Source organism: Macaca nemestrina, chromosome 16 (assembly GCF_043159975.1).
Source record: "Macaca nemestrina isolate mMacNem1 chromosome 16, mMacNem.hap1, whole genome shotgun sequence".
Lineage (NCBI taxonomy): Eukaryota > Metazoa > Chordata > Mammalia > Primates > Cercopithecidae > Macaca > Macaca nemestrina.
In genome coordinates, this window is record NC_092140.1 from 84,532,159 (window position 1) to 84,593,106 (window position 60,948).

At 37.8% G+C, this 60,948-nt stretch overlaps 1 protein-coding gene across 3 annotated transcripts; it reads right to left on the reverse strand.

Annotated features, from left to right (window-relative positions):
* Positions 1-9,126: 9,126 nt before the first annotated feature.
* On the reverse strand, positions 9,127-60,678 carry LOC105491725 (A-kinase anchoring protein 11). Of its 3 annotated transcripts, none has more exons than XM_011758373.3 (12): positions 60,415-60,678; positions 45,795-45,894; positions 39,352-39,468; positions 36,128-36,175; positions 34,399-34,533; positions 32,787-33,051; positions 27,412-31,906; positions 22,675-22,830; positions 18,606-18,689; positions 17,794-17,840; positions 14,095-14,255; positions 9,127-12,727 (listed from the first exon to the last, which is right to left on the reverse strand). In XM_011758373.3, the coding sequence occupies exons 2-12, from the start codon at positions 45,843-45,845 to the stop codon at positions 12,587-12,589; spliced, it is 5,700 nt and encodes a 1,899-aa protein (XP_011756675.2). In that variant the 5' UTR covers positions 45,846-45,894; positions 60,415-60,678; the 3' UTR covers positions 9,127-12,586. The 3 variants fall into 3 exon arrangements, with proteins under 3 accessions (XP_011756675.2, XP_011756674.2, XP_011756676.2); XM_011758372.3 differs by lacking the exon at positions 60,415-60,678 and adding an exon at positions 59,962-60,072; XM_011758374.3 differs by lacking the exons at positions 18,606-18,689; positions 60,415-60,678 and adding an exon at positions 59,962-60,072.
* Between the last annotated feature and the right edge of the window lie 270 nt (positions 60,679-60,948).

A 60,948-nucleotide genomic window follows, 5' to 3' on the forward strand; every position in this document is an offset into this window, starting at 1 on the left:
TGCCTCCAGACTGTCTTCAGACTCAAGCTGCAACATCAGCTCTTCTCTGGGTCTCCAACTTTCCTGCCTGCCCTGCGGATTTCGAACTTGCCAGCCTTTGCAATTGCATGAGCTAATTCCTTAAATAAGTCAATCTCTCCCTCTCTATATATACATATATCTATAAATCTACAGACAAAGATACACACACACACAAATATCCTATTGTTTCTTTTTCTCTGGAGAACCTAATACATGCAGCTTCTCTCTCCCATGCCGTATCAGTCAACCAAACCTGAAGCTCAAGTTCATGGGGCTCAGCAAATGCCTTCAAAGCCAAAGTTGGTTTTACCGCCTGCTTACAGTTGCACATTTCTACCTTCATTGGGTTTTTGGCCTGCATAAATCTTGCCTTCATGCCAGCCCAACAATACATTTAGGAATATTTTTAATATTTTATCCAAAATGTTTAATTGTTTCCCATGAGCGGGTTGGTCAGCGTGGCTCATTTTGCCGTATGAGTACAGATGAAGTCAGTAGACACGCTGATTTACTGCACTTTTCCTTAACTTACCTTGCAAACCATTTAATCATGAAATGTGGCTCGTCCCTTGGTGACTTCTATCATCTGGACATTGCTGAGCCGTCTTCTTTTTGGAATATTCAACTTACTGCCTCAAATAAATAATAATAGTAATGATTATAACTACATAAATCTGATTCAAAATCACCAAGAAGCAAGGTAAATCCTTGCTAAAGTCCTCTGATGGCTATGGAGTATGGGGTTATATCGCATCACATTACGAACATCTGCTAACATTTCACTTTCTCTCCCATTCCCCCTGGATGGAGGACTGTTTGCTCCCCGACACCTGCCATCTCTCCTTCCTCTCATATTATCATCCCGCTTTCTCTCGTCTCTTGGAGAGAGGAGGCAAGATGGAGAAGAGGTAGGTAATACTCAGAGATCACTGGAAGGTGTTACACCTGAATGGCCAGGATAATGTAGGTAGAACACCTAGAAGAGGTGCTGGGGCAAGATGAGCTTGATTTTAGACATACTGGACTCTAAAGACAGAGGGCAAAGGGAAAATACTACCCAACAACTGAAAAAAGGGACCGAGAGCTTGAAAAGGACATTTGCTCTTTCTGTAACTTTTTCTTCAGACCATGTTTTGAGAGACATGGAAACCATGCATGAAATGGCCTCTATTGCTTTCAGCTCTGACAGGCAGCAAAAGAATTAAGGCAAAGAAAGAAGAAAACCATCTAGTTAAGCTGAGATAATAAAAACTTGTGCCTGGTTTCTGGCAGACACCCAGAGATCCTTTTTACATGTTGTCCTTCTCAAAATGTATCCACTTAAAATCCTACTTTGTAAAGATTGTCAGCTGTATCAGTCTGAAGCTCAAAGCAATACCACATAAGAAGACAAACAGAATCCAACTATGTAACAGTCAGAACAAAGAGCCCCAGCCAAGATATTTCCAGCCATGACAATGGCCAGATTCATCAATTGCCAAACTTGAAAAGGCCAAAGGTCAATGTGGGGGTCTTAAAATGTTTTTGACAAATATTTATGAAATAAGGGAAATTTCACTTGTTTAAAATACATATGTGGGAGTAAAAGCCAGGAAAGAAATATACTATTATATAAATAATTGTTATCTCTATGTGATATGGTTTGGCTGTGTCCCCACCTAAATCTCATCTTGAATTCTAGTTCCCATAATCCCCACGTGTCATGGGAGGGACTGGGGGGGAGGTAATTGAATCATGGGGGTGGTTGCCCTCATGCTGTTCTCGTGATAGTGAGTTCCCACAGGATCTGATGGTTTTGTAAGGGGCTTTTCCTCCACTTCGCTCTGCACTTCTCCTTGAGGCCACCATGAGAAGGAGGACGTATTTGCTTCCCCTCCCACCATGATTTTAAGTTTCCTGAGGCCTCCCCAGCCATGCTGAACTGTGAGTCAATTAAACGTCTTTCCTTCATAAATTACCCAGTCTCGGGTATGTCTTTATTAGCAGTGTTAGAACAGACTAATACACTATGTGTTATTACAAGTGATTTTAATTGTCATCTTTTTACATTTCTGTTTCTAAATATGGTGATAGATTGTAGTGCAATGGACAGAACTTGGGCATTGGAACCTGTCAGGCCTGGGCATTCATTACCACTATGCCCATTGGGTAAGAAATGTAACCCCTCTGAGTCTGAGCTTCTCACACAAAAAACAGAAATAATAATGACAGGGTTGATACTGGATTCAGTGATAGGAAATGCTTGCCATAGAGAGTAAACAGGAATTATTATATGAACCTGCATTGCATTTAGGTGCTCACTCTTTCTCTTTCATTTTCTATTTTAATTATTATTTTAAACAGTGCTTCTTCACTATTTCCTTATAAGCTCAATTTCCTTCTTACAAAACTAATATGTCCTTCAGTAGTTTTTTTCAGCACAGTTCATTGTAAACTCTTTCAATCTATTAAAAATTACTTTAAATTTACATTCACTCTTGAAAAATAGTTTTGAAGGATATGAAATTCTAGATTGACTTTTTAAAAATCAGCACTTTGAAGACATTATTTCCTTTTGGCTTCTATCGTAATATTTGAGCACACTACTGTGAATCAGTTTTGTTTTGCAGGTAACCCATTCGTTCTCTCTGGTTGTCTTTAAGATGATCAGTTTTGCAGATTTTTTTTGTACACATATGCATGATGTGAAATATATTCACAGAATTGCTTAGAATCTATATGGGCAGTTTAACCACCACCCGAAGTCAAGAAAACAGAATATTGTTGGCACCATGGGAGGCTCCTGTACCTCCTTTTCCCCTAGAAGTAACCACTGTCCTTACTAAATGATTTGGTCATTTCCTGTTTTTTGAAACTTTCAGATTTGTATCCACCTACAAGTTACAAAATCCAATCTAAGTTTTGAAAGGTCACCTATAGAACAGTGTTGATGGAACAGAAACTGGTAACAGTCTCGGGGTGGTGGGGGTGCTCGGTGGCTAGAGAATGGTGAGAGGGATACTTGTCACTGTACATTCTGATACCTTTTGGAATTTAATACCATATGCACATATAACCCTTTCAAGAAGATAAATTAAAAATGTAAAAGAAAATTAAAAGGATATTAACAGTTAATCACATGGAGCTAAGCAAAAAAATAAAAAGTCCTTCATGTAAATTAAAATAGTAAAAGTAATTAAGTTGGATAAAATATGAAACATCTGGAGGCCCGGTGGCTCACACCTGTAATCCCAGCACTTTGGGAGGCCAAGGTGGGTGGATCACCTGAGGTCAGGAGTTTGAGACCAGCATGGCCAAGATGGTGAAACCCCGTCTCTACTAAAAATACAAAAAATTAGCCGGGCGTAGTGATGGGCACCTGTAATCCCAACTACTCTGGGGGCTGAGGCATGAGAATTGCTTGAACCTGGGAGGCAGAGGATGCAGTGAACGCAGGTCGCACCACTGCACTCCAGCCTGGGTGATGAGAGTGAAACTCCATCTCAAAAAAAAAAAGAAAAATGAAAGACCTCCTTGAAAGCATTTAAACAGCTAGTAAGCTGTTTGGATAAAGCTTAAACATTATTTATCTTCAAAGTTTTCTCTCGTTTTTGCAAAAACTCCAGAAGCCGCCTTATTAATACACCCACAACATCTTGAGGTGTATTATTGAGGATGCAATGGGTCAAATATCTAGCAAAAGCAAAGCACCCCAAAAAGTAAACCACTGAGCATTCAGAGCCCCTGTTTCACCCTAAGAATATCTGTCAAATCTGAAAGAAAAAAAAAAAAGCTGTGATACAGGATAGTATTTTGGCAGACTCACAAGGCCAGAAAGGCAAAAAGTCAGTTCTCCCCACCCCCTCCGACAAAGGGATTCTCATAAACCATCCCCTCTCCACTTGTAACCCCAAAGGGTTACACCTTCCAGACACAGGCCCTGGCCTGGACATGCAGCACATCAAGCCACCAGAGGGATCCAAAACCCTCAAAGCTTGAATTTAAATTAAGGTGCTCCAAGACTAGCTGTGCCCCCAGGCACCTGCCAGAAGCAAATGAAAATTCTCCAAGATACCATCGTCCTGGGTTTTTGCTCTGGGATTTTAAATCAAGTTCTTTTGACCCCAGAGCCCAGGTTCTTAACAGCTTTACTAAATGGAAAAAATTAAGTAGTGTGTGGGAAAGGACGTGTTGGAACACAAAGGTCACATAATCCAAAGTTATAAGCTGTTTGGATTTCTTATCAAAACTTGCAGGAGTGATCAGCTAGCACTGCGGAAACCTCTCCAAGGGCCAGAAACGCTCCTTTTCACTAAGGGGGTCTCGCCCATACTGCAAAGCTCCAATTTTTAGAGCACGAGCTGAAATCCACTGCTAATTTCTCCCCATGGGATCTTATCCCCTCCACTAGGGTCACAAGTTTCAATCTGTCTCCACTAAAAGCGCTTCATATATTTAAAGGCAGTTTTGAGGTTACTCCTACATCTCTCCTTTTTTAGGCCAAACAGCCTTTTTTTTCTTTCACTGAAAACTCATTTAATACGTTTTTAGCTCCTTAGCCTCATTAGGCAGTCATGGATGTGGATGGTTCCATGTATCTCTGTCCTTTGTAAAATGGTATCGGGAACTAAACACAATACTTTAGGCACGGTCTGGAAAGCAGCGTCAAGCGAAGATGACCACCAGCCATGTCTTGGACTTAAAACCAATGACTGTGGTGTAACAAACTACAAACACTTTCTTGGACCACCTGGCTGACAGCCAGCTAGATGTGTGTTTCTCAAGATGTGTCACTTCTCTTCATGTTCCAGCCAAACTGGTCTTTGGTTTCCAAAGAAGTCCGGTACTCCCGGGCATTTGTGCATGGCTTTTATCTAGTGGAAACCTCTTCTCCCCACCTGCCCTTCTCACCTCCACCCTCCCACTCCCCTTGTCTGGTTGGTTCCTACTCAGCTCAAACCTAGCTTAAGCCTCAGAATGGCTTTAGGGAAGCATTGACTAGATGCCTCTGTCTTTAGCTTCCAACACCTTTAAACAACCGTAATTAAATATTTACCTCACTTCATTATAAGGTTGATGAGAAAATAATGATTTCACTATATGGCATTTTGCTTAAAGTTGCAGTTTCTAAGATTCTCTCAATGACATAAGCGAGGACTTAACTGTACACAATCACTCATTTAATGACTCTGCCTCACTAAACAAGAAGCTCCATAAAGGCAGGGACTATTTTCATCTCCAACCACTCTGTACTTACGCAAGACCTAGTATTTACCCCACCTTATTAGAGCACTTAGCCATTTGGGTCTATGAAGGCCTAATTGGATCTGTCTTCCCACATACTATGTCTCACCGGCTCTGTATCACTGCAGACTTTGTCACTCAACCAAGGGCCCCCTCCTTCTGGAAGCCATGGCTTCTTAGGGTTCAAGGACACTGAAGTCCACTGAGTTTCAGATTAAGCAGCTTGACTGACCTCCCAGCGTTTGTCACAAGCCATCTAAAATTGACTCAAAGAAGATTTATAGGTTGGAAAAGCTATTGTAACATCATGATCTCCTGGAATCCACATTCACCTGCCACAGCCACCTACATCCTGTTATAAACAGAAAAGAGGTTAAGAGGTTAATTGTAGATATTAGTGGTTCTGGTGGCCTTTTTTTTTCCTGATAGCCTTGTGACTCTTCGAAAGTCCACAGCATTTTAAGCTCTTATTGGATTTAAGCTTATAGGATTCCTTAGCATCAGTTCCCATATATTTAGAAGTCCTGGGTTCATATAATTTACTAAGTAACAGGGAAATAACTAAGTTTATATCAAGAGAGCCATAAAAATATAGTATTTGGAGGAAAATATTCCAGCCCTAGTTATAAAAAGGCAATATGTAAACACAGAACCTCCCCACCTTTGGAAGAGAATGTCAAATCCGTCGTTTGGTCAAAGGACAAAAGGAAGAAATAGACTCAAAAGTCTCTTATCTGCTCTCCCAGTTTATTTCAACTGTTTGAATATTATCCCTCAGTATGGTTACTATGTAATACTCGAATGCTTTTCGACATCCTTGATGAGCTTACTCTCAACAAAATCTTCACTCCACGGCTGGATAAAAAGGCCATACATGAAATGGCCTTTGACACTGATATGATCTGGATGTGTCCTCAGATCTGGATGTGTCCTCACCCAAATCTCATGTTGAATTGTAATCCTCAATGTTGAAGGTAGGGCCTGGTAGGAGTTGATTGGGTCGTAGGGACAGTTTCTCATGAATGGTTTAGTATCATCCTCTTGGTATTGTCCTCACAGTAGTGAGTTCTCAAAAGGTCTGATCATTTAAAGGTGTGTAGCACCTCCCACGTCCTCCTCTCTTGCTCCTGCTCCCACCATGTGATGTGCCTGCTCCCCCTTTGCCTTCCACCATGACTGGAAGCTTCCTAAGGCCTCCCCAGAAGCAGATGCTACCATGCTTCCTGTAGAGCCTGCAGAACCGTGAGCCAACTAGACTTCTTTTCTTATAAACCACTCAGTCTCAGGTATTTATAGCAATGCAAGAACTAATACAGACACACAGCACTGACCCCCAGGTAGACAATGATCTATTAACCACAAGCCTTTGGGAACACATTTCTCAAAACGTTAGGAAGCCACAGTTCTTCATTCCTTCTCTCCATATAAAAAGCCTCATTAAAATCTAGATACTGTATCTCTGATCCTCTAATATGTCAAAATAACCCTACTGAAAATGAAATGTAAATCTGACAGACTCTGCTCTTGGTAAACCTATGCTGGCTCTCCCTTATCCACATACTTAAAAAACTAACAAACAAACAAACGAAACTATGCTTTTAACAATTACTATTTGTTTTCTACTCAGGAGCAATAAACTCAGCAAGTTTGTAATTTCTAGAATGTTCCTCCCCTCTTTGAGCAACCCTAGAGAATGAGTCACTAGAATGTTGTTCAGATTTTCTAAGCACATTATCTTATCTGCTTTAAGTCAGTGGGTGCATCTCAACTGTCTATAAGGCCCCAGCAGGCAACAGAAATGAGGGAATTGGAGTAAGTCATGCCAGAGGCAAAAAGAGAACTTACTCTGGGATTAAAGGGGCAATCACTATTCAGCTCCTGCTAAATTGCTGCCAACATAAGAGCCCAATCACTGCTTCAGAGCTTTCAATTGTTTCAAGAAGATGAAAATACAAAACTTATTTAAATGTTAAATCTTATTTTTAAGTTTGGTAACTATTAAAGATTCTACACCAGACCAAAACATACAGATGGGCAGAATCCAGTACACAGAAGTCTGGGTTTAATCCCTTGCTTTAACAAATTCATTTAGGTGTCTGTTTAAAAGGGGGTAGGGGTGCAGAGGGATGAGTTAAAGTCAAAACTGGGGCTTCAACCCCCTCTTGAAACTGTTTTTCACTCTCTCCAGTCTAAAATATTACCCCCCTTGACCAAAAGTTAGAGAGGTGATTATAAAATTACAAAGGATAAAGAAGTGCAAAATATACTTTTTTGTTCTTGCTGTAAACTCGATGCAAAAGCACTGATTTTTACTTTTTGTATTATAGGAACAACAGTACATTTATCCTTAGATAAATGACCTCTCCATCTCACACTTTACAAATCTGAGGTAATTCAAGCCCTGTCCCTCACCTTCCTCTGTCCTAGCTAAGATACGAATCACATATGATCCCTCTGCGTAAAACTGTCAAATGTCCTTTGCCACATTTCCCATTCCTTTTGAGCCATACTTCCTTTCTGGAACTATAATCTACGGAATCTTGCTTCCTTCTTGTCAGCACTTTTGGTTTTCTTAGTAACTGGGTGCACTTACACCCAAACATTCTTATTGTTTGCTATTATTTCCTAGCATTTTAAAACATTTGTGAAAAACATTTTAAAACCATTTCCTAATTTCTGGGCTTAAATTACATTAAGATAGGGCACAGGAAAACTATTTGTATGATATTACAGTGTTAGGTACCTATAATTATGCATTTGTCCAAACCCACAAATGCGTAACAGTGAACTCTAATGTCAACTATGGACTCTGGATGATAATGGTGTGTGTGTCAACGTTGGTCCATAGATGATAACAAATGTCCCACTGTTGTGGGGTGCTGACACTGAAGGAGGCTGGGGAAAGAAGGTATATGGGAGCTCTATATTTTCTGCTCAATTTTGCTGTGTGCCTAAAAGTGCTCTAAAAATATTCTATTTAAAAGGAAAAAAAAAATTCTTAAGACAAAGTCAAATCCATTAGTAAAAAAAAAAACGGCAGCTAACTTTTAAGTATCCTGTGTACACGGTTTAACAGAGGTATGGTCTTACTATGGAAAGAGTGTTCAAACCAGGCTAGAAGAATTTCATAGCCATGTTCATATTCAAGGCAACCATAATATTCTATTTTGCATTAAATCCAAAGCAGGTTGGGCAACCAACCTTTTAAGTCACTGTGTTCGCATTCAGGGCATCTATAAGTAGGCAGAATCTAGTGTCCAGTTGAAAATATTTCTAACTTCTCTTGTTCTCAAAACCATGATCTAGCACTTCGGTCCTCTTGTGTGGTCTTCTGTCACAGCGGTCCCACTCATTATAGAGCAGTTAATGAGATATTATAGAATGAAAACCAAGACCAGGTATTTCTTAAATTTATTGAAGAACTCTTAGTTGGGAGAAGAAAGATCACAGGCTTAAACAATTGTAAGATAAAAGAACAATTAATTGCAAATAATTACAAAAGTAATTTCTGAAATTTTTTGAGCCACTGCTAAAACAAAATTTTAGTGCATCTCAAAGTTCATGTTTTGTTAAGTGAACATATTAAATTACTGAAGAGCAAAAAAGAGTTACTGTTACACAGTACAAGATCTTAATGTAGTAACTGAGCACAGCCAAATAAACAGCTATAATTATTCCAAGCTGCTTTTGCTATGTATCTGGTATATTAAACAAGAAAGTGGATTACTTTTAACACTGCACAAGTAACCAAAGGTAGCAAATCCAGCAATATTAAAACCGGATATTAAATAGTATTCAAACATTACAACAAAAACAAAATAAGAACCTGTAGAACTACAACTCTACCCTATGAAAGGAATGTACACAGATGGTTAAAAAAAAAACCAATAAATAAATAAAGTGACAAGAGTGACTAATTCTGTATCCACATCTTCAGAGCAGGAATACAGTAAATCAGTAAATGCTTAGAGGAGTTTTGCTGAAAATGAGAAAAAATTCATCTCACTTTAGTATAATTTTTCTAAATTCTCACTGAAGCTCTAATTCTCTTGTGCTGGTGACAGGTGGACAGGGTATTTAAATGCCAAGTATTCTCCCTACACCCTGAGTATGGATGCATCAGTTGTTTAAAATTCTGTGGAAAGTTTCCTTAGAAAAACATAAAATTTAAAGTGATATACTGATGGGAAATTGAATATAGTAATTGTGGAAGAATATCAGCTAAATAATTAAGTAGACATTTAAATGAAGAATCAAGGTTAAACTCTGCATTTGGGGAATGTGCACTAATGTCAGCCTTCTAATATCAAAGTCAGATAAGTAAACTATCTTTCACTTTATACATAGTGCATTTATAAGTAAATTCTCTTACCAGCAACATCAAGTCCTTGTTGGAGCAAAATTAAAGTATTAAGATTTGAATTAACTTACAACAAATATCTGAAGGGGAAGTGGAACATTTTTCAAAGTATAAAGATGTTATCACATATATTCACCATGAATCCTCTTAAAGGTTTTATAATGCCATTAAATTATATCAAACATTCAACAGATATTATTTTCTTCTGTGATTTATAAAGGAAACATTCCTTTTGTATAAATCAGAAATATTTTAAATATCAACCTTAACACCAAAATATACATGTAATTTTAACTTGGTTTAGGAAAACATGAAAGAACTGTCACATTTTGGTGTGAACAAGGTTCTGAAAACCCCCTATCAGAGGTCTCATTCACTTTTTTCCACATATCATTTGAAGGTTATGAAACTGGTAAACGGAGAATTCAGCTCAATGTACATCAAAACTTTAACGGTTCTGAAAAAGATATATTTCATAAGGGCCAAAATGTACAGCACAGCAATATTACAATGTTACAGTAGAAATACATCAAGCCAATTTGTAATAAAATAAGAGAGTTGTCTTCAAAAGAGCTGTTTGACTATAGAGTAACCAAATAGATCTAGAATATCTTTGGAAAAACCACAAAGTGCCTTTAAAGAAAGTTAAGTTTAGACTATACTTAATTAAAAGATACTGCTCTAAACTCAAAATTCTTTTCTCTATATGAGGAAGTTTGACACTTCTTTTCGCACTTGCCAATATTTAATATTTTTAACTCACACTTCTTTTCACATCTGCCAATATTTAATATTTTACTCTATGCCCCTGCACTGAATTGATGTAAGTGTGAAGTTCCACTATTATTATTACCACACATGCTAATACCTAATAACTGGTCTGTCATTTTGTAGTGGTTAAATAAGCAAATGCTGAACTCAGCACAGCTATAGCAAAATGCAAAGGAAATAAGAATAAGAAAAGTCTCACCTCAGAATGATTACACCATAAACAGAAGTAAACATTTTCAAACACAAAGTTTTACAAAATAATGTATTGTCACTTTGAAAGAAATTCAGAACTCTATTTTGCTGTTGATCAAACCTGTGCCTACACTCAAGTTACTAAACACAATTTGATACATACTTGTAAAAATGCATTCTAAACTTAATAACCAATTAATTCATAATTAACAAGAGCAAACATTCCTAGTCCTAACATTTACAAACCCAGTCCAGTGCAGCCACATCTCAAGTTCTGAAAAGCTAAAGGCAGAAACAATTCTGGTTATACAATTCCTGCATTTCTCCACCTTAAAAAATACTTGAAAAAACTTCAGGAAACTTTATATTAAGGCTTGCTGTATTTCTGTATCTTAAATTGAGAAAAATCAAAACCTACAATGTTACCTCAAGTTATTTAAATAGCTTTTGGCATTTTTCTTAAAAAGCAAATTTGAATCTTTCACTATAAAACATTTCTATACCACAATTACTAATTCACATTAATGTAAGTGCCCTTATTCCCTATTCCTTGGCAGGTGCTATGTCTTCTACATTTTGTCCAGCTTTCAGGTCAGTCAATGCTCAGAAAAAAATGAAAATGTAATGGAGCAAAACCAAAGCCCCCACAAAAAGTGATTTATCCTAGATTACAAAATCCAGTAGTGGAAAAACCAACATTTACACACCCAAATACACACACATCCACACATACACAGGACACAGTGGGAGGTGAGAGAGAGTGGTGGTGGGGAGGTGAGAGAGTAGGGGGAGTGGGGGAGGTGAGAGTTGGGGGAGAGGGCAGAGAGTGGGGGAGAGGGCCGAGAGCGGGAGGAGGGGAGAGACAGACAAAAGCAAAACACAACCTTGGTCCTCTATTCATGTCAACTTGCAGTTTCTGGACACAAACTAGTAGGAAATGTAGAGCCCAGAAAGATCATGTCAGAGAACTTGACAAGACGGTGTAGATATGGTGAGGGGGTGGGGGGATCCCAATTTTTCAACCATATTCTTGGTAGAGAGTTTTTTTTTCAAAAATCCAATAAAAACTATTGGCTTCTCTAAATGCATTTCCATATTAATATTAATTTTTAAAATTTCAACATGTTTTATAATTTTTCACTTGTAAGATAAGTTGGGAACCCAAAATCGTCAAAAAGAGGAATAAAAATTCTTACTGCACAATCTTTATAGGCGTTTTATTTTAAAGCACCTTTTTAAATCTTAACAGTGGGTTTCCAAAAAGAAAACAGTAAAATAAAAGAGGGAACAAACTGGCAAGGTTAAAGTACTCCTTTACACACACACACACACAATCACTTTCATGCCAGAATGACTGGCAGCATTGGCAAATAATGTCATCTGATGAAAGGATGGGTCAAACTATCACTTAGTGTTTATAGAAACCTAAAATACTAATGTTTTTGCTAAGAAATTAAATAGTTTGGGGAAATCAAAAAGCTACCAACAGCTGAACTATGAAATATGAAAATGAAACTGATTTTTAAAAACAGGAAAGACCAAAAATCTACTAGAAATTAAAAAAAATCAGCCTCAATTTTATTTTCTGATGTCAGACTAGTTATTAATTAGATGCCATTTGTTTGCAAAGGAGCAAAATGATAACTCTATCACTGGAACCTATCCTCAGCCACTTCAGTGCAGTTTCTAGCAGCACTATTTGGATACAAAAAGAATGTGGTCAGACAATGCCCCTGAAAACCCCATGGTTAGACCTTCCTTCAAATACATGTTCTTAGGGTCTTCACACACTACACACATGTATAGAAGAATAAATGAAGCTAGTATTTTGACAGAGATTACAAAAGTATGAACTATATACACTGAGTGATAACCCAAAGCTCTTAGAAAGCTATATTTACTTGCCTCCCAACTGACTGACAATGTTAATATTCACTATTCAAATTTTATCCTAAACATCTTTACTGGCTTGTTCCCCTCCCCAAACAAATACTAAAATATACTGGTTTGGGGTTTGCTCTATGCATTTTCCAAGAGCCAATCAAACAGCGACTTGCATCTCTCCTCACTGGAAGCTTTTTCCATCACTTCATAGTACTGAAGCACAGCCTGCAGGAGATCTCCCACTTTCCATCCTTTCTCTTGTAATTGTTTTGAAAGCTAAGAACGAAAGAAAGATGTGTCAAACGTTAACCAAAAACAATTTTATAACAAAGCTTTTATTTTTAGCTGAAACTAAGAATCCTGCTGTTTACAATTAAATAGTTTCCTAGTTATAACAAGGTCTTCCCCTCTAAACCGCTACCCCTTTACCCAAATTAAACATTTTCCCTTCTTCCCCTATATAAACACATCTCCTCCGGAGAATGACACTTTGGGATCGCTGGAGACAAAGCTCCACAAACCTCACCAAGCAAATAGTCTGCGTGGGAGTGCAGAGACTTTCTACAGGAAATTCTTCACCTAACTAAATACAACTGCCACACCCTCAATTAGAACATAAAATAATAAAAACAACGTCAAGCTCAATAAACGGATGTGGATTTTCCTTCCACAACATATAGTATGTTATTTTTCTGGAATACACACTCTAGCCTCAATGATGACATGGCTTTCTAAGTTAAAAAATGTTAATGTTTCAACATACATACATACATACATAAATACAGGTTTAAATAAATCCTGTTGTCCCACTCATGACATGCCTTCGTTCACTTCTTTTTCTACTAAGTTCTGTAAAAGCTCTTAAGTTTTGAAAGATCTGTAAGTTAAATTCTGAAAAACTAATTTGTGTTAACATATATATGCTTAACCTTTTTAAAAACAGCTTTATTGAGATAAAACTCACATAACATACAATTCACCCAAAGTGTCTTAGTCAATGGTTTTTAGTATGTTCTCCAAGTTGAATGCAACCATCACCACAATTAGAATATTTCTACCACACCAAAAGGAAACTTCCAATAAAGAAAATTATGCAACAAAAACCTTAAGACTGTAAACTGAAAATCTTGACTAATAAGGTATTTCGCACATAGTAAGTATCTTGTTTAAACTTTTATCGACTTTTAATTATGACAGCTTCTCATATGAATGAAACTGGATTATCAGAGAAAGATATATTAGGTACAATTATGAATCAATTAAATACAGAGAATAATTCAACTTTTTCATAGGAACACACACAATGCTTATTAATAGCATCTACCTTTGAGAGCTTAGTGTTATGCCAGGCATTAGACTAAGCATTTTTTTAACATTATATTTAATCCTCATAAACCCCTGTAAGGTAGATTCTATATTCATTTGCATAGCGCAGTTAGGGGCAATGAGACAGACTGGTGAACCTGCCTCTGGTTACCCTGCTAGAAAGAGGCAGAGCTGATGTCTGAACCCAAACTGTTGGATACTACAGCCTAAGCATTTAACCACTCTGCCATCACCAGGCATCTTGTTAGACCAACCACATGACAAGAACATCATCTACTGTTAAATGTATACTAACCCTCTATAAGGTAGGTACTTACTAGCATAAACTCCTTATTTGCAGAGTCATGAAAATAAAGTTCTGTAACTTCAGCCTCAGAGGCAATGAGCCATTGAAGAATAATCCTTAGCTGGGGGTCTACCGTGCATGGCTCCATGTCAATATTCGTAATTAGCAGTGTCTTTCCATCTTGCCCCAAACCTAATATTTAAATGTAAACAATGTAAAGTAAAACTCATCAATTTAACTCTCAATACTCTGGTTGTCAAGTAGATACAAATATTTTCCCTTCCTTAGGATTCTAATAAATGGTGAAAAAACATCCATCTTTTTCTAACCACACCATAACCTCAACTAAAACTTTTAAAGGGCAAAATAATGTAAAACAAAGGAACAACTTTGATCATTTATTGATTGCAAAAATGTAAAACACCATTTTAACGTAATGAATTCAAGTTCTATAAATACCATAATTTGATATAAATTATGACCAATGGGTTACAGAGAAAATAGAACTATAAAGCTATCATCACAATAAAAATTAAAATGAGGCTGGGCATGGTGGCTCAGGCCTATAATCCCAGCACTCTGGGAGGCCGAGGTGGGCAGATCACTTGAGGCCAAGAGTTCAAGACCAGCCTGCCCAACATGGTGAAACCCCATCACTACTAAATATACAAAATCCAGCCAGGTATGGTGGCACATGCCTGTAGTCCCAGGTACTCAGGAGGCTGTGGCACAAGAATCACTGGAACCCAGGAGACAGGGGTTGCAGTGATCCGAAATTGTACCACTGCACTCCAGCCTGGGCAACGGAGCAAGACTGTCTCAAAAAACAAAAATCTCAAATAAAGAAGAGCAGCAACATTTGTGCAGCACATATTCCATCCTAAGTATTGTTCTAAGCTCTTTATATGTACAAACTCCTTTAATCCTCACAACCACTCTATGACGTAGAAACTATTATCGTATCCATCCTACAGGTGAGAGATCTGAGGCAATGAGAGCCCCAGAGTCCTCCAGTGGGGAAGTGGCTGAGCCAGGACATTTACACAGGCAGTCTAGCTCCATGCTCTTAATCACTCATTCTTCAGACAAAACTGGGAGGAAATGCCATATGCAACCACTTAACCCAAAGCCAGATCAGGGAATTTTCTGGTATACTCCAAGTATCAAGATTATCTCTAATTTGTTTTCTTTTTTTATGGTACTTTTGTTTTCATCACAAAGAGAGATCCATCTCTGTTGATGGAAATAATGACTTGTGGGCCAATATCATGCATTTAACATTCCTGCTGCTTAATGACACCTGAGCAATACGGAGTGCTGAGAGCAGGACCCCTCCACCCCTTAACACACACCACAAGAGGTGAGCACCAGGGCATGCTGGCAGACATCATGCCAATATGAACCAGTAATGGAAAGCCTGCTGACAGATGTCTGATTCTCTGCTACAGTTTGCAGGCCATTCTAGACCCTATTAATTATTTTCAGGATTTGTGCTGGTCCCTAATTTTTAATTTAAAAGATTTGGTCCACATTACTCTCTAAAAATTAATGTATTGTCTTTTCCCTCCCCTCTCTCAAACACTCTCAATCAAAAATAGGTTTGGTACACCACGGTACAAGGCATGGTCTCTGGGCCTTTTTGCAATCCTGCGGAGTTCAGGGGGCTGGAAGCTAAGTCACCCCACTGCTTCTCTGCACTGCTGGTGTTTTCTCAGTTCAGGACTCCTGGTTGCCTGGCCTACAAGAACCTTCAAACAGCTCTCTCTTTAGAGAAGCCACTAACAATTAATGAAAAGGGGAGGGACTGACATCCTGCAACTACAAATTATTTTTTTAAAAGAAGTTTGTTGCCTTAGGATTTCCATAATTTTGAGTCTTTCTATAAATCCAGACCAATCTATCTCCTAATTTACCAATCTCTAACAAATTTAAAGTTGGCTGTAACTTTCTATATAATGAGAAATACCTATAATCTCAAAAGCTCAGTAATGACATATCAACATATAATTAATCTCCTGTTTCTACCTACTCACAAAAGAAATCCTTAACAGCCTGGTTAGTGCCAAAAGTAATCTTTTTCAAAATAAATTTCATATTTATATTAACTTGTATCTTTTTTCTTAATCATTCCTCAGTAAAGCTAGTTAAGCAATTGCTAGTTCATTAGAGAATACTTACCACATGCATTTGTAGCCTTTAGAATAACTGTTCACAGGTGTTACTTGAGAAAAGGCATAGAACTTTTATAAACAAAGTCAACACTTTTTTATTGAACAAGAATGAAACAAATATTGCAGAAGGGAATATCAATATCAAATATCAATAACACTAAAAATATTGCCCCATCTCGACTTTGTATCTGATGAGAAAAACTGACTTCTAGAAGCCCTATATAAAGAATGTCGACTTACAGAGACATTAAAACTAAAGAAATAATAATCTTAAGTCTGAAGATTGCAGCTTAAAAATTGGGATGTGACTTCCCTAAACAAGGTGTTAAACTTATTGAAAATTCAGGTGTCATAAAGTAAATTTCGAGAAATTCTTTTTAGCTATTTTCTGTTTGCCTGCTTCTAGAGAAGCAATTTTTAAAACATCACTAGTTCAAAAACAAGTATCTCAAAGAGTACAAATACTTTTATAAGTGCCACTTTATAGAAGACATTATTGGTATTTTCAAAATTAAGAAAAAATTAGACTTTTAGAAAAAAATTCAACAACCATCTGAATATAATGAAAACTCAGCTTCAAAGTAAAGTTTCTAAATTCACTCAGATGAATAAACTCAGATATTTTAACATATGAATTAAGGATTACAAACCATGATCCAAAACTGTGGCCAATGATATCTAGTACTGACATACTTGGAACTATGTTCATTAAGGAAGGATCTGAATATTTTCTTTAAATATGTATATGTGTGAGTGAAGCACTGGAACTGGGGGAGGGAAGAAGAATTAACTTAGAAATATCTTTTAAACAAGATAAGTAAAAATATTACTGACTCACCTAAGTTTGACATGAAACCCTAGTTCTACAAGTTACCAGTTTGGAAGGAAAATAATATGCCATAGTTAAAATAAATTATCTTATGAGTAAGAATTTTAGCTTTTATATTTTGAAAATAATTATGTGGAGAGATTATAATTAATTTATCTCAAATAATCAAATAATTCTCATGAAGTATTCCTTTCTTTTTTCTTTTCTTTTCTTTTTTTTTTTTTGAGTCAGAGTCTCTGGCTCTGTCACCCAGGCTGGAGTGCAGTTGCATGATCTCAGTTCACTGGAACCTCTGCCTCCCAGGTTCAAGCGAATCCTGTGCCTCAGCCTCTCGAATAGCTGGGATGACAGGCACCCACCACCATGCCCAGCTAATTTTTGTATTTTCAGTAGAGATGGGGTTTCACCATGTTGGCCAGGCCGGTCTTGAACTCCTGGCCTCAAACAATCCACCCACCTCAGCCATCCAAAATGCTGGGAATATAGGCGTGAGCCACCGTGCCTGCCCAGTATTTCTTTACACCAATGACAATTTCATTAGTGTAGCAATCAAATAAAACTACTCAGCGAAGTATCTAGAAGTGGACAAACAAAATTATTTCAAAAATACCCTGATTTATAATGTTTTACACAAATAACCTAGAGCCTATCTGACAAAAATGCATAAAGACTCTTCTAGGAAACCTTACACAAAAGACATGCCAACACTTTGAAAAACAAATCAAATTACCTTCTACTTCATCCTCATGCTCTTCATCTTTATCATCTGGTCCATCACTTATGAATAAAATAGCAGAAGTAGTTACAAAAAAAACTTTAATTAATAATGGTATCAAAACAAATTCTTAAAAATGTGGTAATGAATGTTACAATATGACATGTGACATTTAGAAAGGGGAGAAATGACAATTAAAAAAGGAAGCTTTGCTTCTCACATCATTTCATGTTAAAATCTGAATTGCAAATGATCCCTAAAGTTATTAAAACCAAGAAATCCTACCTTACCATGATATATATAAGTGCCATGTAATTTCATAATATTATTCAATTTAAAATCATTTAAAGTTGAAATAGTCTACGAAATTTAATGTAGCATTTGAATCTCACAAAATGCCAGGAATAATTTGTTAATGGTTTAGCTGATGCAATTTATATATTTTTTAATACAGTAAAAACACTTTTTACTTATACTTTTCTTATACATAAAATAAAATCACATACAAAAAAAACATAACAAAAAAACCCAACAGAAATCCTGTAGGAAGCAAGCTCTTTTGAATGAAATAATTGGTAGAATGAAAAATAGCAAGCAGAGCAACACATGCATAACAGTGACACATTTTGCAATTAGATGTCAGTCATATCTTAGCATAGTTGAATTTTTTCATTAGATGTGAATTCATCAAGCAGAATCATGTCAAAATACAGGAGAAAAGCAGGTTGATATATACTGGCATTGTAACCCACATTCTTTGAAGAAAATGACATCATGCATTAGTGGTGACAGACTCATCAGTTTTTAAGTTTCTAGACTGGACCAACCTGTCTGATGTTGGAAAGGATAAATTGTCCTCATACAAATCTCCTTCTAAACCAAGACTGCTCCAGCTACTGCTGTTACCATTACTGCCAGAGGAAGAAAAGAACAGAGCTGAACTAGAAAATGAATAGTAGAAAAGACCTTTGTTTTCCTTGGAACAGCTTCTGTCCTTGATAACTGCAGATGTTCTGAAGCTGTCACAATGAAGGGGAACATCCAGAGTGGAGAGAGACCATCACTGCTACTCTAAACGGGGCCTGACAAGTTCAGAGATTTGGGAGTTTTTTCTTTCTTCTCAATAGATCATGAAAATTATCTAAACTTGTATTTTACAGATTAACAGAATGGCTTTTAGGACAGCAAATGAACGCATGAATTAATAAGTTTCACAGGAAAGTTAATGTCTTAAGACCAATCTTGAACTCTAATTTGTGAAATGCCAATACCTTTCAATTTGGATAAAGTTAAAAAAAAAACAGGTTAACATTCTCTCAGGTCTTTTTTTTTTTTTTTTTTTTTTTTTTTTTGAGACGGAGTCTCGCTCTGTCCCCGGGCTGGAGTGCAGTGGCCGGATCTCAGCTCACTGCAAGCTCCGCCTCCCGGGTTTACGCCATTCTCCTGCCTCAGCCTCCCGAGTAGCTGGGACTACAGGCGCCCGCCACGTCGCCCGGCTAGCTTTTTGTATTTTTTAGTAGAGACGGGGTTTCACCCTGTTAGCCAGGATGGTCTCGATCTCCTGACCTCGTGATCCGCCCGTCTCGGCCTCCCAAAGTGCTGGGATTACAGGCTTGAGCCACCGCGCCCGGCCTCTCTCAGGTCTTTAGATAGTGCAAAGCAGTGACAGGTTTGGGTGAGGGGATGTCGGGGGAGATGGGACGGAAGACTCTAAGACATAGTCCCAAACAGACCTTTTCTAACTATTTGGGCAAAACATGTTTCAGATTTTAAAATACTATTATGTCAATGATCTTCGTTTCATATATTATGTATAATTCAGTATGTATAATTCACCTCCAAGTAGGTGGCAAATAACAAACATTTTCTTCAGAATACAGCTAGAATAGCCAAGACTAAATCAAGCATTACACTTGTCTAGTTGGTCAGTCACAAATACCACATACAGATAACATCTTATACTACCTAATCAACTGAAGAAGAAAGCAACTATTTTCTAAAACTGCAGCAAAGCAATTTTTTTAAAAAGCAACCATGTTCAGAAATAAAATTAAATTCAAATTTTCAGATTAAAACCCTCAGCATGCAATTTAAAAATTCTAATCATTTCTAATTATTAAACATTAGTAAGCACATTAGTTGGCAGTGATAAGCAGCTATTTTTCCCAATATTAGGCTAGGCAATTATAAAAAGTAATATTTATACAAACCAAAATTTTGGTTCTAAAAAAGTAAACATAAAATCATTTCATGTACATCAGTAAATGCTGATATGGTTACCAAAAAAAGGTGATTACTTCAAGTTCTAAAAAACTTCCAAGCAATCTCAAATAATTTGCATAGTTATATTCACTCTAACATGATCAAACTGTCACAAACCATAATGCATTAGAGAGTAAAAATTAAAACTGAGCAGGGTCTTTTTAACATATGTTCAAACAAATATAGCTCTATTATAAAACTGTTCAAACCCATGTAGTTCATTGTCAGATAAACTAAAAATAAGAAAATATACAAATAAAGAACGGACAGACAGCTGTGAGCCAAGGAGAAAAAGAAAATTAGTCATCTCAAACACTCTATTTCTATTAATAGAAAGATTATAGCAAAGAAAAAAATATATAAAATTTTACCCATCATAACGGTTCTTCCACTTAATAATAAAAATCCATCACCTACCTATTACATAAATATTAAAACAAAAACAGCTAAACGAAGTAAAGACCAAAAATTCAAATTCTCTCTAATCTTATCCCCCTCCCTCTTTGTGCCTCCAAATGGGTATTTGAAGTCATTCTTCATAAAATGCCACTTCTAACTAGATGACTGTATACATTTTTCATCTAACCAGGACACTTTTTTAAATGAAAGGCCTCACCATTAATAATTACAACAGAACAGCAGAAGTAAGCCAAACTATCCTAAGTGGGAAGTATGATCACCCTGTATTAACCCAACATTAAAAAAATTTCTTAAGAGTTTTCCTGCTTCACTCTTGAAACACTACCCTGCTTCCATCATTTTCTTTTATGTCTTTTCATATTTCCTATGTCTAGCACAGGAGTACTCCAGCCAGTGGTATAAGTACTGCAGTGGTCCAGTACCTGCTTATCAAGCATGCAGATTCTCAGGACCCTCCACTGACTTCATAAATCTTCATCTCTGGAGGTGAGACCCTGGAAACTGTATATGCAACAAGCATACCACCAATCCTGGATGAGCCCCGTGATCTTTTTCTCTGTGCCAGAACCTTAATGCCATGCAGCATTACATTAAGTCACGTTACAACTGTGGTCAATGGAAACACAGGTCTTTTTCTGACAAAATGCCATTAAGCCAGGTTTGCTCCCCACTTAAGTTCAAATATTAATCATTAATTTTCTGAGCTTAAATGCATTTATCCATGTTAAACATAATTATTTTAACCTCAGCCTGATTTGGTCTTTTTAACCTTTGTTCTGTTCATGGGATTCTTTTTTCAGCCTGTGTTGAATCACCCACAAATGGGTATTCCACATCATTAATAAATAATGCTAGGGAGGACAGAACTAAGGACAGAAACTGGTAAGATGATTCCTTTTTTCTCATCAAATTAGATAACATTCAGCACAGAGTTGTTCAACTGACTACAAGTCCTCTTAATGCTGCTAGCCTCTACCCACACCTCAGTCTCCCATTTTAACGCCAGGATTTCCTGTCAACACTGTCAACCCCACTGAAATCCTAGAAGCCTGTGTTTCTCAAAATGAGAGAAGAAACTAAAAGTTAGTATCCTTTTCTAGATAAAGTTATGGAAAATGGCCAAATCGTGATTTGTGACATTGCCCCCACTTGTTTCTACTAGTTTTAAACACTGTCTTTTTGGACCTAGATTTTAAAAAATATTGATGGTATAACCATAATAAACTATGAAATATATTTTACAAAATATTAATATTTCCAGGTTAATCCAAGCATCAAACAAAACTCTCCGAGATTAAGTGTTCTATCAGGTGAAAAGCCATTTCCTTTCCTTATGCTACCTCATTCCCTCTTCCAAGAGTCGCCTTCCCTCCCACACCTTGTTTGCCATTTCCAGGGGCTAAGTTCAACTGATGGTTCACAGGTCCTTTCCACACATGTCTGAAACTAGCAGTATGCTGAAAACCCTCTCCTCCCTCACGACTCCGCTACAAATGCTATCTATTATTTCTAGTTATCAGTTAATGTGGATAAAGAGTTACAGAATTTTATAGGTCAGAAAGGCCTTTAGGTAGAGGTTAAGACTATAATAAACAACTGTCTCATAATTAACAAAATATTTCAAACACCACTGTTATGAACAAAGTTAACTAAGAAAGTTATATATGAGATAAGTGCCTTGTGCTACACAAAATCATATTTTTATAATGGCTTTGACTTATGTATTTTCAATCATTCAAGTATAAGTGTTCCAGGTCATTTTGTTCCTAACAGCAGGACAAGTAAAGACTCTCACCCCACCAAAAAGATACTATTTCAACTAATATCAGGAAAATTACAGGGTTATTTTGATGCCTTTTACAGATAACTTTTTTCTTGTTCTTTAAAGAAAAAAAAGGACGCTTTTTAAAGTGAAAAAAAATATTTTCCTCAGAAGTTCATAAAAAGTTCGGGAGAAGCTTAAAAGGAATAAATTAAATGTATGCAATATTTTTCAAATCAACTATTGGCACACCCAAATAAAATTAGCTGGGCTACTTACTGTATTAAATAAGTATTAAAAACAATTAGAAATACGTTATGAACAATAAAATACATGTTGAAAGTAATAGCATATTTTCAAATTTAGAATTTTAAAATAATAATGTAAATTTATAGCTCACTTCTGAGATCTGAGGACCGAAATTACACAATTATATGCAAAAGTGTAGTTACCTTTCACTGAGATGATGAAAACTGCTGCTTTCATCTTGGTGTTCATCTTCAAAACTTAAATTAGACCAGCTACCAGTGCTGTCATCACCAATACTGAGGTTCATCTGCTGGCTACCAACAGACTCGGCTGACTGAAAGTCTTCTATTTCTTTTGAACTAAAAAGAAGAAAAAAAGAAAAAAAAATCAAATTGAAAGCATCCCAGATACTGAACTTACAAGACTATCAATTTGATGATAAAGATGATAAAAACAAGAAATGGTATTCAGAGTCAGACCAGTGGCTCGTGTAATCCTTTATTTGAGTCTGCCAATAAAGAGACTGTAGGATAGAGTATTAATTTCAAAGATAACTGAGGTACCCACCAACAGCCATAACTTAGTTAATCTCCAGTGGATCTATCCCTAGGGCATTATTTCTCTAAATTCTATTTAAAGCAGTTCATTTTTCAACTGAGATACTACGGGGAGTACAAGTTCCTAAGTTTATCATCTACTTTGTAAAACAGTACTTTTATTTATATTAAAGGAGTCTCTTTCTGGCTTTAAGAACAAAAATGTAGTTCAAGAAATTCTAGTATTGTCAATCAAACCTGTGTTCAAACTAATCAAATCTCTCCAAGATTTTGAGCACAGATCATATATGACCCCTTTCATTTTTCTCAATAAGAGGCATTTATACTTTTATTCCATCACCACAAGAAAGTCCATTCACTGCTCAACTATTTTAATTGCCCCACTTTATGCCCCATTTTATGTTCAACAAAGTAGTCCAAAGTGATGTTTTCATAAAAAGAAAAAATGTCAGTCTTCTGATCAAAACCTTCCAATGGCTTCCCCCCAATCCAAATAAGAGCCCAAATCCTTAAAACATACTGCCTGTCCCCTCTTATAACATCCATCTGAACTCCTACTGTTCTCCCTGGTCCACTCCTCCCACTTCAGCAACACAAGCCTCTCTGTTGTTTCCCAAACATGCACAGTCCCACCCCTATGCCTGGAAATCTGTTCTCTGTGACTCCCACATGACTTATTCTCACTTCGCCTTTGGTTTTTGGCTCAAATATTACTTTGCCAGTATTGCTTCCCCTGCTACCTATTCAAAACTGTAAACCAGCCCTAACGGCCACCGCCACTGTCACCACCGGCACTCTCTAATCCCTAACTCCCTACCTTGCTTTATTTTTCCCCCAAAGCACTTACCACTATGTGTCATACTATATATTTTACTTACCTATTGTCTTATTCCACTATAACATAAGCGCCAAGAGAATGCAGATTTTTGCCTATTTTACTTACTTCTGTATCACAGTGCTATCCCCAGAATAGCCCCTGAATTGCCCCCCATTTTTTCAGCTATTCTAATTTTGTAAGATACAGAATGATACTGAGCGTTTCAAGCATAGGCACATTATAGTTCTGAACCATAATAGATTACTACTTTGGTTTTTTTGAATACTGTTCCTAATATGTGCCACATTCTCATGGTTTTTGGCTGAAATGACCCAAAGGATGAGATCCAGAGAAGAGTTTTTAATGACCATGAGGTTATACTGGCTCGGAATGATAGCTCAGAATATAATCGTTTTGTTGGCTAAAAATGCACTACCAGCCAGGCACGTGGCTCATGCTTATAAACTCAGCACTTTGGGAAGCTAGGGCGGGATAACTGCTTGAGCTCAGGAGTTCAAGATCAGCCTGAGCAACATAGTGAGATCTCATCTCTACAAACAACGAAACAACAAACAAAAATAAATAAAAATGTACTATCACATAATTTCTCATTGCATTCACACGCCACTTCTCTGTTCATTATAGTTTGTGAAATATTTATGGTCATGCTCATGAATCAAACAAAAAAGGGACATCAAGTGAAAAAGCCCAAATAATACCCCTAAAGAATAATCCATCTGAATGAATCTCTTTTCAAGCTTGAAAGACAAATTTAACTTTAGAAATAAAAAATGTTAAACAGTAAACTCTACACACTAGAGTCAACTTCCCTTAGTCAGTACTTACAGAACCCTAGCACAATTATTAAAAAGAGAAGCAGGAAAAGAATTATTCCAGCCTTAATAAAAAGCTGAAAGTGGGCAGCACTAGCTTACAAGGAAGAACTGTAGGGGCCTATCTACTCACCCAACTCTAAGAAGGAAAAGTGGAAATTACTGAGAAAACCAATGAGAAAGGCATTTGCTAGCCCCTGAGAGTGATGTCTGAAAAACTTCAGAGGACAGTCTCTTTTCCTCCCGGGAGGCTGGGAGGAAAGGGGGATGGGGCCATAGGGCAGACAGGACTGGACTGAGAAGTAAAAAGTAAAATAGCCTGAAGCAACCTGTAAGAGGAAAATTATTTCAATTGTTAAAAGGCCTTATTACCTATTCATGAGAATATTTATTAACCATTTATTATGTTTATCATCATACTAGGAACTGGTATGTAGTGAACAAGAAAATGTGGATCTAGGACAGAGGTTCACAACTGTTTTCTATAAGGGGCATGATATGGTTTGGCTCTGTGTCCCCACGCAAATCGCATCTCAAATTGTAACCCCCAGGGAGGGACCTGGTGGGAGGTGATTGGATCAGGAGGGCAGCCTCCTCCATGCTGTTGTCATGACCGTGAGGGAATTCTCATGAGAGCTGATGGTTTTAAGTGTCTGGCAGCTCCCCCCTCTCTCTCCTGCTGCCTTGTGAAGAAGGTACTTGCTTCCCCTTTGCCTTGTGCCATGACTGTAAGTCTCCCGAGGTTTTCCCAGTCATGCAGAACTGTGAGTCAATTAAACCTCCTTTGTTTATAAATTACTCAGTCCCAGGGAGTATCTTTATAGCAGTGTGAAAATGAACTAATACAGGTCAGATAGGAAGTACATAGGTACTGCTGGTCATACAGCCTCTGTCCCAACTACTCAACTCTGCCATTATAGCACAAAGGCAGCCACAGAAATATGTAATTGAATGAGCATGGTTGTGTCCCAATAAAACTTTATTTATAAATACTGAAATCTGAATTTCATATAATTTCCACGTCACAAAATATCATTTGATTTTTTTTCAACCATTAAAAAAAAAAAATATGAAATCTGTTCGTAGCTTGCAATCCATACAAAAACCACCAATAGGCCACATTTGGCCCACAGACTGTAGTTTGCCAACCCCTGGTCTAGTAGAAAGAAGGCTGCCTGATTAGGGCAAATAGAGACCTCTCCTAATTCACCAGAAACCTACAGCATCTCTCATCTCAAGTAGATGCTATGAAGCAACTGGATTCAAGAATCCGGGTCAAGCTGGATCTCCCTATTTTAAGATGGATAAGAAAAGAGGCAGACCATGTCATGGCTTTGACAGCAGCTACTCAAAAATCTGGAATATCATGTGACTCAATTAAATTCCACCTCAACTTAAAGCATTTTCTCTTTCCAGCAGGACTTACAAATATCATCCTATCAACTAATAACACAAGTTGGTCCTGATATCTTCTCAGGGACAAAGAAGGTTTAAAGTGAAAAACTCTAAGTTGTTATTAAAGAATCACTGAGCATGGCTGGGTACAGTGGCTCACGCCTGTGATCCCAGCACTTTGGGAAGCTGAAGTGGGCAGATCACCTGAGGTCAGGAGTTCGAGACCAGCCTGGCCAACTTGGTGAAACCCTGTCTCTACTAAAAATATAAAAATGAGCTGGGCGTGGTGGTGGTGGGTGACTGTAATCTCAGCTACTAGGGAGGCTGAGGCACAAGAATCGCTTGAACCTGGGAGGCAAAGGTTGCAGTGAGCTGAGATTGTGCCACTACACTCCAGCCTGGGCAACCAGTGTGAGACTCCATCTCAAAAAAAAAAAAAAAAAAAAGAATCACTAAGCACAAGAGATAACTACTGAAAACAGGACACTGTAGGACTACCAGAAAGAACTGTCCCCTTAGATTGTGAACTAATCAAGAGAAATGGTGTAAGTATGTAAAGAATTTTCGCTTTCTTCCTCAGAGCAGTTTGATTAAACCATGGTCTTTATAAGAAAACTTACCCTTGTGAATGAAGAAAGGTATACAAAAATTTAGTCTCAGAATAGTAAATTAATATGGTAATATTCTACATTTACTATAGGATAGTCCCCCCTTATCCCTGGGGGATATGATCTAAGACACCCAGTGGACGTCTGAAAGTGCAGATAGCATCAAGCCCTGTACATACCAGGTTTGTGGATCTGATAACTGAGATACCTTCTAAGTGACTAACAGGTGAACAGCACATGCAGTGTGGATAAACTGGACAAAGGGGTCATTCACATCCCGAGACGGTGTGAGATTTCATCATGCTACTCAGAACATGCAACTTAAAACTTATGAATCGTTCATTTCTGGAATTTTCCATTTAATATTTTCAGATTGAGGAAAGCAAAATTGAGAATAAGGGGAGACTACTATATAAAATTCTCTAGCTATTTATTTAATTCAACTTTACCTACTTCATAGCTCTATGAACTTGGATAAGGTGATTATTTTCTCCAACTCTCATTTTCCAGCTCTGTAAATGGATAACACCTTCCCTCAAAAGGGATCAGGGGACCAAAATATATAAAAGTCATGTGTAGGATGTGAAACAATACATAAATGCAATAGGGAAAATTTTTGTTTATGTAGGGTTAAAAATAATCATTCCTTTATGAGCAGGACCTAAGACATATAGGATCACATTTAACTTTTTCATTTATCATTAACCACCAAAGGAAATGTGAAACTTACCTGTTAACAACATGCCCAACATTTGTGACAGCTGCTGTCATGATTTCTGTGGCAAGGCTTTCAGCAAAGCTGGCACCCTCCTGTCCGATCCCACTGTCGGCTGCCAGGCTGACACTGCTCACCTCTTGCTCAGCTTTTTCAATGGCTTCAGCAACTATCTTCTCAGCAAGCACTGCCTTCTTATCAAGATTAACATGAATCTGAGGGACATTGAGATGAAAAATCCTAGATTTCTGATAGTGGCTGCTAAATTTTGGATTAGAAGCTGGCTTACTACTGGCGAGAGAACCCTGTCTGAAAAAGTTCTGAGATGAATTTCCAGTGCAATTGTGGAGTTCTTTAAGGTCACAATATCTGCAAGCTTGACCTGTAAGAGGTGACAACTTTTCTGCATAAGTGACCCTGTCTGCTGATTTTGTGGTCTCAGACACTCGTAACACTGTAGATCCTAGAGTTAGCTCTAGAGTGTCATCCACTACTTTTTTGGCATACTCTTCTACAGCTTGAACAATATTGTCTCCACAACCATATCCATTTAAACTGCCAGTGCTGTGGTAAAATCTGTGACTTTGCGAGGAAGGCTGAAGAGACTTAGGCAATTCTGGTTTAACATGACACTCTTTATCTCCTTCACATCCGGATTTTTCGAACAAGCAAGAATCTGTTGAGGATTTTGGTAGGCCAACTAGAGAGGCTGTCAGCTCTTCTTTAGCATCTTTTGTTATGCTGTGAACGAAAGAGGCTGAAAAACTATACAGTTCAGAGCACTCATTTCTACCTGGATCCAGGGTCCTTTCGCAAGTTTGATTTTTACAAAAGTAATCTTCGTTTCTTTTACTTTGTCTTTTTTTGTCTGCTTCTTGGTGGTGCTCTTTATTTGAAAACATTAACAGTTCGTTTGTTTTCACTTGTGAACTTGGCACAGGGAACATTCTTGAATTGCACTGCACTTTGGTTGTCTTAGCTGCTTCCTGTAATCCTGATTTAACAGATCGGTAGGCAAGTCTATTGGCATACTGATCCATTATCAACTCAATATTACCACCTTCTTGTTTTAGTATCTGAATAATGTGACCTGCATATTCGTCTGTCACACTTTCACAGCTGGGATACTTATACATCAGACCTGACACACAAGAACTTGGTGGTAATGAAAGAATAAACGGATCCACTTCTCTTGGGTGCGCTACAGCCTCTATATCCAACTTCTCTTCTACTTTATAATCTTGGTCACCATCAGCATAACATCTGTTCTTCTTTTGCTTGAAAAGCATACAACTTCGAACTTTTGCTATTTTCTCAGCTTCTGTAATGACTTCTGCTGCCAGATCACCTGCAAAACTGCACAATGTTTTCAAATTTTCATCTGAGGGGTTTAAGAAAGTAGGTGACACACTTCTTTGACTTTGCACATTTAAGCAAGGGCTTTTAACCTTGGGTTCTTGAATTATTTTATTATCTAAATGGGAAGCTGCCATTTCAGTTGCAAGAGAAAGGATGTGTGTAGCTAATGCTTCTGCAAACTGAACCTTCTTCCCTGAGTGCTCTGACTTCACATCCACTTCAGGGAGCTCTCCATTTTCACTACTCTCAACTTCTTCAGAAAGAGATCGCATGAGTTTCAACATGAACTCTTCTTTTTCTATAGTATTTTGTTCATTCTCAGACAAACTACCAACAGATGAGTTGTGTGGAGTAGAAGGTGGTGTAGCAGGTGCAAACTCTTTGGCTAATTCTCCTTTGAGCTTTTTTGTTAATTTCTTGATATCCCATTCAGAACTAGCCTGGGATGGTACTAGAGGAGTTGATGGAGGAGTATCAGGTATTACATTTCCGTCTCTGACTTTCTGTTTATCTTCCACATGCAAACCATCTACACAGGTAAGTGCTGTAGATGAGAAAGTATGTGAATGAGGAAAGGGGTTTTCCTGTCCAAAAGACAAAGACTCAAGTGATGTATTATTCAAGTTATGCTTTTTCAGTGGTTGATCCTTAGCAGGTTCCTTCAAGTCAGATTTCTGACCTGTCACAGCTGGACAAGATGGTAGTGTCTCTAGGGAGGATCCATGAACCATAGAAACTTTACATTCTGGAACACAATCCTTTCCAGCTGAAAGTGAGCAGTGAGTTAAGTGATTGTGAGAGCCAGGAAATTTGGGAGATTTTTCTGGTGTCAACTGTGATTCTTCTCCAGAAACAGGCAAGCTTTCCTTGTATACTGCATTTTTATCTATATTTGGGATCATTGATTTGCTCTTATCTATGGAATGTTTAATAATAGATTTAGATAACTGGTCAGCAAACATGTCCTTATTGCTACTAGCTTCACTGCATTGCAGCACTGCCTGACCACAGTGGGAAAATGGAGGGGTTTTCCCCTTTATTGATTTAGTTAAATAATCTGTACATTCATCAACCATTTTTGTAACTTCCAATGATGTCATTGACTCTAAAGTTTCATTTACTATCGTATGCACCATTGCTGCAGAAAAGTTGCTAATAATTGCAGGATCACTTGATAATTTTGAGGAACTCTGCATTTCAAGATCATTAGTTGGTTTAAAATCATTCTGGTTACCTGGATTGTGTTCTGAAGGTAAACAAATATTTCTGAGACAAGCTGCTTTTTCTTCTCTGTTTTTTGTGGCAATATGCACTTGGGTAGAATCACCACTTGAATTACTATCATCAGATGACAGATGAGCCTTTGCCTGACATGCAGTAGATGAAATATGATATGGGAGAAGGGCACTTCCTGCCAAGGGCACTGGTATAGAAGTAACAATTCCAGAAGTACAAAACAAGGCCTGCTGCACTGTGTATTCCTTTTTATATTCCTGCACTGGTTTTGTCACCATAATTGCTTGATTGTGAAAAGAAGGGGAAAACGTGACAGCCTGTGTTGATGGCACTACACTTTCTGCACTCACATACTTGATATTATCCGTAGAGACACTAACTGCTGCCTTTGTTGTAAAGGTCACATCGACTTGTGATAGCTCAATGAACGCTTCCTGTATTACAGATTCAGACAAATCTTTTGCATATGACTTCACTACTTTGTCTTCAAAGTCAAATGACCCACACCGTGGAGATGCAGGCGTTTGAGGATACGAAAACTGACACACTTCCATGATGCCTTCAAAAACAAGCTCTTCAGCAAGATCTGCAGCAAATCTAGCAACTGTGTTTGTGAATATCTGCTTCTTTACATACTGTAAATCTTTTAAGGCATTTGATAAAGCTTCACTCACCAAAAAGTTAGCCAGGCCACTAATGGCACGTTCTTTTAGTGAAAATGCACGCTGCCTTCTCAGCTCATTAAATGCCATCTGAAAAACAGATGATGTCAATTTGATGGCTAAGTGGCACAACGCATTGGTACATGAAGAGACTCCTTTCTGTAAGTCTTTAAACGCACTGCCAAAACTTTTTTCCACAAGATCTGCTGCAAATTTTTGAATGCTATCTTTAACCATTAAGGATTTATTTTTAGATTTATTTTTTTGATCAAGGTTTCCATGCTTAAAAGTTACAGTTTTATTTTCTCCATGTTTAATACTGATAATATTTGATAGGGCATTAGTGTGCTGAGTACGAAGAACTGAGCCTAGTACTTCACATGATACGTTATTTGCATAATCTTCATAGGTGTAATAAATAGAATCAAGATTTTCGTGAATCCTATCTCCACCAATATCTGTTTGGCAAAAACATTCAGCTGGAGTACAGCCTCCAAGAGGACTAAAAGCAGAGGATCGAATAGGACTAAATAAACCACTATCTTCCCCCGAGGCCTTCACTGGGCGAGGAGAATCCGGAGCATCACACAGGTTACCATATGGAGATTCCGGTTTACGAGGAGTTGGCTTTCTAACATTAGCTGGGAGAGCTGGATGATCAAACTTGAATTTTTGAGGATTCATACATGATTTTCCATGTTTGTGCCCTTTCTTCTGTGATGACTTCCCTATGACAGGATCTTTATTAAACAGGTAAGTCTCTAAAGTTTGTTCTAGTTCATCAAACTGATCAAAACTATCAAAAAATTCACTTACTTCTGAGTCTGAATCCTCTATATCATCTTTCATCACAGGAATTTTAGGCAGCTCAAGTTTTGCTTTTAAGCTTTTTTGATATCCCTCTTCATCCAAGAAAATAACAGGACTTGGACTTGAACATTCTGATTCAGATGAGTAGGCAGGAGAAGACGAACAAAATGTTTTCTGTAAATCACTATCTTTATCTGAAGCATTAGATGACCTATAGAAACTCCTTTGGGTCCAAGGCTCTGAAATGGATGTTGTGACTGAAGTTTTCACAGAAGGTAGTTCTTTAGGTCCCAGGACATTCACTGAGGAAGCTGAGGGTTTAGCCAATGACTTCTGCTGTCCAGAGCTAATGAGAATCTTTAAATCATGGGTTTCTAAATGATGACCAGTAACTGTTTGGGAAGCAGCATCACACTGGTTCCTTAGTGCAGTAATGTTCATTCCTATAGGAAAAGAATGAAGTGGTGCCATTATTCTTGAAAAAACTTTTTGGAAATTAATTTATATCCATGGAATAAACTGACTTTAAACATATTATATTTATGTGTTTCTAAACTATGTTGTTTAACAGAAAGATTCACCCAAGTAACATTTGAAAGTAAATATACTTTTTATAAAATAATTTCAGTTGGCCGGGCGCGGTGGCTCAAGCCTGTAATCCCAGCACTTTGGGAGGCCGAGGCGGGTGGATCACGAGGTCAGGAGATCGAGACTATCCTGGCTAACACGGTGAAACCCCGTCTCTACTAAAAATACAAAAAAACTAGCCGGGCGTGGTGGCGGGCACCTGTAGTCTCAGCTACTTGGGAGGCTGAGGCGGGAGAATGGCGTGAACCCGGGAGGCGGAGCTTGCAGTGAGCCGAGATCACGCCACTGCACTCCAGCCTGGGAGACACAGCGAGACTCCGTCTCAAAAAAAAAAAAAAAAAAAAAAATAATAATAATTTCAGTTTACTCTATGTCTAGGGATACCTGGTCTATGGGATGTTCTGCATGCTGTCACGCATGTTAGAAAAATTACTGTGGAGACTCTCCCAGCTAACTCTTCCAAAATTTGAACCTAGGAATGTTCCAGACACTTGATGTAATCACTGCGTGAACAGCACCAACTAAATAAAACCTGAAATAAGCAAAACTGAAAACCAGATTACAGTGAACTTAAAAATCATAAGGAATTTCCTCAGGTAATCAGAAAAAAAGTTAAAAGGTTTAAATTGAATCAAATCTCAACATAAATTTCAATTGAACAAGTCTGCCTTAAAATTTTCAGAACTGAAAAATTTTAATTCCCTATTTTAGGAAAAAGTCTAATGAAAAACAAACCATCATTATACGGCTTTGAAGTCTCTTCCTCTTCTAAGTGCTCAAAAGCAGTGACAAAGTCATCCTCTATGGATGACACAGACTGGTTAGTATCATCATCATCTTCATCAGTGGTCTCAAGTTGGTGCTTCTGATGCAAGAATGTGTCCAAGGTGTACCTTATACCAGTAGCATATTTACTTAGGAGACTAAAGATAAAATCAATCCTAAGTTTTGGTGATGTAGGTGACACTCTCATGACACAAAGCATTCCAGAAGGATGACTCTTGGGAAAGATAAAAGATAATAAAAACAATTTTAATTTCAAATACAAAACATCATTAAGTAAAGCATAGATATAAGACAATCTCAGAGGAAAAACAAACAAGAAATTCATGCATCCTGAAAAGCTCCTTGGTTTTATGTTTATTTCTTTATTCTTTTTCTACATTTTTCACTTTCCAGTCTTTTCTCCCATCTTCTTTTATCCAGGTATTCAAATTCTACTTAGTCTCCTGAAATGTTATAAAACTTACTATCTATCCATTCCTTTGAGCAATTCTGTTTTCCTGTATTACTGTACATTCCTGTGATTCTCCTGAATCATTCACCTGTCTCACTAACTGTATTATAAACTGTTTGGGGGCAGCAACCAAGTTCTATTTTCTTTTATTTTCAATCCCATTTTCCTGTAGTTCCAAGTATGATGCCATCTTCCTTCCTATCACAATTTTTAAAAGTCCACTCCTTTTATTTAAATTTCCCTAGTATTACAATTTACAATGTTTATAGCTTTAAAAATACAAGTCACCAGCTTTTCCCCCTCATACTATTTTTTCAAGTAAATACTGATGAAATGATTTATTCAAAAAAACTAGAAATCAAATATAATAGCTTATCACCTCTTATAACTTAGCCAATAAAGCAAAGTAAATATGAATAAAGAACATAATTAAGGAAATGAGGCAAGCAGTTCTAGTTTTATTGGCAGACCTTATAAAGAACACAGCAGTTTTTTTAAAACGAAAGCAAGTAATCCAAATTTTAAACTTTCTGGTTCAACTGTATATGTCTTACCTCTTAGAATGCAAAGCATTTTCTCTGATGCATTATCAACAAAATCATACTTGGTAAAGAACTAAATGCTGAATATTATAAAACTAACCACCTATAAGAAATGGTAACATTTTTATTTATAAAGAACACATCAGATGTCCACTTTACATAGAATTTTTTAAACCAGAAAATGAACTTAAGTACATTCTCTAAAACATATAGCATAACATGTGTATAAATTTGAAATTGGCCATAATAGGGAAAAGTCACTATAGCTTATACAAAGGTATAAGTAATTCAAGAAATCCGAAAATAATAAATTTTCAGAAAAAAATAGCATGTACTTGCATACCATCTACGGAACTTCACAGTTGCAAAATATAAGATATGATCAAAATTACTGTATCCTTCAGGGATGTCAATGCTTCATGAGTTAGATTTCTTATGAATCATATTTTCTGGAGACACCATTTAAAAAAAATAAATGTCATCCAAGCATTTAAAAGTTTAATCATCTTTATCAAATATAGTAAAATTTGCCCTAAAAATCTCATTAGAAATTATCTACAAAAGTTACCTGATTTAGAGGATCACTGCTTATATCTGATGGTTTATTTATATTCTTCATACAAATAATTTCATTTTCATTTAGACTGCAGAAGTGGAGTGAATTCAGAAGATCTGGAAGTTCCAAAGAAACTGCAGCTAAATCCTAATTTAAAATAATAACAATAAGTAACACTGTACAGTTGTTAAGGTTCCTATAAGGTGGACCCTATCCAAAAATTGTAAGGTCTACTGGCTAGGAAATTTCCTGGTTCATAACAGTTAACATCTATAGTTTATCATTCACAGATAATTTTTCAAAAATTCAAAACTAAAATATACTAAAATTATTATTATTATTATTTTTTTTTTTGAGACAGAGTCTCGCTCTGTTTCCCAGGCTGGAGTGCAGTGGCGTGATCTCGGCTCACTGCAACCTCCACCTCCCAGGTTCACGCCATTCTCCTGCCTCAGCCTCCCAACTAGCTGGGACTACAGGCGCCTGCCACCACACCCGGCTAATTTTTTGTATTTTTAGTAGAGATGGGGTTTCACTGTGTTAACCAGGATGGTCTCGATCTCCTGACCTCGTGATCCGCCCACCTCAGCCTCCCAAAGTGCTGGGATTACAGGCGTGAGCCATCGCACCCGGCCAAAACATACTAAAATTATTAAATACTGGCTATCCCTGTAGCCTTTAAAATGTATTGATATCAAGCTATAAAAAATTTTACAGGGTACCTATCACATCCATGGCAATTAAGCATTTAATAGTTTTTAGTAATGTCAACGTATAGGTCTTACTTAACTTTATGAAATTTTTTTCATACAAAATTTTTGGCTAGAGAATGTACATCCTAAAAACTTGTTTTTAACCCTGTACAATATAATCCGTTTTTCTGTCTCTCCTCTCCAAGGTATTGTATTAGACTTTAACTGATAATTTTAATGAAGATTAAAGGAAAAGAAAATTGCTTTTATTTCTTCTTCCTGTTTGCCCTTTATACACAAATATTTTACCCAGCTAAAGAATTATTAAAGTCTTTGACCCTTTGTAAAGTACTTTCCTTTATAAACATGGTTATATCAATAACTCTTACAGGAGGAGAACATTAAAGAAATATCTTGGAATATTTCTCTTTCCAGCTATATATGTTCTCAGGAATATATCCTCTCTTGTTCCTTCTGTCCAAATTATTTCCTTCAAGCAAGGCCACAATCAAAACATACAGCAGAGTTTTTGTCCATAATCACCTGATATGCATTATTCAGAAAGAACTAAAAAATGTTGTTTCCTCCTCTAGGAGGAGACACTTTATTGCCACAAAAGGAAATACGTAGAAATCACAAATTTTTAAGCAGCAGCATGAGGGAAAAAGAAAAGCATGCCTATCACATCTACAGGAACTTCAACCACTGTTTATGTAACTGTGAAGCTTTCCTTTGCAGATCCCAATCTCAAACATCAGTCCCTCAGTTAATAACTGCCTAAATCAAACAGGCTACAGTTTTGCATTGGCTAATTTTTACAAACCTTACCTTTTAAATTTAACTCAATCTTAATGAAAATGTTTACTATTAAGGTCAAAATTATGAAAGCCATCAAAATAAACAAACAAGTCATACATTCTGTATTATACACAGAATGGAGAAGTCAACCTGCAGTTTGCAACCTTCTCAGATAAATGACTTTTGTGGTCAAACCTAAAGCTGATTTCCATGACAAGAATACTCAGTAAAAATGCTAAAATTGACCATACCTGTACATGAGTGGCATCTGTCTCTTCATTAAAACCCAGAAATGTGACCTGAGTAAAGAACAAATAAACCTCCATTAATTTGAATTTTTAAATCTTTCAGGCTGGTGACAGAGCTGAGAAACAGGAAAAAACCGACAAAGCATTAAAATGTTGTCTGCCTTGAAAAGGATTTTTTTCAAAGATGACCCAAAAATATTTTTCACCAAAGATTGGGCTCCAAAATGCAGTTCTTGAACCTCATCCGTATCTCCCTCAGTAGCAAGTTCAATCAATTCTAACCCCAAAACATATTTCAAATACATCCACTTCTCTCCATTCCCTGGCCACCCTTCTCACCTACATTAGTACAATCCTCTCCTACCTGGTCCTACTACCAAGCCACTTCCCTATCCAAACTCTTCCATGCTTCCTGGGGCAAAATCCTAAGTGGGGTTACCTAATGCCTTCAACCTTCTACCATTTTCACTTACACACGAGCCCCCTTTCTAGGTCTGGAACACGCCCTGTACATTCCTAAGGACTTCATGGTTGTGCCCTCAATCTGGATCTCTCTTCCTTGGATGATTACATGCCTGGCTTCTCTTCATTCTTCAAGTTTCGATGCAAGTGTCACCTCCTCAGAGAGGCCTTCCCTGGGTAGACCCCTGAGGCTACTTCTTCATTGACTCTATGATACCACCATTTATTTCCTTCAATATCCTGACATAGAGATTACTCTGCAGAAGTTTATATAAACAGACTTTCTAAAGAATATCTGATGCATGAAGAACTGTCACATTATTAAAAAAGGACAAGTCACAGAAAAATTACTTACAGCACGCATACAATTTCAACCTTATTTTTAAAAACATATGCATGGAAAATAATACTGGAAGGTAATACACCAGAGTATAAGCAGTGATTAACTCTGGATGATGGAGCTATTTTTTTCCCACTCTTTTCCCCTCTGCATTTTTTCCCTAAGTCATAAGATCAATGATAGTCATTTTCTTGTTCTAATTTGAGTATTTCTTATTTTTCTACAAAGAATACATACTGGCCAGGTGCAGTGGCTCATGTCTGTAATCCCAGCACTTTGGGAGGCTGAGGTGGATGGATCACTTGAGGTCAGGAGTTCAAGACCAGCCTGGCCAACATGGTGAAACCTCGTCTCCACTAAAAATACAAAAAATTAGCCAGGCATGGTGGTGCATGCCTATAGTCCCAGCTAATCGGGAGGCTGAGACAGGAGAATCACTTGAACCCTGGAGGTGGAGGTTGCAATGAGCCAAAATCACGCCACTGCACTCCAACCTGGGCAACAGAGCAAGACTATGTCTCAAAAAAAGAAAAGAAAAAAAACATACTACTTTTAGAACCTGAAAAAGTGTTTACATTTATACTCTCTATGTATTTGGCATTACAGTAAGACATTTTTTCCATTTGAAGACAGTGTAGTACACTGTCCACTAAGCAACTGCTGTGGCTAAAAAATATACAATACTTAAATGACAGCAATATTAATAATCAATTCTCAAGAATGTGGGGAAAATAGTATAGTCAGAATACATAGCAACACTGAATATATTTTCGATCTATTTCTGATGATTCAGAAGCAAGTCAGAATCTTAAATTACTCTGAGATCTTTATTCTGATTAATTATGGCTCTTACTTCACGTAACAGTTACGGTTAATTTCTAGGCATCTAGGTAAACTGTTAACCTCTAGGAGCTTGTCTCCTTATCTATAAAACGTAAGGCAATATAACTTCCCTCTCATAGTTGTGAGGTTAACTAGATAATGTAGAGGAAAGTACCTAGCACATTACAGGCACTCAATAACAGATAGGCAAATAACTAATTGCCTTCCTTTATTTGAAAAGATACTCAGAGATTTGCACACCCTAAAGTGGGACAGAAATTCCACCTATTCTTTCAAGTTTCCTTTACTGAATACAAAACAGAAAATAAGCTGGCATAGGGTTTTGAAGATGCCAGGGGAGTTTTATATTTCCCATTGGTCTAGAAAGGCCTCACCAGGGAATGTGGGCTTGGAAAAGCAATGCGACCTATCTGAGCTAGAAAACTGCTGGAGAGCAGGACACAGGACATCATTTCATAGAAGATGAGTGTACGTATTAGGCCTGTTATGTTCTTTCACTGTTTATTTGGAAACAACCAACTAGATTAAGAGTGGCTTGGTTTTGCTAAAGTAAAATGAAAAAGGTTAGCAAAGAAAGTAATAGTGAAATTAAGCTGACACAAAAAGAAGAGGATGAGGCAGCAGAACACTACAGGCCTAAAACATATGCTCATCTTCCTATGAAATGACATCAAATAGAGAATTTCTCAAGGAGTATTAAAGAAAATCATCCACCTAAAACAGAATACATACAGTCCCCAACTTATGATGGTTGGACTTGTGATTTTTCAGCTTTACAATGGATTTATAAGGTCTTAAATGCATTTTCAACTTAGAATATTTTTGATGAACAGTGGATTTATCAGGATGTAACTCGATCATAAGTCCAGGAGCATCTATCCGTAACCACGATTTTATTAGAACCCTCATTTCAAAATAAAATGTTTTAACTTCAAATATTCATCAGTTGTGAGCTGCAATGACCTAATATATCTCATATTTGGTAACAAATGTGATGATGAAGTATGGATATATTATAGAAAAGGATCTTACTCCTTTTATAGCAATAAATTCAAACAAAGATTTGAAACACTGTAGCAGAGAAATAGGCGAGCAAGGTATATTATCTTATCCTCAAGTAATAGAGTGAATGTCTTAATTTCAAATATAAATTTATCACTACTTTTTCATTTTTAATCAAAGCACTGAATCTAAACAGTCAAGAAAATACCCCAAAAAATCAACATAAGAAACATGCATTTGTTTTATATTTCAGAATAGAAAAATTCATATTAAAGTACCAGTTACTGAATATAGTAGGCATCATCTAATACAATGTTATACATCCAATTAGTACTTTGCATAGAATTAAATGTGCTCATTTGTTTGAATTCATTGTCAATTAATAAAATTATTTTAGCCAGTATTTAAAACAGGTACTTCTTTTTTTTCCCCCTTTCCCACCCATATAACAGGTACTTCTGATACATGTAACAACATATAGAGATTTTAGGCATTTTAAAAATAGATTAGAGTCCTACAGAGATGCATGAAAATACGCTGTGCATTATTAGGAAAGGGTTTAGAAAGTAATATGTTAAACCTCAGTTAAACTGGCATGTTCATCCTGCTGTAAACAGTCCTCTGCTGTTACACTGCATAGTTCCTTCTCACTCTGCAATAAAGACTTTACAGACTGGAACACATCTTCACTGAAGCTCTGCAGGGGAAAGAAAACAAAGATACTTTAAATTCATTTAATTCTAAGACAAGGGTAAGAGATCCTGGAGGTGTTTTAGATAGTCACTCATTCTCTAACTAATATTCACTGGCACCTTTTGATACTGGATGCAGAACTCAATTCCACTGAGAAGCTCCATTCAGCTGAAAAGGCAGAGTTTCACATGCCCAAAACACATACATATACTAGAGCCTGGGCATTCAACTCACTAGAAGATCACGTGAATCTCACACCAGGTTCACTTACTCTTACCTTACACTAAAACTTAACACACTGCATATCTGATTTCCAAGTCACTGGTAGAACAGAAGCAACAATTCATATGATTGAATGAGATGATGTGGGAGCTGTAGTAAAGTGCACAACAGTGATTACTCCCTTAACAACAGTGATTACTCCATTAACAAAGTTGGAGACAGAAAAATAAGATAATAACAACAAAATAAGGTTTTCCATGGATCTTAAGGAAGCTGTCGGATGAAAATGAGAAGCGATTCCAGATTTCAGGGTGAGATGTTTGTCACAAGTACAAGGAACAGAGGGAGGAAAAAGCTATATGAAGAAAATAATAAGTACTATAGTCAGGCATAAATAGGACACTTATTTCCTTTCCTTCTACCTTATGCCCCCTTCCACTGACTTGTCAATCTGCTCTTCTATCAGAAATGTCCTTACTTCCCAGTCGTCCCATGTAGAAATCCTACCCATCCCAAGACCTGTGAAGATTTTCCCATTGTTCAGCCCTAATAAATCTCTCTCAAAGTTCCTGCTGTATGTTGTGCATTAAAATCATTTAATCCACACCAAAACATATTATAATTATTGGCCGGGCACAGTGGCTCATGTGTGTAATCCCAGCACTTTGGGAAGCTGACGCGGGTGGATCACTTGAGGTCAGGAGTTCGAGACCAGCCTGGCCAACATAGTGAAAGCCGGTCTCTTCTAAAAATACACAAATTAGCCTGGCATGGTGCCACGTGCTTGTAAACCCAGCTACTCGGAAGGCTGAGGCAGGAGAATTGCTTGAACCTGGGAGGCAGAGGTTGCAGTTAGGTGAGATTGCGCCACTGCACTCCAGCCTGGGCGACAGAGATTACGTCTCAAAAACAAAAAGCATATTATAATTACTATACTCAGATTGTTTCCTACCCATTAAAACAAATTATGGAAGTCACAGACTGTGTTTCACTCACTTTGTTTCCCCATATTTCAGAACCTGACACTAGATGAACTGAAACAGCTGCTAATCTTAACAAATTAAAATAAATGGAAATCTTTAGTCTAAAAGAAGAGGTAAAAATATGTACTCAAAAAATTTATGATAAAAAGCTGTGCTGTTACATTTGAATCTGACCTGTCATTACAAATTCATAATTCTTTGAACACACGTACTACCTTTTTCCATTGAAAAGTCTTACAAACAATGACCTTCAGTAGCAATGAGCATACTCAGCACCCAGCTTTTGGTCTCTAAATATCTATCACCAATAAAAAGAACTAGAGTTCCCTGGGGAAATAGCTGGTTCCAGGTCTGAGGCTGAGAACGTATGAAGCGAGCCTGAAACATCTAACTGAGCCAGAATGCAAGGAAATGCTCAAAGACTAACAGGATCATTTCAAAAAAATACAGAAGCCAGCTTGAAAGAATTCCCACTGGCCAAATATGGGACAACTTCAAATCAAGAAGAATGAAAATGGTAATGAATTATGACTACTGTATTAAAAAAAATCTGTGAGTCCATTAAAAGAGAAAACGTCAGAGGAGCTCTTCTTTACCTAAAAATGCTGGCTAGTATAGACAGAATGACAAATTTAGAAAACCCCATTTGTAAATTCCCAATGCAATTACTGATTTAGGAAAGGATTATCCACGTATCCTCAATCTACTGTATTAAAAGCTGGGGAAAAGGACACTCATACTGTCTCAGAGGATCACCTTATAGTTTATTAAGTGTATTAATCATAAAGAGATTATGTGCATTTATATTGCAGATATCTGGTGGTTATTATCTTAACCACCTAGTGAAGCCTAACATCAACAATATGGACTTCAGATCTGATAGACAGGAATGAACACATCATCACCTTTCAGATGTTCTGTTGAACCTAATTACGGGGAAAAACATATGAACCCAAATATGAAAAGACTCTACAACACAACTGGCCTAGACTCTTCGGAAGATTTGCTGCATGAAAAAAGAATTTAGACTATTGGAATGGTCTAGAATGGGGAAAACCCAAAACAATACCCAAATAGAGTGTGTGAACCTTGACTGCATCCTAGAAGAGAAGCAAGGAGAAAATTACAAGGCTACCTGAGACACAGGGAAATCTGTGTTTGGAATGCATGCTAGATGATGTTACTGAATTAACGATTTTCGAAGAGATGAAGTAAAATAATGTCTGCAGTCTACTCTCATACAATTGCAAAAGGGAAAGAGTGTGTGTGTGTGTGTGTGTGTGTGTGTGTGTGTGTGTACACAGAGAGAGAGAGGGTATGGCAAAATGTTAACCGAGGGTGAATCTGAGTGAAGAATGTATGAGGTGTTCATTCTACTAGGTTTTTTTTACCAACTTTTCTGTGGGCTTGAAAATATTCAATATTTTAAATAATTTTGTTTTCCTTAACGAATGGGGATTTTCACACTAATTTAGAAACAGGAAATCAAAACAGGAAAAAATATGTGAAATCTGAACGTGAACTGTCAATATAAACTCATGACACTGTAAGTGCAAAGGCAACTCTTAGTATCCAGACCTTGGTTTTTAAGTACTATTCAGGGTTCTTTTAAAAAAAAAAAAAAAAAAAAAAGCCAATTTCAGGTCTGAGGAAGGTAAAGTAGGTGAAATTGGGTCGTCCTGTACCAAAAGGATACCACCAGAAAGTGAAAAAGCAATCAAAGTTATGAGCCTGAGACAAAAGGATATAGGCACCTACTCGGAGGGGCTCTCAGGTATCAATTTTGGAAAAATTTGAGCAACTTAAATAGATGAATGAATGAATGACTATAAAGAAATAAAAGGTTATAAAATATAGAACTGCAAAAATCCATGAGTTCAGAGCATTACAAACAAATTAGTGAATGAATGTGGGGAAATAAACTCACCTGCTACCATTGGTGCTAACTACGATGCCCTGTCATTAATCTGAAAACTGGTATTTAAAGGACATTTGACCTGCCTCTATAGGAGATATTACATAGTTCATCTAAGGTGAATGAGGGAAGCTTTTCTTTAAGAATACCAGCTAATAAACATGAAAGGAATGGTAGAATTAGGAAAATCACCATTTTGCAACTCCCATGAAATAATGAATTCAGGAAAGGGTAATCAAGGGATGCCAAAAACATTAGCTCAATATTTGTTGGGAAAAAAAGGATATTTGCACACAGCCAAGTATCATCATAGATTATCTGCTAACCAAAAAACAGAAAATGTACTTTTACAATGAACAATTCTAGCAGGGTTATCACCTTAGTCAACTGATCAATCACAGCATCACTGATCATGGGAAAACCTGAAATTCTGTCCTCACATTACCCTATAAAGTATTCTTGCCATAAATGCTTAATCTGCTCCAACTAAACCTTTAAACGTAACTTCTACTTTACACGAAATATACAACGGAGGGGATCAAATTAAATAGCAATATGAGAAAACAACCAGACAAATCCAGATGTGGAACATGGTACAAGAAAACTAGCGTGGCCTATTCAAGATGTCAGAATTGAATATAACGAGGAAAAAAAAAAAAGGAAAAATTCTTTCAAACCAAAAGAAATGCTAAGAGACTAAGAGACAAAGAGACAAAGAGTCTAAGAGACAAAGAGACTAAAAGGCTAGACTGGATCCAAACAGGGGCGGAGAGAACTATAAAAGATATTTTGGGTGTAACACAGGATATCTGAGTATGGCTGGGTATTAGATACACGGGAATTTATTTTTCTTGATGTGTTCATGGTATTAGTGTTATGTGGGAAGATGTTGTTATTCCTGGGAGAAGCATGCTGAAGTGTTCAGGGTGAAGAAACATTATGATCATAACTTGCAAATGGTTCTGCCTAAAAGTAAATACACACATACACAGACACAAAGCAAACAAGACAAATTATTAACTACTGTTGGATATGGGTGGTAGGTATGTGGGTTTGTGTGTGTATTATGCTTTTAACTTTCCCAATAAATATTTAATGTATCTCTATATTTAATGCAAATTAAAGTGAAATCTAAAGAATTCAAGTACATCTTTCAATTTCCACAGTAGCCAATAGGGAAGTGTCTGTCATTAAGAGGAATCAAGATGTAGAAGGTGGTGTATGTGTGTGCATAACTGTTTACATAAACAGTATGCAATATTTGGATTCACACACTTTTATCTAAAAGGGATTCCAATAATTCAAGTTGAATTCAAATTAAATCTTTACTGAGTGCCTAATATGAACAATACGCTGAATAACAAAAGACACTAACCTGGTAATACTATGAAATTTCAGTTGCTACCTAATCCCTGAATCTATGGCAATGTATGGGATAAATATTCAAGTCAGGTACTATCATTCTTGAAGACCATGGTATCAGTTTGCTATTACATTTTGTATATATTATTAGTTATAATTATTAGTTTAAAGCCAGCAGTATAATCAATTTAAAGCTATGGGTCTAGCTGCTAATCTGAAAAAAGTATAATAAATACACTATAGTTTACAAAGAGTAAAAACAGAAAATAGTTTTTATTGTACTTTTTTCAAATGAAAAAGTGGACCTATTAAATTTAAAGGTAATTTACCTCAAAACACATGGAGCATATTACTTAAAAATGTAATTGGCCGGATGCGATGGCTCACGCCTGTAATCCCAGCACTTTGGGAGGCTGAGGCAGGCAGGTCACGAGGTCAGGAGATCGAGACCATTCTGGCTATCACGGTGAAACCCTGTCTCTACTACAAATACAAAAAAAGTAGCCGGGCGTGGTGGCAGGTGCCTGTAGCCCCTGCTACTAGGGAGACTGAGGCAGGAGAATGGCCTGAACCCAGGAGTCGGAGCTTGCAGTTGGCCGAGACCGTGCCACTGCACTCCAGCCTGGGCAACAGAGCGAGACTCCGTCTCAAAACAAAGAAAAAAAAAAAGGCCATGCGTGGTGGCTCACACCTGTAATCCCAGCACTTTGGGAGGCCGAGGTGGGCGGATCATGAAGTCAGGAGTTCAAGACCACCCTAGCCAATATGGTGAAACCCCGTCTCTACTAAAACTACAAAAAAAATTAGCCGGGCATGGTGGTGGGCACCTGTAGTCCCAGCTAGTTGGGAGGCTGAGGCAGAAGAATCGCTTGATCCTGGGAGATGGAGGTTGCAGTAAGCCAAGATCACGCCACTGCACTCCAGCCTGGGCAACAGAGTGAGACTCCAATTCAAAAAAAAAAGTAATTAACATACTGTTTAAGGATAAGTTTACTTTCTATTTTGCAGGCATCCTGTAGATTTAGAAGCCATCCTCTCAGAGTTAGTAGTCAAACCTATACATCTTTTAGCTCTCTACATAAATGAATGACAGGCCCAGAAACTCATAGCAACACTGATAATTAGAATTTGGAAAGATCAGCAAAGGAGACAAGAGTTACCATAAAAGAGAAGGAAAGCAAGAAAAATACTATAATGAAAGTCAAATATTGTCTTAACGTGTAAGGATTGGTCAACGGTGTCATATAATGCAGAAGATGAAGTCCAGAAAAAGAAATAACAAAGACTGTTAATTATCCTCCAGGCTCCATTCCTCCTTCTTTGTTTATGGGTAGTGCCTCCAAAGTTTTAGCAAAGACAAAAATGTCAAGAAATGGAAGGTTAACCAAATTGTTTTAAGAGAGGAAGCGAGGGGGTTCCTCCTTAGACTAGAAGGAAGAAAGGATTAAGAATCATATTTTGTTTGCTTGCTACTGATTACCCAACATCTAACATATGGCCTGGCATAAAATAACTCAAGTGTATATTTGCTGAATGAATGAATGAATGGTAAAGCTAAAGGTATATAAGAAAGCTTACACCCGACAGCCTATATTGCAAAAAAGCAGATGGATATCTGTGTTTAGAGAAAAAACGGGGAGAAAGCACTGTGATCTTTAGGAAATAAAATCACTGTAATCATGATTTTGTATCACTATTTTCATACATGCCAATCTTTGCAGTAGTTGAATGTTACTAATTCAAATAATAAGATCCATTTAAACAAAACATCATAGCTGTAGGACATAAAAAAAAATCAACATTTTAATTAAAACTTTCACTAAAAGAAACCTAATAGAGTGAACTTACTTTTCTGATAGATGCTTTAGTCTTCATGTGATTGTTTCTGAAAGTCGCCATAACTATTTTTTGTCGTATATAATCAATGAAGAGTTAATCCACAAAACACCTAAAGAAAACATATTGAAACAACTTATTTATTGATTTTAACAATTCAGGCAAGTATTTTGTGCTAAATTAATTTCTTTTAACTCAGTCATTAAAAGAAAAAATGAAAACAAAAATAATCTGAGCCCCCCCCCCAATTTCCTTGTAATCCAGCAAGAATATTTGAAAAATAAAAGAATATTGGTATCTTAATGAGATAGAAAATTATTTTAAAAATCTTATATTTTGGTTCAAAATTATAAAATAGTCTATACCCTTATCTATTCAATCTCACTGTCCTTCTTTATTGCAAAGCATCAAAGAGAAAGATTTGAAAAACAAGTTTTTAAAAAAATATTTTAAAAATAAAAGCTTAAGTAGAGAATATTACAAAAAGAATTAAAACTTCCCTGCCTCCCAAAAGTCACTCATCTCTATGGCAACAGTGAATGCTCTTGACATTCTTATTTCTTGAGGAGAAAGGTTTGATAATACACAAATGAGAAATCTGCACATATCAAATTAGATAAACAAATTCTTTACATAGGAAGCTTAAGAGCATACCACTGACAAAATTTCAGACATCCAAATCAAATGATTAATAGTACTTGACACACACCTGCCACGTGAAACACTCAAAATGAAGTCTCAACTTTTTAAAGATGTTTTAATATCTTTGAGAACTTAAATCCACTCCAGGCATTAACCACTCGGTATCTACATTTGACCATAGTATCTTGTCCATTCATTTAAAATCTACTTGTGCTAGATGCTATGGATACAAGAGAAACAAGATAGATATGGCCCTCCTGCATTCAAATCCTTCAAAGTAAAGAGTAGAAGTGGAGAACTAAATACTTTTTTAAAAAAAATCAAATAAATAAAGATTTAAGAAATTCTTAGTTTCAAGTATTTTCAGAAAATCAATCTGGTCTTATCAAGAATTGCCCAGTTGAAGCCGGGCACAGTGGCGCGTGAGAGGCTGATGTGGGAGGACTGCTTGAGCCCAGGAATTCAAGGCCAGTCTAGGCAATATAGTAAGACCCAGTTTCTGAAAAAAATAAAAAACAAAAAAATGAATTGCTTAGCTGAGGTTTCCAAGACATTTGGTTAACATAAATTTATACTATGAGATTTATACGCAAAAACAAACTTCAAGGTAGCCCCCACCGTCAGAACTTTTAAAAAACGAAATTTTAGTCAAGTTCAAATTGCATATTCTTTTGCTATGCAGATAAGACTACAGCGTGAGTGCACAAACACGCACACTTTAGAGATTTCTACATTTTAATTTTTAGACAAAGAAATACAATGGTATTCTATTATGAACTAAGATTAAGCCCTAGTGGTCTCTATAACAATAAAATCTGATTACTGAAATTGAAGCAGCATCATGAGAAAGGCTCAGCCTAACACAAGGCGTTCCCATCAGCACAAGGTAAAGAAAGGGTGATACCCCAGAATCCAGAAGAGGACCATGCGTGTTCCTGTGCTGCCTCTTATTAGCTTTGTTTCCTCCGGGTCAACTGCAATGTCTCTGGAACTTTTTCCTCAATGTCTACGATACCATATTTACCAGACAAGTTTACTGTGAGAACCAAATGAAAAATAATTTACGGGAGGTACTTTGAAAACTACAAAACACAGGTAAAAGACGACTTAAATATTTACCTATGGACCAAAATGATCAAGTGGACTAAAAATTATCAAAACAAGGCTTAAGTATAAAAATGTATAGTAGCCAAAGCAAAAAGATAATCCTTGTATTTGTCCCAGTCCACCTCACTCTCCTTTCTCCTCTACAGTGTTCTCCTCAACTGCCAGAAAACCTCAGAGGCAAATGGGCTTTTCTCAAATGTAACATAAAACACAGAAGCCAGCATAAGGGTTCCAAGAAACCAGAGACTGGCAAAGTCGGCTCCTAACTAAAGTGGCACCTACAGGGAGGTTTTGTAATGCGTGTCAAAACCCTGGAAATACTTCTTTGACTCAGCATTTCTGCTTTTGGGAATGCATCAAAGCAAATAATGATCCTAGAGCATCCAGCTTATTAACAAGGGCTCATAAGGAACCAAGTGCTCTGTTTTGCTAGGAGGTTTATGTAAACATCTCGTGTCGTCCTTAAGACTACAGAATAGGACCCCAGTTTGACAATGAGAATCATCGAGGCAAGAGGAAGCTTATCAATTTGCCCAGGCCCACACAGTAAATAAATGGCAGAGGTGGGATTCAAGTTCAAATTTTCTAACTCCGGCACTGGGGCTCTTCACCGCTCCTCTACGGTGCATAAAGGTTTTATAGTCTGGTTCACTACAACTCACAATAGAAATAAGAAGCAATCTAGATGCCAGAAACAAAAGAGTAATTAAACGATCTTAAGTTCATTCCCACAATGACGCCATGGCAGCCATTAAAAACAATTCTGCAGGACAAAGGAATGGCACGCCTTACATCACTTTCTCTGAGTCGTCTCCTAACCTTGCCTGAAAGGGAAGTAGGGAAAAGAGACAGGAAACAACAATTACCTTGGCAGCTACTGACTAAAGTCAACTGAGCAAAGATAAACATTAACTCCCAGGAGACTTCACCATCAAATAAATGGGACCAACTATCTAAATGAGCTGCTCACCCTCAGGTGCAACAAGCACCTAAGGTAGAAGAAGCAGTTTCAAAGTGGGGCAGGGAGAGGGGGGAGCGCTCTGAAACAACACCTGGGATTTGACAGGGCTGGCTACCCCTGTTCACTTTACCCACAATTTTCCTGCATGGCAGATTCAGATAAAACACCCTTACTCAAGATTGAATAATAAAGCAAATGGAGTTCAGTATGGGATCTGTGAAGAAACACAGAAATACAAACAACACATAATATACACAAAAAGAAAAAATCCAGAGAAATATAATCATGCCCCTGCAACTCACATTATCTCAGAATTCAAATCATTGTTTGAAATTAATGAAAGAGAAACAGTTCAATTCTCTATTTACACTCTGTTTCACTCATGGAAGAAAACAGCTTCCTGCCCTAATCCACCACTTTTTCACTGAAACGTAAGTAAAATATTGTCTCAGGAAGAAAGAAATCTATTAGACAATATCTGTGCAACATAAAAGTGAATCCAATATGAGATGATATGACATACTTTTGTAAAGCAAAGAAAAAAATCATCTTTGGAAATGATGCTAAGATTGATGGGAGAAGAAAGGATAACAGCTAGAGCAGGATTTCTTCAGCATCTTGTATAATTAGAGAGCACATCGTTTTTGACAGATTTCACACGAAAAACAAAAATACAGTATTTTCCCCTAAAATACATTTGTATTATGTTAAACTTTTCATTTAATGCTTTACTGCTTTGTGCCCTATTCTGGATAAAGAAACAAGAGTCCTAAGCAAAGAATAACTAAATGTGTTATTTATAGTCAAAGAAATTAAACTGAACCTACATGGCTTGGAAAAAAGCAGATGAGAGACAAGAAACAGGCAGACAAGGCAAACAACTACAAAGTAAGCCACTATAGCTCAGGAAACACACAGAAAACTACCACTAAACAAAAGAAATTCCCCTTAGAAATAACAAAAAAGCAGAGCAGACATTGCTAAAAACAATGGAAAACCAAGAAGATTTTAAGAAAAATCACAGAATGCAAAAGTAAACAAATGAAAGCAATGAGAGAAACAAGTATAAAGAATACAGAGAACACAGATATAGGGCACTTTAAATAAATACACATAGCCTTTGGTCCTGCTATTTCACTTCTTAAAATTTATCCTACACATATACTTGCACGAAATTCACTAAGATACGTGAAAGACTACTCACTGAAATAAAATGAAAAAACTGAAAATAACCAACAAGTTCATCAACTCAAATAAATTCACATGACTATTACTCAGCAATTGGAAATAATGAGTTAGAGTGAGCCATACTGGTGTGAAAGAGCAAGTTGCAAAATGGTGTAAATAGTATGCTCTCACTTGTAATTAAAAAAAAAAAAAGCTGGCCTAGCACAGTGGCTCCCAGCACTCTGGGAGGCCAAGGCAGGAAGATCACTTGAGGCCGGGAGTTCAAGACCAGCCTGGGCAACATGGCAAAACCCCAACTCTACTAAAAATACAAAATTTAGCTGGGTGTGGTGGTATATGCCTGTGGCAGGTATAATCCCTGCCACTCGGGAGGCTGAGGCACAAGAATTGCTTGAACCCAGGAGGCGAAGGTTGCAGTGAGCCAAGATTGTGCCACTGCACTCCAGCCTGGGCCACAGAGCAAGACTCTGTCTCAAAAAAAAAAAAAAAAGAGAAAGAAAAAGAAAAGAAAAAATTATATACAGACGCAACTCTGACACATATATGTATTTGTGCATCCATAGGAAACGACTTGAAGGAGGTACACTAAACTGATGCCAGTGGTCACCCATGACAAGTGGGACTTACATTTTATAACATGTCATCTATCTACAATATGAGAAGACAATAGGTCATTAAGTAAAATAAGACAGGTTCTGTCATATTAGCATTATCCCATTTTGTGAAAAATCTGCATAACTGCATGTGTGTATCTATACGTGTAATATAAAAGAAGACATACACTAGACAGGTACAGACAATGGTTTTATCTGGGTAGATACAATCGTGGGTATTTCATTTTGTGTCTATGTATGTTGAGTTTTATACTTCTCTGAATGAACATAAATTCTTTTATAATTAAAAAATATATATTCTCCAAGTCTTTATCTCCTCTGACCTAAGAAATGTTCAAGTTGACATCACCTATTACTTGACCTTTTTTGTATCAGGAGAGTTAACCATGCCAGAGTCTGTGAAACGCCTATCAACAATATTGCCATATCTTGACTCTCCTCCTACTGCACTAGTTCTCAAACCTCAGTACATATACACATCAGCTTATTTCTAGCACACACAACTCCCCCACCAGAAGATCCAAATTCAATAGGTCTACATGGAACACAGGAATCTGTAATTTTAACAAGTGCCACATGTAATTTCTGGTTGAGAAAAACTTGTCTCTTTCTACATAAATTTCCTTTCCTAAAGTATTTTATAACTTGTTACTCAAATACTAATATTTCCTAGTCTTCATCCGTATCCTCTTGTCTCATTTTATTTAGTTTTTCAAGGACATTCTATCCTTACCTCTGGTTTTAACTATGCAAACAACCCCCTAATTTATTCTTCAGTTCTGTATATCTAATTTCCTATTAGAGACTTCCAACTAAATATCCCAGTTACTCCAAAATTTGTATGTTCAAAAGGTAAATAACACTTTCTCCCTAAACGATCTCCTCCTGTATTCTCTCTGTCAGTAAGAGCCATTAAACCAAACCCAACCAGTAGGCCAAGCTGGAAACTGGTCTTCCCCTCTATTCCTACAGACGACCACATCTAGTAAATTGCCAAATCCTGACCTGTCATTCTCCTAAACTTCTCTCAAATCTACCCTCTCTCTTCCATCAGCTGAACTGCTACTTATTACTCACGCATCAGTTCAAGAACTTCCCTCCCTAAAACAGGCTTGGTTCATATCTCTCCTTTATCCCTCCTTGCCCAAATAGTAGCCATCTCCTTAGTGCTGCCTAAGTGGTTTACAGTTTAAGCCTCTGGTGCCTCTGATTGCATACTTCCCTCCTGTTGTAAGTTCCCTGAGGACAAAAGTGTTTTATGTATTTGTATTTTTACATAGTAGGCATTCAAACACCTGCTGAACTAATAAATAAAAAGTAACATATTTAAAGAACGAAGTTCAAAGCATGATGTAGGCTGAAAAACATAAAATAGAATAAAGAGCAAAGTATGCCTTTAAATATTTAAATGAATATGTCTACATTTAATGAGTTTGTGAAAACACATTTGTGTTTCCACTAATTTCTACTTTATAGTATCTGAGATCATATTTAGAGTAAGTGCTCCAAATACACATTTTGACCAAATGCCAAATGGCCAAGTGCTAAAAATTAACATTCTGTTGAATATAACTACAAGAAAACAGGATAGAATATATATGAAACATTGGTTTTAAACATCAGACAACAGGCAACACAGGACTGTGACCCCTGAGAGAAGGGAAACCCTGGCTGCCAGCTACTTCCCGGTCACAACACAGGGACAGGAAAGCCAAGCAGTCCGGTGGTTTCGCTGAGTTTTAAACAGAGATCAGTTTGGGGAGACCAACATGGCTAGAATTTACAGGGTATTATGCTGGAGGGAGAAAGTGAGTGAGAGCCCTAGAGAGAAACCATAATATATTCCACCAGAATAGAAAAACCTTGTAATATATCAGGCAATGATAGACTCCTCAGAAGAAGGAGTAGCCTTAGCAGAGGTAGCCTTAGTAGAGGCAATAATTCAGCACTACACTAAAAACTATTCTGGACCCACACTAATAAATTCTAAAAGCAAGCCTTGAAACAATCCAACAGATTCCAAATAACTGTGCACCCCAACTAAATCCAACACACTTAAGTAATATAATAAATTAAGCAAGCAACAGTATAAACTCAATGGCTCATATACAATAAAAATTACCAAGCATGCAAAGGAAGAGAAAAATATGAACCATAACCAGGAGGAAAAAAAAGTCAATAAATGAAGACGTAGAAATGACAGCGATGATAGCAGGAACAGAAAAGGATTGTAAAACTATAGTACAAAGATGTTCCATATTCTCAAGGAGTGAGAGGAAAACATCATCATGATAAGGAGAGAAGAAGATACAAAAGATACCAAAATTGAACTTTTAGAGATGAAAATTAAATATACCATACTGAAAGCAAAAACCATACTGGATACAATTAACAGATTAAAGAAGAAAAGCTCAGTGAACTTGTAGACAATGTAATAGAAACTATCCAAAATGAAACATGGAGAGAAGAAACTTAAAAACAAACCTAGAGTGTGACAGTGTGACTTTTTAAGCACCATAAAAGGTGAACAACTGGAGTTCCACAGAGAGAGAGAGAGAGAGAGAGAGAGAGAGAGAGAGAGAGAGAGAGAGAGCAAGAGAGAGAGAGAGAGCAAGAGAGAGTGCGAGTTGGGGAAGCAGGTGCAGAAAAAAAATATTTGAAGACAAAATAGCAGAGAGGTTCCCAAATTTGAAGAAAACCATAAACTGACAGTACCAAGGAAGCTCAACAAACCCTAAGAATAAACATAAAGAAAGCCAAGGCAAATCACAACCAAATGGCTGAAAACCAGCGATAAAGAAAAAATATTAATTGACCAGAAAAAAAGTACACATTATATACAGAGGAACCAAGGACAACAGACTTCACATTTATATGAACCAGAAAACAAGACAATGGAGCACTATCTTCAAAGGACTAAGAAGGAAAAAAAAAAAGCATCAACCCAGATATACTCAATGAAAATATATTTCAAAAATTAAGGCAAAATAAATTTATTCAGATGAATAAGGGCCGTGAAAATTCACCACCAGTTGACCACCACTAGAGTAACTGTGGAAAGAAATTTTTCAGGCAAAGAAAAACAGTACCAGATGGAAATCTGAATCTTACACAAAGGAATAAAGAACATCTGAAATGGTAAATATGAGGTTAATAGAAGTCATTCTTCATTTTTCAATCCCTTTTAAACAGTTAAAATATAACTGCTTAAACTAAAAAGAGTAACAATGAATTAGAGGGTTTAAAACAGACATATTGATAAAATGTATGACAAAATAGGATAAAAAATGTGGCGGGGGAGATGGAGATGAAAAAACACTGTCAGATTTCTAACATTAAACATGAAGTGATATTATTTGAAGAAAAACTGTAATAAGTTATCTTGTAAACCCTAACACATACACTAGAAAAATAAAACAGAATCATACCTAACAGGTGAACAGCAGAATAAAAGGGATGTTATCCCCCTCTTTGCAAATAAGGAAGCTAAGTTCCTTTCTTGGGCACAGACCTGTTATTAGACTTACAAAATCTAAAAATACTACAGCTATCAGATACTATTTTGTTTTTCAAAACAACAGTCAATTATAAAAAGTGATTTTAGTATGTCAATTAATATCTATTAAGATATTTGCTTCTTCATAGTTTCTGCCTTTTTCCTTTTTAATCCTCAATCAACTTCATTCCTGCATTCACAATACACATGTTGTTCTTACTGCTACAGGGTTTCTCAACCTCAGCATCATCAACATTTTGGGTCAGATAAGTCTTTGTTGTAGGAGGCTGTGTATGCGTGGTAGGTAGCAGCTTCGTTGGCCTCTACCCACTAGATACCAGTAGCACTCACTCACTTGCAGTAACAAAACTGGCTCCAAATATTACCAAACATTTCCTTGGGGGGCAAAATCACCACTTGCTCTATTTTAGCACTTTAGACTACAGTGCTTTATGTAACAGTTAAATGTCTACATGTCTACGCCCTGCTTTGGACTGTAAGTACTAACAACATTCAACACATGTATTCACCAAGCGTCTAAGTAACAGTGATTGGGATACGACAGTGAATTTCATTCCATCGCCATGCCTTACTCATCTCTGCATTCCCCAAAGGCCTTACTCATAATAAGCAACTGTACATTTACTGAAGTGAACAAGCTGTAAGGTGAATAGAAATTTCATCAACGACGTGAATGCAGACAGGCATTTGGTGGCAAAAGCAACATCACCAAATAGAAAATAGTTAGGGTCACTTACCTAACGACTTTTTGCAAAATTAATCCAAGGATATTTCTTCTGTCACTTTTGTTTTCTCAAACAGTCATAGAGAAAAATTACGGATTTTTCAACTGCATTCCAGATTGAGATCTACTTCTAAGGTATGTTTGAGCCCAACTAGCCACTGGTATTGAAAGGAATAACATGGGTCTAGTTGACAAAGTACTAAGTGTGAATGGCTATTGACTTCAAAACTACCTATTCAGCAACAATAAACACAACTTTTAAAAACAACATGCAATGGTCCATTGTTAGAAGTTAATTAGAATAATCAGATGAATGCAGGAGGATAACAACAGTTAACATTTTCATAACAAAAAACTCATTAGACCTAGATTTGAATAGTTCTAAGAAATCACTGTAGAGGATACATGCCCTCAATTGATTATCTTAGTTTCGCTATTGAGCGTGCAGGTGTAATATATTTGACTTTCAAAAATATTTTCAACTGATTTACAATAAAACTTTGTATGTATGGCAATATTATAAGGATGATATGCTATAATTAAAATGCTATGTAACTGAATACCTACAAAAAAAATGCAACGACAAAAAACTAAAATCTTGAGATTGTGCTTTCAACATGAATATGCTCCCTAGAAAATGAAGTAACGTTCCTAATCTTGTACGTAGCCCTATCCACAAGATTATTTCTAACAGAAAATATGTTCAGAATTTTAACCCAGGAACACATTTCTTTTTATCAGTGACATCTATGACACCATGACTCTAAGAGTATATTGCTGAAAAGGCATTTAAGTAGCTCTTACAAATATAAGGATCTATCCTAAGCTGCCAGTGGCTGAAATAAGTCAACAGTCCTACTTTGCAGATGGGCCAGTCATAGGAAGCACCCAAAGGCCTACACAGAACCTATTAACAGGGTATATTAGAGCATAAAAAAAGAATGTGAAAAGTAACTTTAAGGTTTCAAGCCTGGGGAACTGAAAGAAAATTTTTTTCTTTGCAAATTAGAAGGTAAATTAGAAGGCTTTGCAAATTAGAAGGTTACTGGAGGACGGTATTTTATATCAACATAATAATATCCAAGAGGCTGGGTACAGTGGGCTCACACCTGTAATCCCAGCACATTGGGAGGCCAAGGCGGGTGGACAGCTTAAGCCCAGGAGTTTGAGACTAGCCTGGCCAACATGGTGAAACTCCCTCTCTACAAAAGATATAAAAATTAGCCAGGTGTGGTGGCACACACCTGTGGTTCCAGCTACTCACGCAGCTGAGATGGGAGAATCGCTTGAGCCCTGGGAGGGGCAGGTTGCAGTGAGCCAAGACTGCCACTGCACTCTAGCCTGGGTGACAGAGCAAGACCATGCCTCAAAATATATAAATTATGTAAGTGACAGAGCAAGACCATGTCTCAAAACATATAAATTATATAAATAATACTACACAAAAAACCACCAAAAATTAAGAGATTTACTTGGAGTCAGAGCTGGAGATGTTACTCTAAGAATAATCCACATATAGAGAACTTGAAAGCTGATCTCAGAGACTGAGAAAGAACAGAAATTCAAGAGAGCATCTATGGAGACAACCATGCTAAAGGGTTCCAGAGAGGGATAAAACGAACCACTAATAAATGGCAGTCAGAAATGTATGTGAGATAGAGATTTCGAAGAATTTAGTGTCACTGAAGTCAGGAAATGGTTTTAAGCATGAGTGGTCAGCATCAGACTTCCAAACCTCTTGAGGGCAGAAATTCTTTCCCCTCTGAACACGACCAGAAGCCCCTATCACAGTACCTGCCACACGGTGTGCTCTCGCCAAATACTAATACTGTACCCTTGCACTGTGCCTGCCATATGCCAGACACTGTTTAATTGATTTACATACATGAATTCATAATTCTCACCACAGAAGGTGCTATTATGCCCATTCTACACATAGAGAAACTGAGTCATCAAGCATTTAAGTAATTTGCCTGAACTCCCACACCTAGGAGAATCTGTCCTGTAAAGAGACTACTGATTAGATCTGGTTAGAACATTACCAAGCTGAGAGCAAGTCCAGTGCAGTGCTAGAGGAAGAACTCAAATTGCAGGATGTTAAAGCACACCTGAGGTATCCATCACTTCCTCCCTGTCCCCTCTCCTTTTGTTAAAGATGTTGGCATGGCCAGTTTCAAACGTGCAGCCCTATGAACTGTGAGACAAATCTAAGTCTCTTCCTCATCCATTTTTCCCATTCTCATCTTTCCCCACTCCCCAGCCACCTGCATTAGAAGCAGAAACCTGACCAATTGGATTCTCTCTCTAGAAACAGAACTGAGACTTGGAGATGTTTGTTGAGAACCATGTTGCACAGTTAGTCTGGTGTTGGCATCATGGCAAACCAAAGTCTCATGCAAACCAAAGTTTTGGGGAAGCGGAAACCAAGAGCTTTAAAGAGAAGGCCAATCTGAAAGAAACTGGAATAGATCTGTGGTGAGTAGCAGAGACGTAACACCATGTGCCTCCAGAGAAAAACTGGAAGAATGACTGTCTGAAGACTTCCCAATTTCCAGAACGCTGGATTGGAATCATGCAATGGACTTCAGCAGCACTGTATGACAAATGCTTTTTTTAAAGTAGGCTAATTAAATTGGCTTTTTGATCCTTGCAATCAAAGAATCCTCAAACCATTATAGGAGGTTAAAAAAAAAAAATGAGTAAGCAAGTACTATGTGCTTCGCACTAACTTTCTGAGGTGCGTATGAAGAAAATGAGGCTCATTTAATTAACAGACATGACTCCCAAACCCAAACTCTTTACAATATACCTCATTTTCACTCAAGTAACATCCTCTCTGTTCCACGCCTCTACCCCATTTATTTTCTTTCCCAAAAAACATTCTTAGACTATTCTAAAAATGATTAACTTTTCTCCTCTTACCATGTCCAGTCTCTAATCTATAAATTTCAAATGCCTTTACTCCAGTAATTTTTTGTTGTTTGTTTTTTGAGGCAGAGTCTTGCTCAGTCGCCCAGGGTGGAGTGCAGTGGCAAGATCTTGGCTCACTGCAATCTCCATCTCCCAGGCTCAAGCGATTCTTGTGCCTCATCCTCTCGAGTAGCTGGCATTACAGGTGTGTGCCATCACACGTGGCTAATTTTTGTATTTTTTAGCAAAGACAGGGTTTCTCCATGTTGGCCAGGCTGGTCTCGAACTCCTGGTGTCAAGTGATTCACCCGCCTCAGCCTCCTAAATAAAGTCCTGAGATTACAAGCGTAAGGCACCAGGCCTGGCCCAGAAGTAATTTTAAATAAACTTTTATATGTAAGGATGACTGGGAGAATCAAGACATTTGAATCTTTCCAGTCTGTTTTTAAACTGATAAAGCATTTTTCTTTCTCTTACCCATATTACCAGCTTATTGACCCTTAACTCACACCCAGGCTTAACCTAGATCTTCTCTTGACCAGTTCTCACTCTTCAATCCTTCCAGGTAGTTGATTAATAAAATGCAGACAAGACAGGAAAAAAAAAAAAAAAAAAAAATCAGTTACCCTATCCAAAGTTACTTTAATTACTTTTGAAAAACCAAACACCACACACCCTACAAGTTTGAAACCCTTGCCAAAAGGTGATGAAGACCAGCCAAAAAATTTATTTTTCTATTTCTGAAAATTAGTTTGCTAAGATGGAGTAAGAAGAAATTTTTTTCTAATCAACACTGGTCTCCTCTGCCCATTCACAAAGAGATATTTTCTACGTTACATTTTTGTCAAGTATAGAGAGAATTCCTCTACCTATTTATAACTGACAATTTCTCTTAAAACGGTCTTTAATATGTTGTCCAAATTGGTTTGAGTTCCTTTTCCAGACAGTAAGTTCCTAAAATTAAAAAATAAAAAAAATTAAAAGTACTATATTTTTTCCGGCCTCTAAAGGCAAAAGAGGACTTCTTCAGCTTCTAGACTTATCCCTGGAGTTCAGGGGGCTAGAGAAGGCTAGAGACTTTCTCACTATGGTTCCATGTCTTAAGCAACTTCCCATATCCTCAACAACTGCAAAATATCACTGGCCTAGGAGTCCACTGCTAGACCCATATCAATCTCGTCGATAGTGCAGTTATGTGGGTACATACACTAGTCCCTAGTTCAGCTTGGGAACCCACTTCTTCCCTGATTCCCTTACGTTCTTTGACCTTTCATAAATTACTATTACAGCTACAATTAATAGTGACATTCACTGTTCACCCCGGGTCAGTTTTGTCAGGAGGAACAACAACAACAACAAAAATGAATAATCAGGGTACCATTTGAAAAAGTAAACGTTTAAAAAAAATCATTCAGTTGCACTATTTTAACTGACACCAATCATGTCAGGCACTGGGCTGCCATCCTAAAATCATGACGTTAAAAAAAAGTATCTTTGCATTACTGATACCCCATTTTTTCTTAGCACTCCATATTTTGAGTATTTTCAGACATAACAAAATCACAATCAACATGACATTTCTAAAGCAGTGGGAAGCAGCTAAGCAAAACGAGCATTTTGCAAGCGATTGAAAAGCTGAAAAGAGAGCAGGAATTAACTCCAGTTTGTACTAAAGCTATTAGATGTGTGTCTCAGCAGTCTTTCTCACCATGAAACTCCTTAACATCTAAAGCTAAACCACAACCAACTTTATATGGTTTTAGAAGACAGAGAAAGCAGAGAAAAAAATGAAAGCTGGTAATACGGGGAAGAGAAAAAATGTTAGCTTTTACTGTCATTGTCACTTTTTTTTTAATACTTCGGTTACATCTACATATTTTTTATAAAGCAGCTTAGATGCCTGGATTAATAGCAGTATACTCAATCCATTCGGAGTACTTTATGGCCAGCCTTAAGCCATTAACAGCCTAGGAGGGTATTTGACAGCAAATGCAAATATCAATACTACGAAGAGCCCCTTGACGCCTTCCGTTTCTGTCATAAGATCTGAGCAGCGCCTGCTTCCAGGGCTCCGGGGTTCTGACAGTGAAGGATGCTGTTCGCGGACAAAGTGCAACGTCCTCCTTCTGCTGCAAATGTTCCTGTGCGCACACCACGTACCCGGGGGACCGTCTCTAAAGACCACCCCGTGGATTTAAACAGCCTGTCATTAAAAGCGGCGGCAGCTCCACCGCCACACTCGGGACCCCAGGAAGACCCGTCTCGAGACCGAGCACCTCCCTCTACTCTGGGCCCGGTGCCTTGGGTTTCCTCCCTCGGCCGCGCTCCTCCCGCCCTCCTCTCTCCGCCATGCGAAGGCGCAGCTCTCGGGCGGCCCCGAAGACAGAAGAGGGACCACGGGCCGGCGGAGGGGCTGGGGCGCCGGAGCCGGGCCGCTCCATCCATGCCGGCCGCATACCTGCCGCCACCCCATCTAACCGCAGCCTCCGCGGCAAACGCGTCGGAGCCCGGCTCACCTGGGGGCCGCAGCCTCCGCAGCTCATGGACATGTCACCGGCCGCAACGACCCGTGAGCGAGCCGGGCGAGCAGGCTGGCCCCCTCCCGCGTCGGCCCCCAGCCCTCCCCCCTCCCAGCCCCGCGGCCCGCCCCCGCCCTGCCCACCCCTCGGCTTCCGCCGCCGCCGCCGCCGCCGCAGCTCCGGCCCGCAACACCGCCTACTCTCCACGCCTCCCACTCACTCTCGCGAGAGGGCAGCGCGCCTCTCGCGAGAAGAACTCCGCGGCCGAGCCCGCGCAAAAGTGAGTGGGCGTTTAAAAAGGGAAAGAAGGAACAGGAAAAAAAGCCTTCCCACGTGCTCCGGAGCAGCTAGCGGAGCAGCCCCGCTGATCACATGATTTAAAGGGGGCCTCTCCATTGGCCGGGACCCGCTCAGCCTTGGGAGCTTTAAATTCGAGGGCGACCTACGAACCTGCGGCGGACGTCTTGCGTGCTTCCTGGTCCGTTGCCTTGGAAACGGCTTAACCCTTTCCTCTGGCAGGTCCCCAGGCCTTGGCTTGCTCCGCAGATTTGGTTTCAGGCTCTGCCTCTTTTCCGTCGACCCCTTAGTCTTACAGCCTGGGGCCAGCTGGGCTCCTTCTTCGCCACAAGGCTAGTTTTGCTTTCTTCCGAAGCCCCGGGCCCTTACCAAAGTGGCAGCCCCACCAGATCCGAAGGCCCAAGGAAGGCTCATCCTTTCTGATGACTCCACCCCTTTTCCCAGCATCTCCAGGGAGGACCACTCACAGCGCACAGGGCAACCGGCCCTATCCCAGCCAAGAAGTAGCACCCAGGGTTCTCAGGGCCCTAGTGCTCACCCTGATGTCTTTACATGGTATGGAAATCGGAAACTAAAGCTTTGGTCACTGGGAATCCTAACCAGAGATGAAAAGCTGTTGTGCTGATTATTTTCACCTAAAATCCGAAGGGCCAGTATTGCCCTGTCTCCTTAAGGGCATCTGTTCCT

Excerpts from the sequence above, each read along its gene's own strand:
- LOC105491725 (XM_011758373.3), bottom strand. The coding sequence starts at position 45,845 with ATGGCGACTTTCAGAAACAATCACATGAAGACTAAAGCATCTATCAGA. Across the intron at positions 36,176-39,351 it reads AACATGCCAGTTTAACTGAG|GTCACATTTCTGGGTTTTAA; the intron begins GTTTAACATATT and ends TTCTTTACTCAG. Across the intron at positions 22,831-27,411 it reads GTTGGGCATGTTGTTAACAG|TTCAAAAGAAATAGAAGACT; the intron begins GTAAGTTTCACA and ends TCTTCTTTTTAG.